This window comes from Lycorma delicatula, chromosome 6 (assembly GCF_047948215.1).
Source record: "Lycorma delicatula isolate Av1 chromosome 6, ASM4794821v1, whole genome shotgun sequence".
NCBI classification, from domain to species: Eukaryota; Metazoa; Arthropoda; class Insecta; order Hemiptera; family Fulgoridae; genus Lycorma; species Lycorma delicatula.
In genome coordinates this window covers 145,844,449-145,898,958 of record NC_134460.1, presented here as the reverse complement: position 1 = coordinate 145,898,958, position 54,510 = coordinate 145,844,449, and the positions used below count along the sequence as shown (strand labels likewise).

Sequence of the window (54,510 nt, the reverse complement as noted above, 5' to 3'; positions counted from 1 at the left end):
AAAATAGGAGAGGAGTTGGTAGTAATTTATAGACTCAACATCAAGAGCAGATGTTTTAATAACTCGAGCATTCAACATTGACTTCGGACAATGAGTACTCCGCCGCCACCACCACACTTAGAACTGGAGTCCAGAGATCTGTCCCTCCAGTTTGGTATGAAGACCATTGACATTCTGTTAGATTTGTAGCTGCAGTATCTGAGAGTCAATCGTTTATTGAACTACTTCTGCTGCTGGTGTGGGGAGAAGTCGCCGAGTGATATAAAAAAGAGCAGTAGAGGGGATGCTATAGCGTAATACGAACCCGCCTTCAGATATTACATACACTTTACTCTGTAGCTATGTGCGCTGAGACTGACCAGAGGGTACTTGGGTACCCACTGGGTTGGTCTAATGGTGAACTTGTCATCGCAAATCAGCTTATTTCGAAGTCGACAGTTCTAAGGTTCAAATCCAAGTAAAGGCACTTACTTTTATACGGATATGAATAATAGATCGTTGATATCTGTGTTCTTTGGTGGTTTGGTTTCAATTAACCACACATCTCAGGAATCGTCGATCTGATACTGTACAAGATTACACTCATTTGTATCCATACATATCACCTTTATTCATCCTCTATAGTAATACCTTACAGTGGTTCGGAGGCTAAACAGAAAAATAAAAAAGAAATATGGTACTTGTGTAAAATGGTTGGGTGAAGCTAAATGACTAAATCTGCTTGCAACAGATGTTTTAGGATGTACGTAGGAATATTTTCTGGCTCCTCTTGTCAGTTGAAGCAGTCTCATCTTAGCTTTGTTATGATCACTTCCAATTTGTTGATAGAACGGACAAACAATGTGAGTCTTGTTTATATTTTTCTTAATTATATTTATTTTTCGATGTCAGATGTTTTGGTCTTTATTTTCTTATTCATTATTCTTTGTCAGTTTTAAATTGCAACCATTTACGTTTATATTTATAACTCTTTGTTTTTGAATAGTTTCTACTTTTATGATAGTAATACGAACCGAGTTGTATTTTTAAATATATTATAGATTCTAACTGATAATTAATTGACAGTATATTATCAGTTAGTTAATAGCATTTAGTGATTAATTAATGCATATTTTGAATTTTTGCTGAAGCCCTATTAGTAAACCACAAATAACCTCACATTGTATGATTGATTAATACCTTGTGCCTAAATAATTATTAATAAATTTTAATACTGTTTTCGTCTTATATGCCTTTTAGGTTGGTTTTGATAATTTTTTAATGACTAGTAATATTTTTCGTGCTTATTGTAAGAAGTATTACAATATTGTAAAATCTCAATACATTATTTACACCAGTACATTATTGAACGCTAGCAGTATGTAGTAAATTTTTCATTTTTAACGTTTTGTTTAACATATATGTATGATTTCTGTGTAAATTAAATGTGTCCTAACCTTCAGTTAGGTTCTGGTTAATTTGCTTTAACCACCCGTAGTAAGTTAGTGAACATTTGGTTCTGCCATTAAATTCACTACCCATTTAATAAAGTAATATTTACTGTGCTGTAAGCTATGTAATCTGTTTTATATAATATATCTGTCATATTACACAGAGCAATTTATTTCTTCAGTTCACTTTTTTTTTGTAAGAGCATTTTCATTATATAATGTTTAGCTTAATTCAGAATTTCTATAAACTACAAACATTGTTTATTAAGAACAGTGTGAGTTCGTTAAACAAATATTATTGCTTTTATTATAATTTCCATAAATTTTTGGTAATGCAAGTTATTAAAGTTTTATTTGTTACAGTATACCATTGGCTAATTACTGTATGGGTATGAAGTAAATAAAAATAATCTACTCTAAGTCATAGTGGGATTCTGGCATCAGTGACTAAGTTTTTGGTTTTAGAGCAGTACTTAAAATAGCTTTAAACAAAGTGTTTTTTATGATTACTGCTATTTCTGAGAATTTCTTTGTTGAAATATCCTTGGCATCTCTCAAACAACAATTAGGATATAACAAGACATATAATATTTGAATTACTGTTTTCTTTTAATTTCTTTCAAGTTTTTGTTTTGTATGTATTATCTACAGTGTAATTGCTGTAGATAACTTCTTGTTATGCATTTTCTTTATTTAAATTCAAATCTATTATACCAGTTACATTTTAATGTAAATTATATCGTGTGCTAGAACTGCTGTTCATTTTCAAATATGGAATGAAACTATTCTCTTTATCCACTAGGTTCCACAAACCATCAAAAATCAGATCCACTGAATACTTCCAGAACTTAATCTATATTAGTGCATTTAAAATACCTCAACAAAGGTCATGTTGTTTATATTCTGGCTGTTAGTAAGATTATCTTACTTATACAAACCCTTTAAACTGTAAAACTGTAAAGTAATTTAATTTAATAAACTAGTAAATCATATTTAACTTTTTAAAAAAACATATTTTTTCTCCATAGATTGATTAAAACATATTCAGATGCTTTCATTGTATTTTTTATATTAAATATGTCAGTTAGATTCACTATAGTAATTCTCCTTTTTGTTAAATTATAAGTACTTTTTTTATTCATTATAAGTTATTTACAAAGTTGAAATATTTTTTCAATGTGAAATTGGAAAGTATTGAAAATAATGTCTTTATTAATAAAAATCATTACTGGTATACTCATATTTATTGTCCCTAGTATTTTTTTTTGCCTTTGATTACATTTTTAAGAAAAAAAATGTTTCTGTTACTGGAACACGAGTGTACAGATTTGTTATTTCAAACAGTGCCAGTGTTAAATTTTGGCCTACGTTGATGTTTATTTTGTTTATCTGAACCGAGAGCTATTTTTTATGTAAAGTGTTAATATCCATGTTTAGTTTTAGTTTTTGATGATTTTTTTTGTATGTATAGGGCAAATTTTGCGGCAGACATTTTTGTAATTTACTTATGGAAAGGCTTGATGAGTGAGAATCCATTATAGGAATTTGTTATAGGAAATGTTTTTCTGTGTTTGGATTTCTTGGTACCTATAAGTGTGGTGCAAAATTTGTTGATTGGTCATGTGTAAGTTTTAGAGTGTTGTTATGCTTAATGTAGTCATGACATCTTTGCCAAGTAGACATCAGCTTGAATCAGAATTTGTCAACCAGGTCGTAGATGTTTAATCACAAATCTGTCAACATTAACTATGAACTTTATCAGAAAGGCTATTTTATTGATTATATTGTACATGTAAACATATGAAACATATAAACATGTGCAACCATATCCTAAACGAAAGACGCAATGAAGTCCAGCAAACCTTTTGACTAAGTTATAAATCTGTTTCCATCTACTAAAAAAAAAAAACTGTTCACAGTAGCATTGGCTGATTCCATTTGAGAACAACAGAACCAGTTATGAAGATGTTTGCAAGAGTATTGAAAGTATTATGATGCGAGATACAAAAATTCTGTATTTGGTAAATTTGATAGCTTTATTGTTTAAAAAGCTAATTCAAAAACATAATAAATATTTATTATGCATAAGTGTGTGAACATAATTACCACCAATTTTGGTACTTTCTGATTAAACGGAGGCCATCCTAAAACAGCGCGCTGTGACTGTTAGGTTGAGGTTTGTTTGCTATCTATATTGAAGAAAATGTTTTTCTTAATAGATTGGCGCCAAAAAACATAAGGCCACAGCTTGCCACTATTTAGATTTGTATCTGGCTGAATACATGTGGTGATTGGCAGCCAGTGGCAACATATTCAACGAGGTCCTTGGCGACATCATCAGATTTTGGAACTCTGTTCAAGCACAAAAGTGGTTTGAAATTTCGAAAATTTTGTATGATTAAAGGCCTATACTGTGTGTACATGTTTTTTAAAAACATCATTCTTATTTCTGAAAAAAGGTGGCCTACGTTTAATCAGAAAGTACCCTAATTTCTTTAAAATGTTATTAAAAGATTTTCTTTTATAGAAACAGTATTATTCTGTTTATGAATACTAATTAAGAAATTAATAAAAGAGCCAAATTTTCTGCTTCTCTATTCAGTATGAGATAAATATTTGTTGAAATATCAATTTTTATTATCACCTTCTGAATTGGGATTTATTTTTAATCTTTATTAACTTTGCAATTTTGGCTTAATATTGTTATTTCATGCATTTATGTTTTAAATGCATAGAATTAAATGCAATATAGAATTTAATTACATAAATCTCTCATTTTATAATTGTTTTGTTGTGCTGTTCTGATCAAGGTTTTACCTTGGTTTCCTTGATCTATTCAAGCAAATGCTGGAGGCATTTTCTTTTTTTTTTTTGTATGTGAAGTAGCACATTTATCCATTCCTTATATGATCTACACAATATATTATTTTGTTAGATCAAAGAAGATTTATATATTAAAAGTAGCTTATAGAAAATTATGCCTGACAGTTCTCATTTTTTCTTCAATTTATCCTACATTCAGTGGGATCCTATACTCAGGGTGTGGGTGTGGGTATGGGTATGGGTGTTGTGTAAGTAAGTATAATTTTGAATTGATCTAAGCTATATATTTATTTATTTCAAATAGACAAAATTTTGAAGTGGCATCACTATAATGAATAAGTACAAATATAGAATTGAACTACTCTATTTACACATTTGTTTTGCTGTTTAGAACTAGTACTGCATCATTACAAATTTGTCAACATATATTTATTTTTTGTACAATTTGAAGTTCCTGTACTAAATTTGTTAGTCTTTTAAAGTATGAGTGTTAATTAGAAATTGAGAACATAAAGATTTTTTTTTAGATTTTATTTACCACTCTTTTCAACATTATTTGTGAATATAAACACATTAATAAAACATAAGTCAGTGTTATTAAAATATATCTGTGTTAAAGTACTGTTTAAGTATGGGAAACTTTAAATAACTTTTGAATATTTAATCGGAAAAATGAAATTTAAGAAATGGTTCTACCTTGAAACAATCATTTTTTATTAGACCATCAAACCTCAAGCGATAACGTAGACCCCAAGAAATGAGAAGTCAAAAATGTAAATTGGAAACAATAGGGTTATAACACATCATTTTAAAGAGTATAGAAAAACAAAACTTTTGCTCTGAAAAATATTAAGCTACTACATTTTAACCAAAGTGGCGGCTGGTATTTAATATTTTCATAATTCATTTCAAAATTGTCCTGCAGTGAACTCATAGTAGTAGATTCATACAAAAAATATATCATTTTTTTGAGGTAGGAGTATATAGTAATTTTTTTTTTGTTTCACATTGAGCAGTTATCTAAAGATTAAAGCAGACAAACCATTTTTGAAACTAATGTGTAAAATATTAAATGGTTGTCATTTTGGTTAGGGCTGTCACGGTCAAATTTTTTCTTGTCAAAGTTTTTGTTTTCCAATTCCCTTTAAAATGTTTCTCTCACACCCTCCCTTGCCATGTAAAACTTTTGAGTTCTACCTTCCTCTATTAAAAATTAAATTATTTAAAGCATTTGTTAAATTTTATGTTTAACAGATGAAAATATTTAAGGATCGCTGTTCTTTTGTTTAACACCCTGTGACTACACTTATGAGTATAATAAACTATTACATTTATATAAATATGTATTAAAATATATTAATGTTTTTTCACAGGTAAATTTGTATCAGTAGTCAGATTTTAAACATTTCTTAAATGATTTATCATGGAATTATATGATGAAATTGATCCATGTGATGAACGGGTAAGTGTTGTTGAATTTTTGGATATTTTTGTTTAAGTTTTGTATTGTATTATATTTTAATCAAAGACAATTATATATATTCTGACTAATGGAAAAAGACACCTTTGTTTGATATGTAATAATTTTATGATATATGGTCTTCTTCTTTCTTTTCCTGTTTAGCCTCCGGTAACTACCGTTTAGATAATACTTCAGAGGATGAATGAGGATGTTATGTATGAGTGTAAATGAAGTGTGGTCTTGTACATTCTCAGTTCGACTATTCCTGAGATGTGTGGTTAATTGAAACCCAACCATCAAAGAACACCGGTATCCATGATCTAGTATTCAAATCCGTGTAAAAATAACTGGCTTTACTAGGACTTGAACGTTGGAACTCTCCCGTTCCAAATCAGCTGATTTGGGAAGACGCGTTCACCACTAGACCAACCCGGTGGGTTATGATATATGGTCTAGATCAGGCTTGTCCAATCCGCTGCCCAGGACAGCTATAAATGAATGCAGCTCAACAAAAAATCATAAACTTACCATTAATACCATAAAATAACATTAATAATAATACAAATACAATTTTAATATGCTCTTAATTTATAAGTGATGAATGTTTTGAATTTAACACATCCTTTGGCAATCAGAAATTTACAAAATCATTCTCATGAAATTGTATTTATTCAATATTGCTTACTGTGCGAGTAGTTGCTTCTTGACATAATATCAGTAAATGGTGAGCTAGTGCTTTTGCTTTCTACTTTTACACTCGATAGATGCCTCTCCATGGCTTACCTCTCCATGGTTTACTGGTACAGCTTTCATTGGGCAATTGCAAACTGTCGAGTTGGCATGAAGGAAGGAGACATTTTGTGTGTATGTGGCGAGTAAAATGCATAGATTATAGATAATATTTCTTCCTACTTACTTTTGTAAATGATGGATAATTTTGGTTATTTTGATCGTACCTTTTTTAATTCCAGCTTGGTTTTTTCAATGTCTGAAAAGAAAACTGAACCAAAAAAAAGGGAAATTATAGAACAGATTTTTTAATGAAAATTAGTCAGATGGCTACTTTTTTAACGAAGAAAATATTAAGATTATCTGCTTAATTTGTAAGAGATTTGTGCCAGTTTTCAAAAACTACAATTTGAAAAGGTATTACACACAAAAAAACATGCTGCGAATTTAGTGTCTATCAAGGAATATGAGAAAAACAAAATAGTTTTTTTTCAATAAAGTTTTTTTTTTTAAATATGCAACTCAAGATTTCAAACCTGATAAAAAAATCAACTGTATGCGGATTGTGAGTTTATTAAGGAATGTGTTAAAAGTGTGGCAGGTATAATTTAATTTGCCTTGATAAAAAAAAGATCTCTCTAAAATCAGTTTGTCTCACCAGACTGTAGCCAGAGCAATTGAAGAAATAGGAAAATGTATCGAAAAAAATTTGCAAAGTAGAGCTGCTATTTAAATTTTTTGTTTGTTTTGGTGATAGGTGAAAGTACTGATGCTATTAATACAGTTAAACTAGCAATTTTTATTAAAAGGTATTGATAACTAATACAATATCACTGATCACTGAAGAATATCTTCTTTAGTGTCATTAAAAGACAATTAAATCAATAAATTTGTATGAAGCACTGAAAAATATGTTAAAGCAATTTTCTTTGTCCTCGTGAACATATCTTGTATAGCTATTGTAGTGCCCTGGCAATGATAGGTAGAAGAGATGGCCTTGTAAAATTAATAGAATATGATACAATTGCCTTCCAAATTCTTGCATTTGATGAAATATCTCTGGGTAGTACACAAAGAATGTTTGTATGCAAAAGCTTTAAAGATGGATAATGTCATGCAGATTGTCATCAAGACTGTAAATTTCATTAAAACCAAGGGATTGAATCATCGCCAATTCCAGGAATTCTTTAAATTTATGGATGCTGAATAAGATGGCATCATATACTTTTTGGGAAATAAGATGGTTAAGTCAATCTAAAATGTATCTGTAAAAAAAAAGTATGATGATTTTAATTTATTGGTTATTTTCAGGAAGTTTTCTTTAATTTTGATTATGCTGATAACGACAATGATGATGCAGAAAAGGATCCCTTGGAATTTGATGTTGACAAATCAGCAGTAAAACAGGTTATTCTTGTTTAAATTAATTTTTTATAGGTTTATTTTATTATTTTTATATCCAATAATTTCATCGTAATATATTGATAATTTCTACTCAAATGCTACATATCAATGTCATGTTTATTACAGTTAATTAATATGTTGGACAGAGTACAGCAAGGTGCTAAAGGTTATAGAAATAAAATTTATTCCTTCATCATAGGACTAAACTGTTAGTATTAAATGTATAAATCACATCTTCCCTTCTTACTGATCAAGGACCCAAGACCATATATAATATAAACCCAAAATTTCCTTTGCACCAGTTATTATTAGAATAAGGTTATGAAAAGTGAGCAGGTAGAGTGGCGTGTGATCTTGTATCAGAAGGTTTTTTAATCCATTATAAATGACAGTATCTATAATGGATTATACTTTTTTATGCATCTGTTCTATTATGTTCGAGAAAGTGGCAGTTGAATGAAAAAATTGATTAATTTCTTGCATGTAAAGAAGGCAGTATTTAAGAATTTTCAGTAATTTTTTTTAAGTAGTTACTAAACATTTGGCTGTAAGTTGACAGGTTTAAAATGTAGGTTATACTTTTTCTTCAAAAAAAAAAAATATGAATTTTGATTATAATTCTAAAATTAGTTACTACAATTGTTGTGACAGCAATATCAATTATTATTGTGTTGCACAACAAAAAATGGTCAGTATCACATCCATCATATTAAAAAATATTGCCATTAATTGAAGTATTAGATACCTGAATTGGGAGGGGATAGGCAGTTTTATGAATTTATGTTTAGATGCATCTAATGCACTTCACTAATTACCTTCATTTTTATATCCATTAGCCATTATTTTAATGGTGTGGTGGTAGAATTAAAACTGACATATGAAAGTTGTCTTTCTACCTCCTTTTCAGTTATCTAGTATAAGCACAGGTTTAGTAAAATATGATACTGTAACTAAGTGTTGAACTCTGGTAAGGAACTGTTGTTGATGGTAGTATGAAATTAAAATAAAATTCATTTTTTAATTTTTGAAAATTGGATTAACAGAGTTAATGTTATTATAACTTTGTGATTCATCAGGAAAAATTATTTTATAAAATGTTTTGTCATTAACACTGTTAATATTAAGTATACAAATAATAAAAGTTTCCAAGTAGCTTTGAATGATCTGCTGCTTTGTATCTCAATGTAATATGTAATAAAATAAAAAATTATTCTTTATAATAAAGAAAATATATTTCATAACATAAAAAAGATAATAATGTTATAACAACAATAAATAAAAAGCAATTTGTAAGTAAAAATTATTAAAAAATGACATTTTATTTCAGAACAGCTTATGAAAGATTTATCTGATAACTATTAGACAAAATTCAGAAAAAAATAACCAAAATAATGAAATACTACTCTAATTAAAACTATTAATATGCTTTTTTTTAAAGCACAATAATAGTTATAAATTGTTTGAGTGATTACGATGTTTGTATTATGTAGCTCAGTTGCACTGAGAATGGGTAAGTCGGATATAATTATCATGTTAGGGCCCCTTTATTTGAAAAAAATTGTAATGCTCATTGACATGAGAATTGTTTTAGGTCAGGTTATTACCATACTAACAGAACATTCTCTAGATCACTTTATTTTAATTATATTTAATGTATTTTTAATTTTGTTTTTTTGTTAAAAGAAAATTTATTAAATGAAACTTACTATATTTTTAGGAATCATTTATTAATTGTAAAGAATTAAAAAACCCAGTTGACATTGATCTGGTGAACAACAATGAAGCATTAGATATAAAACGTATTAAAGTTGAAGATGTAAGTTTCATGAACTTTTTAATATATATTTTAGTGTGTTAGAAATAATATTTTATTTTAGCAGCTGAAATAAAAGGTAAAGATGACTGTTGTTTTTTGAGATGAGAATTTTTTTAGAATTGAATTGTATGTATGTATGTATTGAATTTATTTGCTTGTACATAGAACTTATTGGTTGTACAGTACACATTTTATATGCGTACTGTTTATGTCGTCTGTACAAAATTTTATTCCAGTGTAAAAACACATCCTGGTACAAATTCACAATATTTTCCCAAAAATTCACAAAGATGGTGACAATTTACCCTTTCAGAATTTTGAATTCGGGTAATAAGGAAATGGGAGGTTAATTATCTATCTTTTACTTAGATTATTTTTTGTGAATGGAAATTATTTTGATGTCTATTAAAACATCAGGTAAAGTTTCAGTCAAAGAAATAAATTATAATCTTTATCAAATAAAGCACAACTGCATTTATCTTAATTATAGTCATTAGAAAAATACCAACCTCTTTGTTTTTTAAAAATTCAGTTGCCTCACGCACAGTATGAACTTTTGCAGGAAGCACTAAACAACTTGGGTAAGTACAAATCCATGTAGTTTCGGTTGATTGAATGATTAATTTGTTTATATCATTTGTGATAAATCTTTGAAGCAGTCTGTTATAGCTCAAGCTTAACGTTTACACCTTGTATAGCTTATTATTTTGGAGTTATATTACCCTTTTAATAATAACTACCGAGCGATGATAACGCCCAAGCGTTTTTCGCCCACAAACAACCAAAAAAAAATTATTCTTTTTAAAGGCCTAACAGACATTATTTACTATAGACCACACAGCTTTAAAATTGTTTTCATCTGAAGAAAAATAAACCAATCGTAAAGCTGTACCTACTTTTAACGCTCCATTTAAATTTTTTTTATTGTTTTTTAAATACTTGATGCAGACCTTTAATTAATTTTAGGTTTAATATGCAATTTGTGCTTAACTTTGGGAGAAGTTGTAATGTCAACTCAAAATACCATTTAAGAAAACATTATATATCACATGTACACTAGTTGAATCATTCATTCTCTCAAATCCCACAATTGAAAAATATCTCTCCTCCAAGTTGAAGCTGTCTGTAAAAGCCAGATTCTTCAAGTTCTTACACTACCTGAATTCAACACAGAGTAAGCTTGAGGCTTCTGTAGGGTTCTAAATGACTGAACTACAATCTATTAAGAAAGTTTTGAGCGACTTTCTGGAGAACAAAAAGTGACCAATGAATGTTATTCAAATTGTCATTATGGAACACCAGTGCATGACCACTAAGTTTATAAATCTCCATAAAATCTAGACACTAAATGAAAAATACTCAATTCTTTGATACTTAACTTTCAGAACTATTAACCATTAAAACATTCTAACATTTATATAAAAAATAATATTTCACAATAAAATATGCCAGGCTTGTAAAAACAGCATCCTTTTAGTACTGATGCAAAACTACTGACAGACAGAGAGACAATGAGTCACACGATCTGTGCAATTTGTGTATGTCTAATACAGGCTTAGCAAAATATCTGCCTCCCAAAGAGTCTGTCACAAAAAATTTGCACCTGTAGATTGTAAATTTTTAATTAAAAATTTTGAGACTGAGAATGCAGGATCCCACAAAAGTACTTTCATGATAAAATTAAGCAAAAATATGTCTTAGCTCAATTTTCTGTCATTTAAATTTAGTCATAATATCTCTTTTGGTTCACATGACTTAAGGAATTCATTGTATAAACAACTGTTCTTGGTTTTAACAAATCTCAAATAAAATTAAACTTAACTTAAGAACATCTAAACGAAGCTTGCAACTTAGACTGCCTATCATGTCTTTTATGGATTGTGTAGATAAATATTTATGAAGAAGGATAAAAATAGCACAAATCTTTAAAAAAATTAAAATTTCTCCTATCAGCAAAATTTAAGAGAGTGGATGACTATTTAATCTTCATATTTTAAAATTTAAAAAGACTATTAGGAGGTACTGGTTTCCTATATTTAATAATGAAGCTTTTCCGCATTGATATCAAAGTAAATTTGGTTTGTTATATTATACTTATTTATTAAGTTTATTGATCAAATGAATTAAAGAAAATTAAAATAAATTTTTTAATTTAATAATGCTGCAAAATTGTTTTGTGAAAAATGTCTATGAATCAGAAATTAGATAATGTTAGTCAGTTTCAGCATTTCATTGAATTGGCTTTATTTATTTTTTTAATTATATTTAACTAATTATATGCCTCTACAAATTTCTTTTTATAAATTCATTCATTAACTTGTTTTTTTTACAGATTATTATTATTAAGTCAGAGAATGAGCTTTTAGAGAAAGAAAAGTATAGTTTATTCTGCTCTGAATTTGCAACAGTACAAAACACTGAGGTTAGTTTCCACCTGTTTACAACCTAACTGCAAAAGAACTCTGTATTTTAATTTCTGTTAATTTAAACCACCTAGTATATACAGAATATTGAGATAAGACATATTTTACCTTAATTAATTTTATCATGAAAGTACTTTTGCAGGATCCCACACCCTCAGTCTCAAAACTTTTAATTAAACTGCATATTGAAAATACTAAACTAATGAAAATTGCATATTAATTTATTATATGAGTGCTGCTATCATTATGGATAAATACAATTTTATTTATACAGGATCCAGCAGAAATATCTCCCCAATTTCCCACCACTGCTGGTGGAGTGCTAATAGTACACGGTATGGTCACAATTTTGTTGTGAATGTCTTACCATCTCAGTTACATCCATGACATGGAATGGTGAGCATTGCACTTTGGTTATTGAAACGTATTTTTAAAATGGTAATTGTGTTATCAACACGCAGCGATTATTTCGTTCACACTTTCAGTTAGGTCGACATGCCGCAGTACCCAATAAGAAGACAATTCAGTTATTGGTATCCAATTTTAAAGCTACTGGTCCAGCTTTGAAGTAGAAACTGCCAACTAAGAGTTCAAACACCTGAAAATATTGAAGCACTAAGACAAGCAGTAACACAATCTTCATGTTGTTCAGCTCTTAAACATGCTACTGCGTAATAAATTTCTGATCTGACTGTAAGGAGAATTTTTCAAACCCACTTACAGTTTCATCCTTACAAAATGATGGTCATGCAGCAGTTAAATGAACATGATTGGATTAGCTGTATTGCTAATCCAATCATGTTCAGAATAGGCTTTCAGAATAGCCTTGCCAGGTTATTCTGAAAAATGTTCCAGTGAACTCAATTATGCTGTCAAGTGACAAAGCCCATTTTCATTTATCAGGTTATGTTACAAACAAAACTTTCAATACCGGGCAGAAAATAATCCCCCTATAACTTCATGAACATACTTTACACTCTGAGGGTGTTACAGTTTGGTGCATAGTTGCTGAATTTGGAATAATAGGCCCATACTTTTTCGAGGACGATAGGCAATCGGTTACAGTAACTTCTGAAAGTTATGTAAAAATGTTACACAACTTGTTACTACCAAGACTTAATGAACTCTGAAATCAAGCCTAAAATTTATGGTTTCAACAAGATGAGCCACTGCTCACACAGCAAGACGACCAATGAATTTCTTCAGTGAAATGTTTCCTGGATGTCTTATTTCACAATGAGAAGACATCCCATGGCCAACATGGTAATGATCTTGCAGCATGTGATTATTTTTTCTGGGGACATCTGAAGGCTGAAATCTTTAAACAGAAGCCCAGAACCGTCAATCATTTAAAAACTGCTAGCCATCAACAAATCACTGCAATACCAATGGAAATGACATGAAAAGTAATGCGGAATTTCAGAGACAAGTTAAAGACCTGTATAGAACAACATAATTTTTAAAAATTAATAAAAGGTATGTGAAAACAAATGGTAAAAAATGTTCATTCAGAATGTATTTAATTTTGTATAATCTTGTTGTAATGTCTATTTTATTTACATTTCAAATTGGAGAGTTATTTCTGCCAGACTCTGTATAATATTACTAATAAATAAATTGTATTATTAATTTTGTAATACAATATTATTAACATCTTAATAATAAATTAATATACAATTTTCATTATTTAGTATTCTTAATTTTTAATATGCAGTTGAATTAAATATTTCAATCATGGCTGAGGATGCGGGATTCTACAAAAGTACTTTCATGGTAAAATTAAGGTAAGATATGTCTTAACTCAATATTCTGTACTAGGTGGTTTATATTAATATAATTTAACAGTACAGAGAAATAATATGAACCTTAAAAACATTAATTTCAGTAAAATTAAGTTATATATATATATATATATACACACACACACACACAAAGGTGTCAAACAGAGAAATTTTCAGGACATTTTCTACTGGTGAAAATAATGAAAAAAGTTGATATAAACATAGGTCTGGAAACACTTTTTTTCAAGTTATGACTAGTGAAAGATTTTACCTGAATTTCAGGTTTTCTTATAATAATCTATAAATGTTATATATATATATATATATATATATATACTTTTAGTTTTTATATTTATAATAATTTTATTGTTTTGCTGTCAACAGTAATTTTGTTATTATTATTGCATGAGAAGGAACTCCTTACATTCCCTCTTGCTTTGGGTTATTTATATAATTTAGTAGTCCTTATAGTTTGTATCAGTTGTGGGCCTCTAAATCTACACACGTTTTGTTTTTAAAACCTTATCTGTGGTATTCCTGTTTTACTGTTTGAGATTATTTTTTGTGTTATTTGGTGGTAAAATTATTATTTTTTTTTTGTTTAGCTATTCTTTTTGTTTTTTTTTATATATATTAAGAGACATGGTTGTCATCATTGCCTACAATGAAGACAGCCATGTTTTCTGCTTCTCCAAAAAAAAATGAACTTAATATGACTAGGTAATTTGAAAAAATTAAAACTCAGTCACTGGAAGCATGATTTACACCTTCTGTTAAACATAATGCCGATCTTAGCATTGTAGATGTGGGATAATATAAGAAATATTGAAATGTTATACATCTGCAATATATTCAATATCTGAGTACTTTTTGTATTTAAACATTCTAAAATTGTATTCACTTTTTATAATAATATAGTTGGAATATTGATTTTATAACTTAAAAAAATTCTAATTACCTTCAACAAGAAATCAGATTAAGATAGTTTCCTAAAAGTAATGATAAATTAATATCAATTTTAAAAGCTGAAAATTTTAGTTTGTTTAAAAACATAAAATAAAAACAACTCACTTTCTAAATGTGTGGAATTGTACTTGTTTTGATAACAGCCTCTGTGATATCATCTTTTGAAGTGTTTTTTTAAGCAAGTATATTTAGTCACTGCATTTTTTTTTTTCAATTAAAATTCAGAATATTTACAGAATATAATTCTTATCATATACTGAAAAATTTAGTTTAAAAATATTATGTTCTATTATTTTTTTTTAATATTTATTATCAAATTTCTCAAAGTATGTGTTTATATAAAAAAACTTAATTACATAAAAAATTTTTCTCTGATAACCAACTAGATTTTCTAACAAAGATGTTTGTGATTGCTGAAACTTCTTATCGCTCTGATAATTTTTTCAAATAAAAAAAGTAATTATAATTTTTCATAAATTTTATTTTATATCGTTATAGTAAAGACTATTTAATGTTTAATGTCATATAATATATTAGCATTTTAAAAAACTGATAGTTGTAAATTTTATTCCAGTATCAAAACTGTGCAACACACTCTTCCTAAATTTGTAACATTAGTAAGTTATTAGTATTTATAGTGGAAAAGAAAGTTAAATATAAATTTTGTATAACCCAATTTCTTTACAAAACTGATTAAATTAAGTAAAGCGATTTACACATTCCCTTGAACATGTTAATTGTATTACATTTTAAAATGTAATATTTGTTATTGAAATTTAAGTCTATAATTGTATGGTAGAATTATTAATTGTGTTTATATTTAAACGTATAGTTCATTTACATCTACATTTTTATTAAAAATGTGTTTTTTCCAGATATTACCAAAAAATGATTCTGGAATATTAAAATCACTGCTTTGCAATGATGGTCAGACTGTCGCTTCAACACCTGTAAATTATTTACAAAATGGACTTGAAGAAAATAATTTAACGGATCAGGTTTTTTGTAAACAATGCAGTAAATGGTTTATTTCTGAGCCTGATTATATCGAACATATGAAAGCGCATGATGTACATGTTTGTACAATTTGTGATGAAGTTTTTATTTGCTTACGTCAGTTTACATTACATATCGAAACTCATGTAAATGATGAACATTACATTAAAGAAATTGATTACTACATGTGTAAGGCATGTAACGTCAAATTTAGCGAACTGATATATTTAGTAAAACATGTAGAAAAGAGACATTCAGACAAAAAAATGTATAAATGTCAAGAATGCAACAAGTTATTTATGACCATTGATAATTTAAGGAGTCATTCCTGGTCTCATTCAAACAATAAACCTTTTAAGTGCAGTGAATGTTATAGAGGTTTTGTAAGTATGGATCGTTTAAGATTTCATTGTCGTACACATGTAAAGAAAACTCCGCCCTTCAAATGCCCCAAGTGTGATAAAGAGTTCAGTCAGTTAGGTAATTTCAATAGACATATACATATTCATTCTGAGGATAAACTTTTAAATTGTTCCAAATGTCACGAACAATTCGTCAGACGAAGGCAGTATCATAGATGTCTACCAAAAAGAAATAATAATAAAAATAACAATAAAAAACAGAAAAGAAATCATAACATTAAGAAAAAAAAGAAACATAATGTCACTTTAGTAACTCGGTCAGTACAGCAACCGACTGAAAATCTGAAAGTCCTGGATTCAATTCCTGGCACAAGCTTGGTACTGGTTCAACAGTCACCATTGGTTTTATTACCTTCACTTAAGTAAGAACTAAAAAAAAATTATTAATTATAAAAGAAGGGAGTTTGTGAGTAGGAGCAAAGTATGTAAATCATATTTTATTTAGTATATGTACAATTTAGTGATTTTCTTTAAAGGTAAACTCCTGTTTACCTTTAGCGATGCTTTCAGTTGCGCTAATTCAAGGAGTCTCACTTTGGTACTATAAATCTTTGTTAATAGAGACATTAACCATAAACTTACAAAATATGAAAACATGGAGAATTATTTATTTACCTTTACTGCAATGGATTGACACCCTATAACAGCTGCTGAAGAATGCTGATTAACTTTGTATTTTGTGAAAAATGCTGTGCCTTATCAGGAATTGAATCCAGAGCCTCCAGATGAATGGCCATAACATTAAAATTACCTGACTTTAGATTTAATTTAGTTTTCCAATAACTTAGGAAATATTTTATATAGTTATTATAAAAGATCATCTATGAATACATCAACATAGCAAGCTTAATACAGAGATAGCAGTTTATAAAAAAGGTCTTGATCAGAATTGATTTTGACAGAAATTGACTTTTATATTCAATGACGGTAATTTTGTACTTGAATTTTTTTTAGAATTTATTACTGATGATAAATTTATGGATTAAATAAATCTTTTAATCTGATCAGTATTTAGTAATACATTATAAAGGTATAATGAATGGGTAGGTATATTCATAGATAAAAAAATAAACTGCTGCAGCATTTGCCTAGATATATATCAGAGGAAACCCAGGGAAAAATCCTTACCATAGCAGCATTTCAGAATGCATAATTAATTATTTAAAAATTAGATGTGATTAAAGTCCATATTAATTATTTAAAATATAAACACTTGAAATACATGAAAATAATTTTTTTTAAATAATTATAATAATTCATAATTCAGGTTTTACGAAAATTTTTAAGCAAATAATTTATATACTTGTTGAATAGGATGCAGAAATTCAGGGGTTTTTAATTAGTGTTATTAAAAACTTTATCAACAGAATAATATTGTTTGTGTAAAATAATTTTTTATGAATTTTAACTGTTTAACCTCCACGTCTATCAATTTGATACACTCTGAAGATTTCATTCAGCCCATGTAAATCAAATTGTCCTATGAGATTGTTTCCCTAGAAACCATGCTAAAATTGATAACATTATCTGTCGGCAGAAACCTTTTTTTTCTTTTAAATAGCTTTTATTATGTTGAAATAATTCAACAAATACTTGAATTTTACATTTCCAATTATTTGGTAAGCGTTGAAGCATGCATAAAATATATACACACTGGCTGTGAAAAAATATAATCATTTTTATATTGTAATATTTATGAATAACAAGGAGTTTCTTATGTAATTAATGGCCTAATATATTTTCGTATCAGTTCAGCTTATTTTCTTTGCTCCAGATAATGGCACCATTGAAAAAAATGAGGCTGACACTTCTTCACAACATTTATTTTACAAACTCTTTTATAAACCAATATCAAAACACCACAATAAAGTAATAATCAAAAAGAAAAAACATAATAAAAAAAAGCTTGCCAAAGACAAAAAAAAAGAAACTACAACTCCGTTAACATTACTTTTTTTGATCATGTAAATTGTCATTGACTTTTTAATTTAATTTCTTAGTTGATTTATAAATTTTGGAAAAGCGTATCGTACACAAATTTCTCACTACAAGCTGGACAATCAAACTCCACTTAAGATTTTTTCTATAAAGTAAACTTTCGATCATATTCTTTTGCAAAATAAGCATAGCAAAAGTCATTCCTCACTTTGGCAGTTCAACCAGTTCATGCTCAATTTGATTACTAATAATTGAATTATTATACATCCTTGGGATTAGTAGTATCTGTGTTGTTGGAGATAAGTTTTTCTGTTGATATCTCTTGGAACTGAACAATACTAATTTTAAGGGCACTGGAATAGAATGCTATCTGATCTGACACATGTATGAAAGTCTTGGCTCCTCCATTCTAATCAACTATTGTCGATAGTTTATGTACTGGGCTTTTATGGTTTGTACTGAATCATTTCTGGTGCAGATTTAGTAGTGAGAAACATCATACAGATTTGAATACTGGATTATGGATACCGGTGGTTTTTGGTGGTTGGGTTTTCAATTAACCACACATCTCAGGAATGGTGGACCTGGGACTATACAAGACTACACTTCATTTACATTCATATATATATCATCCTCTGAAATAATACATTACATTGGTTCTGGAGGCTAAACAAAAAAGAAAGAAGGAAATTGAGAAACATCACATCTCTCTTGTCTCTCCATTTTGCTACTATAACTTTTATATTACTTTTCTTGGTTACAGTTTCTCCTCTTCATAGCTTTGATGCCCCTGCTTTTGGAGATGTAAATTTTCTTTAAGCTTAAGAATTCCAACTAGATGCATTTGCTTCTTGTTAAGTTTATGTGCTAAACCGATACTGATGTAGTAATTATCGCAGTACAAGGTTTGCCTCTTTAACCAAGTAAAAGGATCAGCTCATTCCATAACGAGGCTAGTTGCAAGTTGCAAAAGATTGTCCAGATTTTTTGTTTTTTTCTTTCTAGCATGTACTTTTAATGATCAAGTATAGCCATCTTTTAAACATAAATTAAATAATTTGACACCATATTTGTTTTAATTAGGCATAAACTGATGAATGGAAGTTAGTCCCCTAAAGGGGATCATACTTTCATCTATACAAATAATTTCTACTGCATTCAAAGGTTTCTGAAAGTTTCTTTTAGTATATTAATGGCAGGCATTATTTTAAAAATATGAAAATCATTCATATTTTCATTGTGAAATGTGTGCAACAGTATACTTAAAAGAGCCTCAAATTTGTTTCTTGCTATCATTTTTGAGACACCATTTGCATATAATATATTTTTAGCCCAGTAACTCCACAGTTTAGGTTTAACTTCAAAACCCATCCAAATAATATTACCTAAGAAGTTTAATATTTCATTTTTATTAGTTTCAGTCCAGTTTGCAAAAAGAAAATTCAGTTAGTTGTTTTCTTGTAATATGGCTGATACAAAATGCACTTTCGCATAAACCAGCAAACCGCAATTTGTCTCTTCCACAATTAAATCTAGTAATTTAGGAGATACAAAAATTGAACGAACAACTGTTAAAAAGAGTGTTATTGCTAGATTATAAATATTTAATATGTCAAAATTAATGGTTGGGTTTTTTGTAGGCTGTAATTCAAATTTATATATATCATCATTTACTGATCCCCAAATTATTTAATCTATGTACATTTATCTCATCAACTTGTACAGGCTCATTGACAGGATTTCTAAGCATAGAAGTGTTAGAAGGTTGATGTCCATTTAAAATGGCTTCTTCAATTTCAACATTTTCTTCGAATACCAGCATGTCAGGTAGATTTTCATTTAAAATTTGATCTTCAGTTTTAACATCTTTGGGATCCAGCTCTACCACATTAAAATCTGGATCATCAGAATCATTAATAGTATCAAAAATACTTAATTCACTGTCACTACTTTTCGATAACCTATGCTGAATTTCCTCAGAATTTTAATTACAATAAGCAGTACAATGCAAACTTTAAGCAGCATACGTACAGAACAAACATAACCCAAAAAGTAATGCATTTGGAAAGTCACATATAATATTGCTTCCAGTGTTCAATGTTAATCCAAGGATGAAGAAACTGGATCACAGTCCAGTACAAAGAGGACCAGCACTCAAATGAATGGTACCATGTATATTAATGCTGCACAGCATCAGAACATTGAATTACATGACAGTCAATTTGATACAAAGTGTCTAATCAAAATGTTTATTGCGTATGATATTAATACACTCGAACTTTGACGAAAACACAAGGGAATTGTTTCAGGCTTTAGAAAAAAACTGCTTTTGAAGCCTGTTAAATAAGTTGGTAGGAAGATCTTTTAAATGGTTTAGTAATTACTTAAAAAGGGGAATGGAAGCATAATAAGACACTTCCTTGTAAGCCGAAGTATTGTGTTGAGTACACAGAAACAGTTGTGTTGTCTGGTTTGATAAGAGTGGATATTATTATTTTTAAGAATCTGTGACTCTCCTCTTTAGCAAAGACTACACATTTAAAGATTTTAACACAAGAAAAAGTTAAAATTTAATTTTCTTAACTACGGGCATCAAACAATGCTCTGACAGTGCATTTTTATATTTTAAACTCATTTTCACTTTTTAATGAAGTCCCAAAAAATAATATACTTCAGATGGGAGTATATTACAAGCTTAGTATTTTATTAAGGCTTTTCAAAACAAAAGTATTTTTTTATGAATTTGTAGTTTAACACCCAAGCAGTTTATAATAATTATTATCAGTAATAAATAAAATAAAAATATCTATTTCTGCATATATTTTTTTAAAAATTCACATGAACACTTTTGCAATGTGCACCACTTTGTCAGATATATTATAAATGTTAAAAAAGAAGGATGTTACTCCTCCTTAGTCAGATTGTTAAATTTTAATTTGAAGGAAAATTTATCACTGTTAATTGTAACATTGCTATTTATTGAATGAATTTATAATTATATAAATTCTATTATTTTTTAAACCTATACCATAATTATTGTACATTTAATAATGAATTTTACTTACAAGAAGAAGGTTTACCGATGGGATTCCTTTAATAATATTTTATCAGAAATATTTTTACAAATTATGGAAGAAATTATTATATTTAATATTAGACATATTCACAAATAAGATTTTGATTAGATACATAAGTGATTATATTTTCGTAGTATTTAATAAATACATAATAATTCTTGATAAATTTAATGATTTCCATAAAAATATTACATACTGTAGAAATTGAAAATAATAACTTATAAATTTTCTTCACATAAATATTAAAGAAAAATTAGAATTATACAGGAAACCAATTTTACCAATAAAAACTATAAATATAATCTCTCCACCCATCCATTCTATCAAAAAATTGCCACGTACAATAATATGGTTTATAAAGCAAGAGTGACTCTCTTGCAGGCCACCTCTAGGAGCAAACCGAGAACAAGAAGAAAGAATTCCCTTGATCGGCTCAATGTGGGGTCTCGCGGCAGACACTAGCATCTCCACTGAAGCAGCAGGCTTGGCTGGCCCAGTATGAAGCCCACTAGTGCCAGAAAGTGTAGCAGTGAAGACGGAACCAGGCGAACACTGTCCAGGGAGAACCATCTTGGCCACGCTGGCAGAAGATAGCTGATACTGTGGGGCTCTGAGGTGCCACCACTATATCAGACACTGTAGTGGGGACCCAACTGCTGCTGAGGGAAAGTCAGATTCCAATGGGCAAGCCACAACTCCCCAAATGCCACCCATCAGGCCGAACTGACTTCACAAGAGACCAGCTATCAGACTCAACAGCCCTTCTCAGGGCTACATCATCAACACACAAACGTTTCTATTCAGGGCCACCACTCCAAAAACCCCAAATAGCCTTTACAGGTCTACATCAAGCTTCTAAGGCGTCATACCATCAAAGCCATTCTGCAACAGATAATAAACATGTCGTACCTATAACATATAATAATAATAATAATGAATTTCATTTCTTCAAAAACATCTCACCAGTTGTTATATAAAATACCTCCTAAAACTAATAACAAGGTTTTTTTTGCTTACTTGATTATATCGCCACATAAGCTTGAAGCTTGTGGATGGGCTTTGGAAATGGAATTTTGTACCGCATGAAAAATGCTATGCCTGACTGGATTCAAACCCGGGACCAACAGATGAAAGGCCGAGATGCTACTACTCCACCACAGAGATCAGCAAATTAAAAAGGTCAATTAATTTATAATAATGAATCGGATAATAAAAACATTTATGATAAATCAGGTGTAATTGTGATATTAAGGATTGTAATAAATTCTATATAGTTATGACAAAAAGAACATTTAAAAAAAGATTTAAGAAACACTTTGAAGTATTTAGATATAATTAAAAAAAAACTATGCTTTTCACATAAAATACAACATACATTTTCAATTTTACAGGACATAAAAAGTATTAGAAGTAAGTAATGATATATTAAAAATATAGTCTCTTGAAAATTACTATAATAAAAAATAATGATTTAATATTGTAATGAGCAAGTGAAATTTGAATATGATGATTGGATTAAAAAAATAGCATAATTCATATAATTATAAATTCATCCGATAGATAGCAGTAAATTTATTATTGGTGATAGATTTTACTTCAAATTACCATTTAACAATCTGACTAAGAAGGAATAATATGTTATTTTTGTAATACATTTGATGGAGTGTGCAATGCAAAAGTGCTAATGTGAAATTTTAAAAAGAATAAGCAGTAATAAACTTTTTATTTTGTTTTATTTATTATTAATAACAAAAACGTTTTGTAATAATAAGTTTAAACGGTGCTTGCTCTTTGGTGCACTCATAGGTGATTTTTTTTACAATTGATTGTGTTTACAATACATTAGATAAAATCTTTCATTTATAAAAAAAATATCTATGTGTATATACCAGTTACCCAAAAAACAGGAACTTTTGAATTCCCTCTGTGCACCTTCCAAACTATCGGTTCTGTAAAACATTTTTATGGCAAAAGCACACTGTTGACCGTTCCACTGCTCCATGATGACAAGGTTGCCTTTGCAGAAAGCAGTACTGTCAACTGTCCATGGCTGCCATTATGCATTTCAAAAGTTCCTGTTTTTTTTTTTGTCCTACCTTATGTGTGTGCGTATATATGTATATATATATATACACTGCATATATGTATATATACCAGATAGTATACTACCAGATGAATGGAAGACGGCGCTGATACACCCACTGCATAAGAAAGGTGATAGATCCAACACAAACAACTACAGAGGAATTTCCCTGTTTCCTGTAGCTTATAAAATATTTTCGAAGGCATTACTTTCTCGACTCAAAGAACAAGTCGACAATAAAATAGGAGAATATCAAGGAGGGTTCAGAAGAGGAAGATCGTGCGTGGAACAAATCTTCAATTTAAGAAATATATTAAGACTAGAGCATTGAGAGGTATTAACACCATAGTAACATTTGCAGATTTCAAGAAGGCATACGATTTGATAGACAGACAGTCAATGATGGAAACGCTCAAGGAATTCGGAGTAGACATGAAGACACAAACATTAATAGGACAAACGTTGACAAATACGCATCCAAAATAAAATTTATGGGAGAAATATCAGAGCCCTTTGAAGTTAAAACAGGATTGAGACAGGGAGATGGGCTGTCACCAATATTGTTTAATCTAATCCTCGAGAAAATAATAAGGGAATGGTGAAAGAAGAAAGAGGAAAACAGATTAAAAGAAATACGACTAGGAGCTGGTAAAAACCAAATAAAAGTGGATTGTTTGGCCTTTGCAGATGATATAGCAATAATTACAAAAAATGTTGAAGAGGCTAGAGAATCGATAGAGTTACTAGAGGTAATAGCCATAAGGACAGGACTACAAATATCTTACGAGAAGACGGAATACTGACATCACAAGGAGAAAGAAATAAAAACAAAAGGAGGGAATATCAGGAGAGTCGATCGTTTCAAATATCTTGGAGAAATTATTCAAGCTAATGGACTCGATGAGGCAGCTAACACGGAAAGGACCAGGAAATTAGAAAGAGCATACCGGATAACAAAGAATATCTACAACAAAAAAAGTATATCATACGGATCAAAAATAAGACACTACACTACCGTGCTCAAACCAGAGGCACTCTACGCATCAGAATGTTTGATACTCAGGAAAAAGAATGAACTGAAGGAAATGGAAATACATGAAAGAAGAATCTTGAGGAAAATATTGAGACCAAGAAAACTAGAAGACGGATCTTACAAACTAAGAAGTAACGAAGAACTTTATAAAGGGAACAACAAACCGTTGACGTCGACGATGAGAAAATGAAGGGTCAAGTTCTACGGTCATATACTCAGGATGTCGGATAATAGGTTAACGAAGCGCGTCTTTAGTTTTTTAAGAAATATGAAAGCGACTACGGATTGGGTAGTCAAAGTTAAGAAGGACCTTAGCGAACTACAACTGAATGAAGGCGATGAGTGTAACAGAACTGAGTTTAGAGATACAATTAATAAACACATTTTCCCGAAACTTACAGATAAGACTAAAACTGGGAGGCAGTGGACTGATTAACAAAAACAAGTTAAACAAGACGAAAACAGACGGAAGACATCTGTTGTGCAAAAAGTTCAACGCAGTCCAAACAGACCATAACAAAAAAAAATATATATATACATACATACACACACACACACAATATATATATATATGTATGTTTATCAACTTGAAATACTGCCTTGATATTTTGAGTACAGCTATCATTGTTTTATTCCTTACTTCAGCCTACATAACTATTAATTCTTAAAGCAGCAACTATTGATTTTTTAATAGATTTGATGGCATTTAAAATGTAACTTTTGAAAAATCTATATCTCTATTTCTGGAAGTTTTAAACTCATCAAAAATCTCATATATAATAGTTATTTTTAGTTAATTGAATTCACTTCTATGTATCTGTATTTTTATCTGCATTTCTGTGTATGTTACTGATAGTAAAAAACTAACCTCAATTTCATGTACAGAGTTCTCTTTTCACTTGCAAAATTGTTTTTTTTTATACATAAAATGTATGATGAATTGTTACAAAAATAAAAGTGATGCACTTATCATGAATTTAATGACATTGAAATTATAATTTAGATTTTGCTGATGTTAATGAAGATGAGAATGACTCAAATTATAAATTTGGTATTTCTGAATATATTTCAGGTTATTAACCAGACAGCAGTAAGAATTTACTTATATCTAGTAGTAATAATAATAACAATAAAAACTAACACTTTAACAAAGAATCCCACTAAAGAAAAAAACTTTGGTACAAGAGGTGTTGATTCACCACAGAACTCTTTTTCTATTATATATGATAAATTTATTTTTGTACTCAAATATTTAGAAATTTAGAGAAAAGAAATATGACCTATAAAATTTACATCTCCACTTTTTATATTTTCTTGTTAACTTTTCAGTTTCATTGAAATATAAAACAGATTTTTGTGTCTCTACTTACTTTTATTTATTTTTGTTGTAACTTTCTCAATTCTTCCAAACATGATAATATATTCATATAGCTATTTTTAAATAACAGTCAAAAAAATTAGCTTTATGATAACATGTAATATTAACAAATATTTTACATCAAAATTAATGTAAGCTAGTTAAAAAAAAAACGTATAAAATTCATATTTAGGCCTGCCTATACAGAACTTACTACTGCCACTATATTGCTAAGGGCCATTATTAAATCTGTTAAGTAAAAGAAATTATTTGATTTTTATTAAATGTATTATTAGGTATTATGTTTTATTATTTTTTAATGAGTAGGGTTTAGTTCCTTTGCAAAGGTTTGTCTATAAGAGACATTCCATTTATATTATTTAAATATTTTTAAAAGTTACTCAAACTTTTTTATTTCTCGTAATGAAAATAATTAGTCATATATACTGGTAGGACATATTGATGAAACGCATTTAAAATGCATTTGTGGAGTGTGTTGAACACAACATTTATTACCAGCTATGTGGAACACATTGCCAATGGATGGGAGTTTTGCACTGTATTCAGTGTTTGAAGATTACATTCCTTAGATGGGCACCACCTTGGCGAGAACATTTTTGGTGCAGGGATGGCTGCTATCTCCCTTCAGATGCTGTTCTTCAGTTCATTGATGGTAGTGGGCTTTGTGGTGTACACCTTCTACTTTAGATAACCCCACAGGAAATGGTCCGGTGGAGTTAGATCGGGGGATCTGGATGGCCAGTCAATATCATCGTATCTGGAGGTGAGGCATCCCAGTAAGTGTCGAAGGGTTGTCATTAACACTAATGCAGTATGACTGGTGGTGCCATCCTGCTGCATACACATGTCCCTTAGGCCAAGCTGTCTCATTTCTCATTTGACGAAAAATGTTCGTCTAACATTGTGTTGTATCGCTCAGCGGTGACTGTGACTGTGTCAATATGTTTATTTTCAAAAAATAGGGACCTATCAACAGACATGACTTGCTGCAAACCACACAGTAACCTTGGCACTGTGCAATGGCATTTCATGCAACAGTTGCGGAGTTTGTCTAGCCCAGAATCAATAGTTTTGTTTACTGACAAAACCACTGAGATGGAAATGAGCTTCGTCGGATGTGATAAGGTGTTGCACAAAGTCATTACCTTTGCTGATTAGCCAATCACAGAATGTGGTTCGTTGAAACTTATCTTGCTCGAACAATTTACATACCTGTACCTGGTATGGATACAGTTGTATAACCTTTTTAAGGATTCGCCACACATGTACATGGAACATGCACTTGACGAAAATTGCTGAGATGACTTCTTTTGACTGGTTCGTGGCATTTGACACATGTTCAATGTTTACTTCACTATGTGACGAACAGTCTCCCTAGGGGACCGTTTTTTGTTCGTATTTGTAGTCTCATGAAAGTTGTGAACAGCATGCAGTATGACCTTTCGGGATGGTGCTACTTGTTTCTTAAAATAGTGTTTGAAACGCTGTGATGATGGAGCTTCCACTACTGATGAACGCCTCCATGATGTATGAAATTTCAACAGCGGCCCACATAATGATGATTCCCTACCACAATGAAAGAAACATGTATCAATAACTCCCATCCTTACACTTCCTGTAAGCTATATTAAAAAGATGCGTGACTGTTAGTAGTACGGAAATGGGTGTACGGTCGCCTTTTGTGACGTCATCCAAGATGGCGGGCGGCCGCCATCTTGGAAACGTCACTACTGACGTCATTAATTCAAGATGGTGGTGGTCGGCCATCTTGGATTGTGACGTCATTGGCGACCGTAGCCCGTCAGTGTTGCCAACTTGATTTAATTTGTGTTGGCATTGTTATATATTGAAGTAATATTTCAAAGGTTGGTATCACTGTTGTGTGGCGGTTGGTTTGAATTAAATGAATAATATTTAAAGTGAAAAAAAATTCTGTCGGCTAGAGGATTCGAACCCGGTCATGACGGGACGCGACCGACTGACGCCTTAAACCAATCGGCTGCGGTGACTCCCTGATGTAATGAGTGAAAAATGTTCTACGTAAGCTGTGAATTTTAACGTCACATCAGTCTGTACACATACAAACACACGCGCACACACATACACATATATATACACACAAGTGAATAAAAAAAAATTAGACGTACCTCGAGGATGATCCTGGTCGTCCAGGCGATGGCGTCGGGAGGGGTTACCGCGACGGAGAGAGGTTCTCGTCGTGGATCGTGCACCGGGAGGCGGTGGCGATGGTGTCTGCTGCGCGTGTGTTTGCGTGCGTGCGTCAGCGGAGTGACGCAGAGGTGTTTACCGTGCGAGATGCGGCGCTCGACTGAAGAATTGTGGGACCGACGTGGTCTAAAGTTGTCCGATTGACCAATCGCAGCGTTGGAATTCGAATCGGCGCATGCGCACTAGCCGTTAGTGCGTAAGTGCGAACTCGAACGTCGTCTCTAATAAGAGCGGATGCGATAAAGAAATTTTTTTTTATTATTATCGGGTCACTAATAAAAAAGTGACTTGAGTTGTTGTAACCGGTTAAATCCGGTTGTGTCTGGATCTGTAAAAGGAAAAAAAAGTTATGAAATGAATTTATGTGTTGGAACACTCTCCTCACCATTCACAAGTGTAATTCGACAACAGATGGTGAATCTGACGTCGGATTACACCGCAGGCCTTGGAACCTTCATCCAGTAATGCCGATCGACTAAATTTTATTTCTAAAAAATAGTTTTACATTACTGTATGGGGGTTTAAAGTGTTGTTGCATTTCCACACCACCCCAGAGGTAGCAACCGCGGTGCGTAGAGATTTTTTTATCGCATACATAAACGTAATATTGCAAGCATATGTCTATCGCACCACGTTCTCCTATTTTGAAAATACTTAAAAAATTTGTTAAAACACTCCTCACCATTTGTAACACAATTGATAGTGGATAAATCCAATATCATATCATGTCACGGGCCTTGGAACCATTGCATACAGTAAACGTAAATAAATATCGTTTTAAAACAATAGTTAGTTACGATTTATTGTATGGGGGTTTAAAGTGTTTTTTGTTTTGTCTATGTGTGTAATTTTGTGTTGATTGTGTAATGTGTTGTAGTCCTTTAAAGGACTTATTTAAACATCGTAGAAATTAAAAAATTCGTTGACCGTTTTCTTTATCTTCTTCTTTGCGTTTCGTATTCTTGTATAAAATAAAATAAAGAGAAGCGATGTGACGTCCTTTCATATATCGATTGGTTTTAACGTAATCGAATTCTGAATTTTCATTTGTGTCGTACGCCACCAACAGCGGTTGGGTATCATCGTCACAACCATCGGCAGAACAATCTACCTCATCACGACCTCTGAAGAAAAGTCCTCCGTCCGTCGCTACATTAGCTGTTACTCTTCTTCTTTAGTTTGCAGCATACACGTTTACAGCGAGTACGTTATTTTTTCGATGCGACGTATTGAGATTTTTTAACACGGACGCATTCAAATTCACGTTCGACGAACGATTTAATTTGAACGCCTTTACATTACCGTCGTCACCGTAGAATCCAGAAAACAGTACTTCTTTGCTGTGAATAAGTGCGATAGCTTGTTCACCGCATTCAAATTCGCAATAATATTTTCGTCCATATCCGAAATCATCATCATTGAAAACCACTCTTATGGCCAAGTTATCACCGTTTTTATCAAAATCATGTTCAGATAAATCGACAATATATACGTAACTGTGTTTTAATTTAAAACACATAGTCGTCAGTTGTTGGTCACCGACGCGCACGCGTACATCTTCTTCACTAAACTGAATCATGTTTACAACTCGAACGTTTCTCAACGAATAAACTGCTTCACTCAGTTACACTGTATTTATAAGCTCCTCCCTACCACCACAACTACCACACCCTGCTATCAACGAACCAGAATGTCACAACCTCCCCTCCACAATTCGAAAAAAATTCATCTTATAGGTATGGTGATATCCTGACAAGTGCATTTTGTATGATTTGAAGCTACAATTTTTCTATGATACATTTTCAATTTATTGTTAAACACTCCTCACCATTTGCAACATAATCCGATAGTAGATAAATCTATTACCAGATCGTGTCGCGGGCCTTGGAACCACTGCATTCAATAAACGTAACTAAATATCGTTTTCTATCTTGTTTACTATAAAAGAAAACATTTTTTTAAAAACAATAGTTAATTACAGTTTTTATTGAATGGGGGTTTAAAGTGTTTTTTGTTTTGTGTATGTATGTGTAATTTTGTGTTGTTTGTTTAATGTGTTGTTGTCCTGAAAAGGACAGTTTAAATAGCTACCTTTTAATCATTATTCGAATGCTACATCGAAAGCTTTACCAATTAGTCCTTTATATACGAGTTTTAATTTCATAGATACCATTTTTTCTAATTCATCCTCATTAAGCGTTTCGGTAAAACGTCTTGGTAAATAAACGTTAAATGATTGTTCTTCTTCACCATCTCGTAAACGAGATACTACGCTCTTCCCATAACGTGTAGCGATTTTCCTTAACCATACAATTTCATAAGGTTTACCGATAGTGAGATCACCAACGCTTTTTGTTTCGAAGTTGGTAGCAACAAGTCGCTTATTCAATTGATGAATAAAATCTTTTCTGTTGCCGTCAGTCATGATGATGTTGTTTGTCCAAGAGTTAGCTTTAGAATGAGACTAGGGCGATTACAGATGGCTATTTATACCCACACATCTGCTTATCAACATCCGCAATCGGTATTCCAAGAATCGACAATTAATATTTATTTTAATTGCTTAACAACATCTGGTTGAGCCAATTATTTTTTCTTATCAAAGCCATAAATTATTTTTTATTTTTAAGTTCTTATCTACTAATCACATCCGGTCGAGCCAATTATTTCTTATCAACGCTATAAATAATTTTTTATTGTTATCGTCACGATAATTAATTCCACGAATTGAGCCAATTATTTTTTTTATCAAAGCCATAAATTATTCTTATCGTCACGATAAATAATTCCAAGAATCGTATTTATTTTAGTTCTTATCTACTATCCACATCCGATTGAGCCAATTATTTCTTATCAACGCTATAAATATTTTTTTTATTGTTATCGTCACGATAAATAATTCCACGAATTGTATCTATTTTAATTTCTTATCTACTACCCACATCCGGTTGTCAATAATTTTTTTTTCTTATAAACGCGACAAATAATTAAAAATAATTTTTTTTTCTTTCCAATTAACCGCATACGAACAAGTTTGAAATTGCTTATCTAGAACTTGTATTCGATCGTGCCAATTAAAAATTATATTTTCCTTATAAAACAGTAATCACAAATAAACAAACCTTTACCACCACCACAAAAAAAATACATTTGTTCGAGTTGCGTTTCCACACCACTCAAGAGGTAGCAACTGCAGCGCGTTGAGATTTTTTTATGCGAGTGATCTCTCCCCAATAGGCCTACAAACACTCGTGCAAAATTTTACAAACTTATTTTTATATCCTCGTTGAATTCGTCAACGTCACCGTTGGCGAGTTTTTTCTTTCCATAATAAGTTAATTTCATCGAATGATTTTTTACAACGTTCAATTCATCGTCGGTAAATCTGTTTGTATACGTCTTTGGTAATAAGGTTTGAAAGCTGTCCGGTTCATCCGATTCGCTGTCGAACAATATTACACAAATACGGAGTTCGCCGTATTGAGTAAATATTTTTCTCATTTCCAACAGTACGTAGCTCACACCGATATCAAGATCGGTCATCCTCCTGAACGGTATCTTCTTTAGAAAACAATATTCATCGTTGAAAATGTTAATAAATGCTACGGTATCCATCTTAACATTCACAGTGCTCACACTCGAATGGCAATTGCAAGTGTGATTTACCTTCTTACACCCTCTTTCCACGAAAATTTTGCAAAACAACCGATAGAGTTCGTTACGATCGATAACTGTACAGGCGAACGGACTTTCCCATAACACTTCGAATTTATTTGCACGTACCATAGCGTGCATTCTTTTCACGTTTTCAATAATCAATTCGCACGAACATAAGTATTCTGGTAGACCACGACCGCAATAGTCGAATTTCTTACAATCGAAAGCATGTATTTCATCATTAACATCGTAGTGGGTGGTAAGCATCATAAAACAATATTTGCAAATATACGATGCAATAAACCTCAATTCGTTTACCGAATCGCTAAACGTTTTCATCGCTGCTATATCGGGTCGTCACTATAGTGAATATAATGTCTACACAAGCCGTCTACAGTATCTATTTTTAAACTGTCTAAATATTCTTGCAAACCGTCGTGAAGTTCAGCGTAAGTGGCGTCGTAATTGAAAACCACTCTAACCGTATTGAAACGGTGTATGTCTGCAGTAATACTTGTTGCGTGAGGAAACGCAGCAATTGTAAGTTTCATAAGATGACGCAACGTTCTTACGCGGCGATTCGGAAAAAATCTAATCGTCCACACCGATGCGGCTATGTCAACGTCCATCGCTAAACTGCGGATGGAATTACACATCGGAAGGTTTTTTAAGGGGAAAAAAAAGGTTTACTATAAAACACTCTCCTCACCGTTTGTAACACAATTGATAGTGGATAAATCCAATATCATATCGTGTCACGGGCCTTGGAACCACTACATTCAATAAATGTAAATAAATATCGTTTTTTTTTAAATTAAAAAACAATAATTAGTTACAATTTATTGTATGGGGGTTTAAAGTGTTTTTGTTTTGTCTACGCGTGTAATTTTGTGTTGTTTGTGTAATGTGTTGTTGTCCTGAAAAGGACAGTTTGGGAAAAACGGAGAGGTGACTAGTTGAAATAGATTTTTATATAGCCAGTCACCGCTTGTCTACACATCCCACATGGAAGGTTGTGTTGTATTAAATACCGTACACAATCTATGCAGTATGTGTGACCGCACGGTAGTATCGTTGCTCCTACACGTGCAATCAGACATATTTTACATCGCAGTGTACTGGTCATATCTTCATCCCGTATAACACCTCGTTCTACTGCACATTTCACATTTCTTAATGCCTCACTAAGCGATTCTAAAAAGGGTACATCTGCACCCTTCACACTTGGGATGCTACGCACCAAGTTTCTAATACTGGTAACCACTCTTGCTTTAGCAAGTTCGAATGATGTCGATGTTCTCTCACCCATATTCGTCTGATGTGCAGCTGTGTTGTGAAATGAATGTTGTAGTGAGCAGAGCGACAAATATATATATACCTTATCAGTGCTATGGACCCTGTACTTCCTGTTATTTCCCGCTTGTTATTTTAAATTTTAAAAAAACGGTTACGTTTCCACACCACCCACGAGGTAGCAACCGTGGCGCGTTGAGATTTTTTTTACATGAGTGAAATCTCTCCCCAATAGGCCTACTGTAAAACACTCGACTCTTTTTTTTATATTTTTTATTTATTTATTTTTTTATATTTTTTTTTTTTTTTGTAAATGTTTGCAAGTGATTCAGTGCAAGCATAAATAATATTCCTGGCATAAAACCAAGATGGAAGGCAATAACTATAATTGAGATCTCTAACCAAAGATGTTGATTCATCAATATCTTGCAGCAGACTCTGCTCTACAGCGGTACTCGACGTGGAACAACATGTTCAAACGAAAGCGGTACGTTTTCCTTGATGCAGTTTTGACGAGTTGAGTGGTGATGCACATCCATCCTTTCGTTACACCAACAACATTTTACACACAATTCGTTGAAGGAATAGTAATAACCGTTTTTTGCCAATTCCTCTTTTTTTTCCGCGTTTGTGTTCGCAAACGATCGCAATCGATCGGCTTCCCTCACCAGATCTAACGGCTTTTTACACATCTTCAACCACTCCATGTAGAAAAAACCGGTTTGTAACGCACATTTTCCACTCTCCTTGTGCGTGTGGTACGGACAATTTACGATATAATTTAAATTCGATTTCGGTGCGCCGTCCGGTATCTGACGAACATCGTTATGAAACCGTCGCAAAAATTCCACTTTCTCCAGCCCTTTGGTGTGTATTGTGGCAAACTGCGAACATAAAGCCTTCATGATATCGTCGTTGTATACGACTTCGCCGTAATTCCAATCGATTTTGTGAAAATTCCTCTCCAACCATCCGGCCATCCGTTTGTATTTAGATGTCAACTCAGACTTTGGGTACGGTGATCGAAAGTGAAGAATCATATAGTTTCCATCACCGACAACAGCAAGTTCTTTAACTATAAACTCACCTCGTTTGCCGAGAAAGCCGTGATACTCGATAACTCCTTCCATGACGATCGCTCATCCGTGTATGAGGATGGCGATATGTAACCACCGACGATGTCTATGAAATCACAATGTTGGTGGGGGATATCCCTTCGTTCCCCTTACCCGCCTTCTTTTTGTCCTTCTTCTTCTGCTTCTTATTGGTCTTGGTCTTTGTGATCGTGTGTTCAACTGAAGAAGGTTTATCATAAGATTTTTTACGCGGATTTCTCCTTTTGCGGATCTTCGTTGGTTTCGATTTAACCTCCTTCTCAGTCGGTTTCGTAACTTCAGGATGGTGATCGATGTTATGCAAAGAATCGTTCATGAATAGAAACGATTGAACGTCGTCTGGCGAATAAACACCACTTCCTTCCATGACGGATGCTCAACAACTACTGATTTGTATGCGTGCAATCGGATTAAGCCTTTTTATACTTTCAAAGTAGAAGTGGTGGGGGTTACCCCCTCCAAATCTTCTTCTTCCTCGTTTAGAGGACCATCATAGTCATCATCACCATGTGCATGTAACGTTATGTTAGGTAATGAGATTTTGGTAGCGTTTACCTTTGGTAACACTGTTGTCCTCGCTGAAGGTAATGATGCCGTTACATTCACTATGTTTTTCCTCTTCAATGCGGTTTTGTCGATGTTTACCTTTGGTAATACTGTTGTCTTCGCTGAAGGTAACGATGTAGTGATGTTGCTAACTACGTCAGCAGACAGGCTGTTTGAAGATGATGTTGGTGATACGGTAGCGTTGTAAAAAATGGACAACACCTCCACAGACGATGAATTACACCATACTAACGGTATGTTAACCGGTGATTGTGTAGAAAAAGTCACTCTACACCGTATCGGTTTGATCGTTGTACAAGATTCATGCGAATAGTCGCCCAGTAACAGTGTTACGATTATTCCAACTGCAATACCCGTTTTAAATATACTAAATGTTATCAACCATTTTGTAAACCGTCGCTACGTAGCTAATATTTGCTTTTTACCTTCCTCTCCCCGTCCACCACCTAATTGATCCATCTTAAATACCACCGGCATTACATACGTTTTTTCACTATTCCACTGAACGGAGTGTACGTGACGATGCTATCATGTATAATGAGACAGTAGGCAGTCGTGTTGGCCGGTATATTGTTTTTAGTATCGAAATCGATACGTACATCTACTGTTCCTTTTTTAAGCGATTCGTTCTGACGGGAACAGTCGATAACTATTAACGGTACACTGGTCTTGAAATCCGCCAAACTGTAAGCGGGACATTCGTCCTGCGGTTTGTTATAATAACCGGACCGAAAGCTGGCGAACATTTCATACATCATATTCACATCTCCCTGTAGATTGTCGTACGGATAGTACTGCGAATTCAAATACAGACGAACGTTTACCAACTCGCACATATCGAAGTGCGTCAATGATTTTGTAGCTTTATCCTTTCTGTCGGTCTGTAAACCGAATATCACGTATCTCGGTCTCTCCGTTTGCGCACATGTTTTTACCGTCCATGAATGTATGTTTGTTTGTGGTAGAGCCGGATATTCGTGGATCTGCCATGTACGAAAAGTAATCGCTAACGGTCTATCTCGTTCTACTACCTTCAACAAATGCAATCGCATCGTATCGGCAACGTGAACATACGGAATTTTCCACGCTATCTTAGTCACTTTCAACTTCGAATCAGGCGCCTCTTTTGAAGACACTAATGCGTTCACGTCGTTGGAAGATCTAAGCAAAACCAATTCTTGTTTGACGTTCAATATTATGTGTCTGTAGTCTTCGGCGAAACCCATAAGCATACGCAGCGGTACGTAGAAGCAAAATCTTCCCGTGTTTTCTTCCAAATCGAACTTATCCGACGCTTTGAACTTCCACCCGAAATTTTCCAAAATATTTTCTTCGCTTTTACGCAACGAAAGAATATTCTTTATCGTTGTCGTTATTCCTAGCTTTTGTACGCGACACATTTCCGTACCGTTTATCTCGTATCGTATCTCTTCGAACAGAAACGGTATCGCGTTGTTTGTTAACCACGATTCCGTTGCCTTTTTATCGCCTGCTTTAGTAGTTAACGCACCTTCGACCATCAAATAGCTTTTATGCGGTAAAGTGTACACATCTTGTTGGTGTATCGGAATCCGGATTTCATCGTTGTTGTTGTAAGTCGACGAAGCGTACGGTAGATGGGTATGATATTCGTACTGTGTGATCGTGTTATCGAACGAAACACTTTCACCGACGTCCAATATATTCGCTCCTGCCATTACGGTTCACCAAAACTGTAAAACCAAGTTTTCGAAGAAACAACACGTTACGCGATGTTAACGCTTTGGTGTTTGCACGTCGACTGATCGGTATGCGCGTCGTTTCGCTACTAGTACCAACGCTGTTGTATATTAACCCCATCTATTGGCTTTCTTTTTTACTTCGTTTTCCTTTGTAAATGCAATCTCACCGTAACGGTTTCACCGCGAAAATTAATCGGTTTTCCGTCTTGATCGGTAAACTTTATAGCTATATCGTCTAAGCTCTTCGTATTCACCGGTAGATAGATTATATTCCTCGGCGATTCGATTATTTTGAAACCAGGCGGTACGCTTAGCGTGAATTCGTGCAACACGTGTCCCTCTGATCCGTTCGTGTAGAAGCCTCGTATAAGGTTGCTTTCGACCCGTACGGTGTTCACGTTGTTAATGGCAACTGGCTTCGATGACTCGTGCCATATATTCGCCGTCAGATTAGTTTTCTCGAACCCCAACAACGGTGCTAAACTATCCGTTGATGTCAAATCGATGGCAGCGCTGCATTTAAGTTCGCATTTTAACGTGTTGTTATTCGGACGCATAAGTAAATCTATTTTGCTTTTGTCTTTGAGTTCATTGCTCAAGCGTTTGGCGATATCATCCACTTCGTACGATCCGGTCGCTAGTGTCAGCTTAATCGGTTTTTGAGGTTTCTTTGGTACAACAATAAATGTGTTGTTGATTCCCTCTTCGACATTTGGAATCGAGTTGTATGTGGTTAAGTTTATCAACGCCAATTCCCAATCGCCATCAGACAAATCCAATGGCGGAAAGAATGTAGCGTGTAAGAACGACGTAGTTCCACTTATGCAAAACATGTTTACCTGTAGGCTGACGAATCACGACTGAGAAATTCAAGACATAAATGACCGCAGATAACCGTGTTTATACTCTGTCTGGCGTTATAATTGAAATTTATAATCGAATCGAGTGGAAAATAACGCATCAATTCGTTAGGTGGACGCAGATTACCGAAACTATCAAAATAGTCCACCGTCCGTCCACGTTTTCTATAACATACCCAGTGTGTTCCATGACCAGTACTGCGGTCAAGATTAACTATCGCAGTTTCGTTAATCTTCGGTTGTGTAGGTAATGCGTCCAACATGAAGACCCCTCGAAAATCGGTTATATTTAGTCTTCTCGCGTACCACATTAGTTCTATGTTCGATAGCGGTCGCACTGGTATTCCCTTTATTGGAAACGACGACGACGGCGACGACGTTTTTTTTACCGCCCATCCCCGATCCGGTCAAAGGGTAGGGCTTAAGGTATAATCCCCGCCCTGCAGTGCCCGCTTTTCGTTTCATCATTTCGACAAGGCGTTTTATATTATTCCTTTTTGATCGTCTTCTTCGTCTTCGTACTCTTCCACCGCCGAACTTTGCTTTTAACTTCATCGCGTTTGTAACCGCCAATGCCGTAGCCTTTTCCGCGATACTCGAGTCCTTAGCTTTAACTCTTTCCCAAGCGCTATCGGCTAATTTACGATCTACTGCCGCCCTTCTTTCGTTATCGCTGTACGTTGCGTATGCGATATCGTGCTCTTTACAAGCGGCGTCCAACTTGTTTACACCGGGATCGCCTCTCTTTAATCGTTTTTTTAAATTCGTTCCCGGTCCGCAGTACTGATATCCCAGAATATGTAACTATCGGTAATAAATCAACCCCTTTGTTTACGACCGTACCCACCACCTTTTTGACACCTTTTAATGCTTTATCACCGATATAGGATCCTAACGCTCCTGCACCTCCTGCTGTTATAGTTGTTAACAGTCCACCGCCTCGTTTAAGACTGGCTATTCGTTTAGATCTTCTCACCTTACCTTTTTGAACGGGAGAACATTTTGACCTCCTCACTCTTGCCATGTCGGATAGACAATGAACTTGTTTACGACATTCTACCATCTTACATTGGATCCATGTTCGGCAATCGTACCATATTTTTATTCACATCATCCGAGACCGGGGGACGTATCATATTTTTATTCACATCCTCATTCTTCAATGTCTTATCAGTGATCGGAGGACGCACCATATTTTTTGTCACATCCTCGTCCTCCGAGACCGGGAGACGTATCATATTTTTATTCACATCATCATTCTTCATTGTCTTATCAGCGATTGGAGGACGCACCATATTTTTTGTCGCATCCTCATTCTCCTTTGTATCTTTACTATTTAGATCTGTGTTTGCAGAATCGCTTTGGTGATGATTGTCAGCGGTTAATATACGCATAAGCGATATTTGATTTAAGTTTCTGTTAGCGCTGTCGTTAATGTTTAATACAAATTTGTAAAAATTAAATAGTGTGTCATCGGTATAACTCTTAGTCTTAATAAGTAATTTTTGTATATGTAATTGCATATTGTCCACGTAGGACTTTGTAGCGAGATCGGTGCTATTCTTAGGCATGCCAACGTTAGTGATAACAGATTTTCTAGCGTCAATTATTTGCTTTTCATCGAAAAGTTTTTTTCGTAAATAGTTGACAGTAACGACGTCCGTCTTTTCGACAGGATCACCGACTCTACATATTCGCTTATTTTGGATATCCACAACACCGTTTTTAATCGTTAAAATCCCATTTGTCACTTTGTCTACGTATGACTTTGTAGTGAGATCCGTGCTATTAATTGGTGCACCACCATTTGCGATAACGCACCCTCTCGCGTTAATTGTCTCATTTGTACCGAAAAGGTTTTTCCGTAAATAGTCGACAGTTACAGCGTCTGTTTTTACAATTGGATCGGCGATACCGCACAATCGCCTCTTTGAAAAGGAGAGTGCGTTGTTGTCCATCGGTGAAACCGTCGGTAAGTATTTATTATTCAACTCGCTTTGCTTTACGAACATTTTCTTAACGTGACCGATTGTTGCACCATCATCATCTTCAACAGGCGGTCCGACGTTGCACAAACGTCTTTTTTGATATCGAAATCTCCATCGGCGGTTTTGTCAAACGTTTCGACAATCCGAGTTGGTGGTGGTTGGGCGGTTGCACTCCCAACGCGAGAACGTCCGAACTTGTCGATACTCATCTACAGACTGTTTAAAATAAAAGATTCCCTGTACTACCTTTCTTTATGTATCCGCCTTCTTGCAGTTCTTCTACGATTGAAACTATTTCGTTATTATGACCGGTATGACCCGCACGTTTCGAAGCCAATAAAAGTCGCAGTCTATCGCACAGTTCATTCGGATCGTCCCAGTAAATTTATCCGGTCTAACTGTTTTCTTCGCTCTCATCAACAGACCCGATCCGGTTATTGGACTTTCGTCGTCATGACCGCTTTCCGACGAAAGATCCGTACGAGGAAACAGTCTTTTGATAATATTCTTGTACTTTAACGATCGACTGGAAATTAAGCGACCGGTATTTTGACTTTTATGCGCCTCAGTAGTTTCTAATATTTTCTTATAGTTATTTAAATCTTTGGTTGTATAATCTATAGGCTCGTTCAAAAAAATCAATTGATATAAACCTTTGGAGCCGCTATACGTCTTGTTGTCGATAACTATTTTATTTCCTTTGAACTGGAGTGGTTTTGTTCCGATCATCCATTGATCGTCAATGTTTTTAACTCCGTAGACGTTGTTTATGTTTTTACCTTTATCCGTTACGGTAAGATCCAAGAAATGTTTTGCACGAAACCCCATCGTTTTCGGTGTCGACGGGTCTACAGGTTTCACGAACTGTTTTTCCGACGTCGGTGTTTTAAAGAGTCTTCTCATAACTGTCGGTGTCTCTTCCACCTCCTCCTTTGCATTCTCTTCTTGTTCTTTTTTAACATCGTACTTTTGTTTAAACGATTGATTAAGTTCTCGGAGCGGTTCGACAATAGGCTTAAATTGCTTTTCAATAACTTGTTCCGATTCTGTTATTCCTTGCGTAATAGCGCGATGTTTTCGTTTAATCGAATCTCGTATTCTATCGATTTCCATTACCAACTTCGCAGACGTCGACGACGATGACATATCGACCTCGTTCTTGTTCGACATCGTGGTTACGAATGATCGGAAAACAGTCGATCACATTACCATCCTAGTTCAACCGATCTAAAGAACACTGCAGGTTTTTTGGTTCTGCGTAGAAAACGTATAACATATATTAACGAAACATTCATTCTCACCGGACGACGATTGGTATTGCACAATTCGCGGTAATATTGCGTTACACCCTGATCGATAGACGGTATCATGAGTTTCGTGCTTGTGTCTTTAAAGACAGCAGCCCTTTTTACATTTCCAACCCACAGCGGAATATCCACAACCGTTGAGTGATCGCGTTGTGGTACCTTTGTCAAGTACCGTGTGGAAAGTCGTCTGATCGGATGACGGTCACCTTCCGAATGTAAATGCAACAGATAGCTATTCAACAACCAAAATTCGTCCGGTTTCGCTCCTACATATTCGCACCATTTTCGCAGCAGATCTTCGTTTTGGATTTCAAACAGTTCGCGTCGTTCGTTGTACCTCAATCCGAACGAATCGGCGTATGATCGCAACGTAGGTAGCGCTTCGTTTAGAAACTCGCCAGAAAAGAGAGCCTGCGCCCTGTTGTTCACGATGTCGAACGGTAATCCTCCTCGTCTTATCGGTAATGTTTCCGGTACGTCGTCGGTAAATTGTACTCCGTAAGCCGTGTCCACAAAACATTTTCTACCGTATGATAACGCTAAGCGGTACAACGTTTTTGGCGACCTGATCGCAATAGTTCGTTCCGTGATCACTATACAGCATCTCGCTCCTTCTAGACGACTACCGTATTCCAACATGTGCATGTAAACGTTTGTGTAGTCCATAGATGCATGTCGGTTTCGAAGTTCCAATAAAGGCTTTTTGTACACGAGCGGAGAGGGTCTAAATCTTGAAATAAAGTTCCATCCGTGTCGAATTGTGGTGTTGAACATGTTTTTATCGTATATCACCAGTTCGATTGGCATCTCGTATTTGTCACATTCTTCTAAAAATTTTAACCATATACGCTTATTGAAAATCTTACCTTCGCTAGTAATCATCAACAGAACGACCAACGGATAGTCACGATTCATTCTTTTTACATGTCGCCAACATCGTCGGTCTTTATTTTCACAGTAGTTCACTTTACGACAGACGTAGTTACCGCAAAACTTCTGACGGTCGCTAAAATATTTGGAACACAAGTTGTTTTGCGGTTTTTGCCTAAAACGTATCGCGTTAGCGTACGGTGTTCCGTCCTCGTAGGTGTGTATGCTTGCCATTGTTACCGACTATCAACTGATCTCTTTTACAAAAACATCAAAGCCTACTCTATATCGTCCACCATCGATATCGCTCTCCTTATCCACAACCAAAAATCCATGAGGTTTTCTCCATGCAACACCACACAGACTTTTAAACCGATCGAATTTCATATCGGTATTTACATGATCTTGATATATGTGACGTAAGTTGAGATCGTCTTGTTTGAATATAAGAAGGAGATTTGCGTTGTCCCGTACAAGGTGCTTTCCGGCACTGGAATATGTCTGAGTCAAATAAAAGCTATCGATGTTGTTGTGTCGCCCCATCGCAAAGTACTTGCGAATATTATGTTGCTTTTCGCGAGCTACATCGTCGAAAATCATTATCTAGTTCGGTTCGGCTTCGTCGGGTGCCATCACATGATCGTTTTCTGAGTATGCAAAAAAGCCGATCTCCGGGACACCAGTCATGACTTGTTCTAGAAACTTATATTTCGGTTGGTACAGCGATTTAGAAAACACGTAAATATTTCTGAATCGTAAACCGTCCGGTGAGAACAGCAAGTTGAATAGGACATTTGTTTTTCCGCAATTAGACGGTCCGCAGATAATACATCTGATTGTATTCGGTAGAAGAGGTCCATGACGAGACCTTTTTCCCTCTCCACACCCGGCTCCTGTATAATCGTCGAAGTTTTCTAGCGTAATATTACCGACCTGTTGACGTTCCAACTTCATGTTTATGACTGATCGATTCACTACACCAAATCCGCCTTATGTATCCAACTGTTGTGTTTTCCATCGAACCCTTGCCACTTTACAAATAGCCTATCGCCTTTTCTTCGTAAGACTTTCTCGACTAAATACACATTATTTGTAACGTTAGTTTTAGTGAGCTCTTCAGCGTAAAATTTACCGCTCACCACCTCACCGTGAACATCGATCAACGTGTAAGTACACGGTCGCGTATTATCATGTACCTTATGTACGATAAATATTTCGTTCGTCCAATTCGGTAGATATCCTTTGGCGAATGTCTTTTTAAATTTGCTTATTCGCACTCGATTGCCGACATTGTATTTCGGTAAAGTAGGTTTTCGATAGAGTACCGTATTTAACCGCTGTAAAACAGCGGCTTGGTTTCGCTTATTTACATCTTTCGCTTTCATTCCGATAGTGCGGTGACTGGTGTTGTTGTATTTTGCGATCAATTTCGGTAGTAATTCTAACCACCTGTAGGTTCCTTGTTCGGTAAATTTTCTCCACATCATCGTTTTCAGTGTTCGATTAAACCGTTCGACTATCGACGCTTTTTTATCCGAATGTGTGGAATAGTGATTTATATTGTACGACTGTAATAGTCGTTTAACCGACGGATTGTAGAACTCTACCCAAATCGGTTTGAAAATGTCGCATCTTGTGTTTATCCAATATGGGTTTGAGAACTGTAGCGATCTCCGTACTGGTTTTGGTTTTAATCGGTACGGCAAATGCTAGTTTAGAAAAACAATTTATCATCGTCAGTATGTAACGATAACCTTTGTTCGATTTAGCATACGGTATCATCTCAACAAGGTCAGCTTGATATAGGTCTGAAATACCTTTAAGTTCAACGCGTCTTGTGGGGTAGTTTCGACGCGCCTGTCGATGGAGCTCTATAGCTATTGACCCCTTGACGTTCATTGTTGTACTGACCGTATTTCGTGCGTGTGTGTTTGGATAGGAATAGGAAGAAAAAAAAGGATCTTTATTTCTTTATTTTTTTTTACCCGCCTCACCACTTTTATATCCCGACCTTGGCACCGGCCGTATCGATAACAATGATAAATCATTATTCGATCTGCACATATGTGCAGATCGGTTAAAGATTTAATGTGTGATCGATTCCCGAATCCGTTTTACATAAAGTGTCGTTTTACATTTTAAACGGTTACCCAAAAAACGGACAAGATGGCATACACCGTTTATGTTCCACATATAGATGGTCCGTTTCTTCCCACATCCACAACCGTATAGAACAATAGTCACATCCGACCACATCCTCGATACCCTCGTACCTGAACCCATAGATAGCTAGGATCAGGGGGGAAAGTAACGGGTTTTTCATATGCGGCCATAACGGTGTATAAATCTTTTTATTACCGTCTCTAGTAAAAAGAACGTTCCATTATGATTGAGTGTTAACGCAAGAATGAATAAAGTTTCGAATAATATTTTTTATCTCTTAAAAAATTAACTTGTTTTATTTTCCAATTATTTTTTATCTGAATGCAAGTTCCGAAAATAAAATTTATACAAAGAGTTGACTTTATAACCGCGATTAAATTATCGTATGCAATTTATTTTATTTTCCAATTATTTTTTATCTGAATGCAACTTCCGCTGATAAGTTATATAAAATTTAATTTATTTAATAATTATTTCTTTAAATTTAGTTTATCTTTATAATTTTATTTATTGTTATGTGCAATAATTCTTTCTTTATTATGAAATGCATTACGTCTCTCTCTTGATGATAATAATTATATTTATTTGTTATAAGAAGTTTTATCAAAACCGCATAGTTGTTATCGCTCACACTGCAGTTAAAATTGTATTTTAATAAAATTATTTGGTAACCGCGTACTTGTTATCGCTGACACTGCAATTAAAAACAGTACATAAACTAAATGGATAAGATTCCAGTTTACTTAATATTTCTTTTTTTTGTATAAAATTAATTGGTAACCGCGTACTTGTTATCGCTGACACTGCAAATTAAAAAAACAGTACATAACTAAATTGATAAGATTGCAGTTTACTTAATATTTCTTTTTGTATATATATATATAAGTATCATTCTGCATTAAACGTTTCAAATGTCAGCATTACGTATTCAGCAAGTATTCACAATGAGATATTATTCTGTTCAACACGACGTGGATAGTAGTTCAACACCACGACCACGACGACCTCATTGTAGTACTCTAAACAGAGTTCTGCAACAGGTCGTCAACGCTAATTCAAGCCAGTCTTTTGAGGTCGATGATGGTAACCCGACAACCGACAGATGTCCGATCTGTTTAACAGAATCGGTTACTGTTGAGTTGTCGGGTTGCGGTCATCGATACTGCGAGGACTGTGTAAGAAAATTAGCAAGATATAGCAGGAATTGTCCCGTCTGTCGACGAGATATGTTGGGATACCATCGGATTAGAGAGGGAGACGACGACAGTAATTGATGTAAGTAAATATAGTTTTTAAAAAAAGTCATTAATATTATTAGATATATACTTTATTTCATATTTTTTTAAATATAATTTTTTTCACTTACAATAATTTATTACATAATGGTTTTATTTTAAATAAAAGAAAGGCAATATATATCCGCATGATAAAAAAAATTAACAATAGTCATTGTCCTGAGCTACTAGGGTTTCGTTTACGGTTCTTGGACTACAATAGTCATGACCGTGGGCTATGAGCACTTCGTTTACGGTTCTTGGTCTCTTTTGCGGAGTTTTGTCATCATTGTTGGGTGGGATTTTACGTTTCTTTTTGTTTATACTGTAATGTCCGTATGGAACTGTACTGATTTTATTTTCTAACATGTAACGTTAATCGTCGTAAGGTGAAAGCGATTTCTTTGACTTGTTAATAGAAAATATATTGTGCAAAGTGCTTATGATTCCGTACGCGCTTGTGTACGTAACGGAATCATTAAAAATACTTTTTTGTACAGATCGTGTTTAAGATCCTTTGCAATGGATACTCTAGGAATACCCTTTGCTACATTCTTCTCTTTCTTTTCGAATTCGAGAATGCTATACATCTTAGCACGAAGTCCGACAAATTCACGAATAGCTTTTCCATTCATTTCGTCTTTGAATTTACCAAGTCGTTTCTTATTGGTATTACTAAAACATGCGTGATCGCGAGGGTAATCTGAAGTATCGAACCGATCGATATCGTGAAGAATATCGTTGTAAACGTTATCAGTCACGATATGATACATCAGACTATCCGTATCAGTCATTAGAAGATTTATATTATGACCGTACTTTTCCACCATGTAGTCATAGTGGAATTCGTACATGATCATTTTGCTAATGTCCAATACGGTAAATCCGATGTAGATCGGACGATTGAGAAATATATCCGTTTTCTTCAGACTTACCCCAACGACATCCTTGTTATAGATGTACCAAGCCTTAACTCTCGGTTTTGCAATCACCTTATCCAATTTACGTTCGTTAGTGACCAGTTGGAAGTCTATTCTGTTTCGTACGTTTTCTAAGGACTTGCCATACACCGCGTTGTTCATCAACATAAAAAAGTCCTTTTTAAAACTGTTTCGTGCTTGTGCACGCTTTTCAGTATTGAAGTCGATGTACGGTTTCAACCAAGGCGACTGGGAGAATACCAGAACTCTGTGAATGTTTTTCACTTTCAGTCCTAGTCGAGTGTACAACTTTAGCTTTCTGTAATGTAAAACGTATTTTTGTTTGTCGTATAATGTAGTCAATAATTTCTTTACGGGACAACTCTTTATGTCCTTCAAATAGGGGGACAGCATATCATCGGTTGGTACTAACCGTTCTGGTGCGAGAGGGTAATCCTTGTGACGATCGTGCAATTCTTGTGGATACTCAAGATCCACTTCTAAGATGTAGCCCTTTTCACCACGATCGCAAACGCTGTTAATATCGAGATTGTCAATCTCTTCAGTACTCAACCACCTAAAATTAGCGTGTGGCAAGGGCTCAACCATGGCTGTCCCGTAAAGGTTGTTGCAATCGTAATATTGAACTCAGGATGTGGGTTCGGATGGGTCATACTGTTCTGGAATGTTTGGATTGTTCGCCTTGGCGTGGTTGAAATCATGGCTACACCGCCTCGTGTTCCTTTTTCGACAAACAGATGCATATCTATGTCGGTCAACAGTTCCAATTTTTGTCGGGTAAATTTTAACATGGCATTCCACGTGAAATGGGGGGTGGAGTAAAAGTGACAGGGGTCCAAACCGTGATATTGCATAGACGTACTTCGGAAATTTTCAAAGACGTCTGCCAACAATAATACGTCGCTAAGAAGATAAAGATCGTGGTAATCGCCTAACGTATTGCAGTGAAACGTTTCCCACACGTTTTGAGCGTGGACGTAATCATCGTCCGTTATGTTCTCTCTTCCTAGCGTACTGTAAAATGCCATCTGCGGTGGAAGTTGGGTTTCGAAAAACTTGTTTATATGGGTCATGTACTCGTACGGGTAAACGCCTTTACGGATTAAACAATCTCTTTTCTCGGGTAGCGGGTAACAGTTTGTGAGACGTTTAAATACGGTGTCTTTGTCCTGACAATCTTTTACTAGATTTTCCACAAGTTTTTCGAGCGACGACGAAAGAAATTGTAAAGAGTCCAAGAACCTCAACGGACCGACGGACAGTGACTGTAATCGCTCGGACGTGTTGGCGATACAGTTTATTTTTACATCGTCCTTATATTTTCCCAGAGCTTGAACTATATGATGGCTATCGTAACCGCGGAGGTTATGAAAAAATACTGGAATATGCTCGGTGCGCTTACAATTTAAATTGCACTCGTTATGACATGCACCGAGAAACCGTCCTGTGGTATGCGAGTGATGACGTACACGATCGTCGTTCAACTCACAATGACAAAGAAAACACTCGGTAGCCCTTTGAAATGTTTCAGTGTCTTCGGGAGTCATCACCATCGGTTTTTCGGTGATCATAATTTTGTGCAATCTATCGGCGTGACCGAGCAATTCATCCAACATCTTTTCAACGATATTTTCACCATCGGTTCTCGCTCGGTAGACTACAGGACCTTCACAAATCTCCCCTTCCTCGTCGACGGTTACATAGGCGTAACCGGACGGAAGATGATGGGCTACCTTATCGGTAAAACTAGTGTTTGGTTTAGGGGTGGCAGTGTCCATCGGATGTACAAATGATTCAAAGTCTGCATACACCGTATACGGAACGCTTAGCGTGGACGAGTAGTCCCTAAACTTCATCACGCATTCCTTTTCTTTAGCGGGTCGGGTACTCTTATCCTTTGTGCACCGTGTCGCTTACACTCGATCAAATGTTGGTTTAGGTTTTGTGTAGCGACAAGTTGGTCTGATGAACTGAAACGGTGCAAACAGTAAGGGCAGTATTGACTGGTACCGTGATGTTTTGTAAGACCTGAAAGGAGACGAGATAGCCCATTTTTACCTGGTTTGGTATTTATAAGGCAGTAGTGAAATTTATCTCTCGTCTCCCCTGCTAGCAGCAATAGGTGTATGCAGTGGGTACGATCGCGGTTTTCGGTAACACGCACCGGGTACACGCGATCGTTATCTTCCTCATAGCCGTAGACATTGATGCTTATTGTGGGATTCAACACCTCGAAGCGATCAATGTCTTTTACCTTTACTGGGTAAGATATCCCGTTCATATTAATTTCATGTTCGTACCTTGCATACCAAACCGTTCTTTGGTGTTTGCCAGGTTGATTGTAGAGATATGCTAGTACGGACCATAGGAAACATTTTTCATCATGCGGATTTTTTACATTAATTATTGCCTCTCTTTTTACAAGTTTTTTTGGTGTTTTTATAAATGAACTAGAGGCGCCATATAACGGACGGTAACGGATAATGTTTAAATCAATATAAATTATTTTACTCATTACCCACCCGCTGCCGTTGCTGATGAATTTGGTTAGTGTCTCTATATTTTTCTCCACAGATTCTATCCACGATTCTTCAACAATGTCGGTGTTATCGTCCAAATTTATCACCGTTCTAGTTTTTCCATGCAAGTACAAATTGATGAATGTTGTTTCTACTCCGTCTTCGAGATGTGTTCGCTTCATCAATTTAACATTTGCTGCAACGTACCTGTAGAAACAGAATAATTTTAGTACATGTTGACTACTTTAAAAAAAAATAAAAACAGTACATTTACAAAAAAAATATTAACTTTTTTTTTAATTACCATTTTATGTTGCCATCAAAGCGTCTGCCTTCTTCCTTCAAACGATTCAGGATGTTGGTCTGATACCGCAAAAGGGTTGAATGAAGGTATACTTCCTGAAAGTGAGACAGGTCCCATCGAAGACGGATGACGTTGTTATTTATTGCATGGATAACTACCGGTGATACCATTTCTATTTTTTGTAATATATGAAACAAATTAAAATAACATATATCGTAACATTGTTTTTTTTGTGTTTCAGTGAATAACAGAAGAAGACATTTTTTCATTATATATATTATTTATTTTAATTGTTTAAAAGTATTTTTATTGTAGTTATTTTTTTTACATTTATAACGTATTTTTTTATTGTATTTATTTTTTTTAAATTTAATTAAATAATTTATTTGATTTGATTGAAAGTTTTTTGATAATACCATACTGTCCCATTAGTATTTATTTTTTTTTAAATTTAATTAAAGTAAAACTTACCTTGCTAATTAAGATGAAAATATAATGATCTCTCTGCGATCGATGTATTGACTTTCAACAACCGTTTGCGAATGATGAAATCAAATGATCTCTCTGCGATCGATGTATTCACTTTCAATAACAGATTGCGAATGATGAAATCACACAAATTTTTTCACTTATATACAAACACAACTGGATTTAGCCGGTTACAACAACTCAAGACACTTTTGTATTAGTGACCCGATAATTATAGAAAAAAAACATTTTCCTTTTACAGATCCAGACACAACCGGATTTAACCGGTTACAACAACTCAAGTCACTTTTGTATTAGTGATCCGATAATTATTAAAAAAAAACATTTTCCTTATCGCATCCGCTCTTATTAGAGACGACGTTCGAGTTCGCACGTACGCACTAACGGCTAGTGCGCATGCGCCGATTCGAATTCCAACGCTGCGATTGGTCAATCGGACAACTTTAGACCACGTCGGTCCCACAATTCTTCAGTCGAGCGCCGCATCTCGCACGGTAAACACCTCTGCGTCACTCCGCTGACGCATGCACGCAAACACACGCGCAGCAGACACCGTCGCCACCGCCTCCCGGTGCACGATCCACGACGAGAACCTCTCTCCGTCGCGGTAACGCCTCCCGACGCCATCGCCTGGACGACCAGGATCATCCTCGAGGTACGTCTAATTTTTTTTTTATTCACTTCTGTGTATATATATATGTATGTGTGTGCGCGTGTGTGTGTGCGTTTGTGTTTGTGTGTGTGTGTCGCAGCAGACATCGCAGCCACCGCCTCCCGGTGCACGATCTACGACGAGAACCTCTCTCCTTCGAGGTAACGCCTCCCGATACCTTCGCCTGGACGACCAGGATCATCCTCGAGGTACGTCTAATTTTTTTTTATTCACTTGTGTGTATATATATGTATGTGTGTGCGCGTGTGTGTGTGCGTGTGTGTTTGTATGTGTACAGACTGATGTGACGTTAAAATTCACAGCTTACATAGAACATTTTTCACTCATTACATCAGGGTCACCGCAGCCGATTGGTTTAAGGTGTCAGTCGGTCGCGTCCCGTCATGACCGGGTTCGAATCCTCTAGCCGACAGAATTTTTTTTCACTTTAAATATTATTCATTTAATTCAAACCAACCGCCACACAACAGTGATACCAACCTTTGAAATATTACTTCAATATATAACAATGCCAACACAAATTAAATCAAGTTGGCAACACTGACGGACTATCGACACAAAATAAATCAAGTTGGCAACACTGACGGGCTACGGTCGCCAATGACGTCACAATCCAAGATGGCCGACCACCGCCATCTTGAATTAATGACGTCAGTAGTGACATTTCCAAGATGGCGGCCGTCCGCCATCTTGGATGACGTCAGTAGTGACGTTTCCAAGATGGCGGCCGTCCGCCATCTTGGATGACGTCACAAAAGGCGACCGTACACCCATTTCCGTACTACTACTGTTATTGTTTACAGAATTCAAAATATAAATATGGCCTGTCTGTATATATAGCTGATTACAAAATATAAATTTATTCAGCCACTGCACAAGTACAGAAATAAAGAACACTCTTACCTTACTTTTCTCTTTTCATCAAAGCGCTTTCAGGCCCAAGCTCATCTTCAGTAATGATTTTTTTAACATTTTTTTCCACCTCACATTTACATTTTTGATAAGTTAAATTTTTAGAACAAATATTTGTTCAGTCAATTTTTTTTTTTTTTAATTTTTATTAACTGAACAGTTGACAGTACTGTATTATTAACATTAGATAAAATGTAAAGGAAATTTTAAGTATTAATGTTTTAAATTTATTTTTTAATTTTTATTGATTGACAAATATTTGTTCTAAAAATTTTAACTTAACAAAAATGTAAATGTGAAAAGAGGAAAAAAATTTTTTTAAAATACATTACTGAAGATGAGCTTAGGCTCTAAAGCGCTTTGATGGAAAGAGAAAAGTAAGGTAACAGTGTTCTTTATTTCTGTACTTGTGGAGTGGCCGAATAAGTTTATATTATGTAATTAGCTAGAATTTACTTACAGATTTAATATGGACTACAAAAAATGTAATTTAAATAAATTTATATGTGTGTGTGTGTGTGTGTGTGTGTGTTTCTTTTGGGATTGTATTTCTTCCAAAATTTTCTGTATGGTATCCATTTAGTTGATTGAAGAATAGAGAATTAGATTTAGTTTAAGATTGAAGATTACAATATTATCTGAATACTTTTCTGCTATTATCTCTATTTAATTGAAAATAAAAATTACTGAATGAGTGTACAGAATATAGACCTTAATACTTAAATTATTCTCTGCACGTAGCTGTAAGATAGCTTCTTTGTTACACGTCAACATTGCAGATGATGTGGTTATTTTAATTCAAATTTCAGTAAACTTTTACAAAAAAAAAGTGAGAACAGTCTCTTTAAGGAATCTATTTTCTTATGAATATTCTTATGAGGTGTATTCTTGTACAGATTAGGCCGATCATACCTGAGATGTGTGGTTAATTGAACCCCAATTACCAAAGTACTCCAGCATCTGTCTAGTATTCAAATCTGAATAAAAGCAAAATCTAATAAAATCTTTATTAAAATTCGTACCTTAACAAGTTTTACCACTAGTTAAGGAACTTTAATTTGTACTAATTTGCATTCTATTTTCCCAGACTTATCCCACACAATTATAATATTGCATTACTGTTACTTTGAATGTATTTGTTTATACCCTTTATTGGCAATCCATCTGATTAATTACAATTACATTTTTATTTAATGTGTATCTTAGCATTCAAAAGTAGTGCATTTAAAATTATTTGTTGATGCATTGTGTATAATTAGAAATATGAGTATAACACCATATTATTCTTCCGTACCATAACCTTTTCAGGATTTTGTTGTTTCATACAAGAACATATTCCTTTTAGAATTACAGTAGCTTAACTGTACAAATCTGTTATCATTTTTTTTAAATGACGTAAAATGGACTTGCTCAAAACCTTAAAATATTTTCAGATCATTACACCAACATTAAATATATATTTTTTTTATTATTAAAATAACAGTAAATGAATTTTACCTATCATTGAAAATTATAATACATTAGATAGTGGCTTTGTCCTTTTCTTAATTTACATTTTTGTAATTGTTATATTTAGTTTACTTATCTTAGTCCCTGGCCATTTTATCTCTTCTTTTCAAGAAAATATATTTCAGATAGATTTATTGGATTAAATTTTTTTTTTTAATTCTGTTGAAAACAGAATAGGCTACTTTTATACAGTTGATTAATTTTACACACATATGCAGACAGAGAGCTATGTATATCTTAATTGCCAGATTAAAATTCTTAAAATAATTTATTCCTTTGCATCTAACCCAGTTTGTTTTATTCCAGTTATAGTAACAAGCATTTTAATTAATTAAAAGTTTTGAATATTCTGCTGAAGGTTACAATTGAATGATTTAAATATATTAAATCAGTCCCAGATTAATTGAAATTACTAGAGAAGTACGCCAGAATTATGGCGTGGAAACAATAGCCTATGCGGATGATGATTTGGCAGTCCTTGTACAGGGCAAGACGGGATTGGAGGTGCAGGAGAAGGCCAATATGGCGCTTGCAAAGATACATGAATGGTTGCAAGAAAAGGGACTTATGTTATCAATTAATAAATGTAAGTTCATCATGTTTACTGGGAGAAGAGTTATAGAACGTCTGAACATTGTTGTGAATGGACAGGAAATAATGGAGACAAGCTGCCTGAAATATCTGCGAATTCTCTTTCAGAGAAATTGTGCCTTTTCTGAACATATTAATAGTATATGCAATAAAGCGGACAACATGATAAATGGGTTAAATATGATCATGTCAACAAAGAAGGCTCCTAGAGCGTCCAAAAGAAAGGTGACAGCATCGGCAATTGTATCATCTTTATTGTATGCAGTGCCTGTATGGTGGACTTCATTACGAATTAAGAAAAACAAAAATAGACTTGTGAGAACACATAGGAGGCTGTTGCTGGGAGTGGTTTCCGCTTACAGAACAGTCTCCTATGAGGCACTTTGCGTTTTGGCAGCAGTACCTCCAATCGACTTAATGGCCCATTACAGGGTAGAGATATTGCAAGGACTGGAAACTCAGAAGGCTAAGCATAGGCTGATAACTAGGTGGAGAGAGGTAGGACCTGCTAGCAGGACAAAACACAGCTAATCCCTGATCTTGAGAGTTGGATCAATAGGAAACACGGGGAGGTGGACTTCTTTTTGTCGCAGTACTTTACGGGCCACGGTAATTTTAATTATTACCTTCACAGAGTTGGGAGAAGATAAACGCCGGCCTGTATGTACTGCGGCATTGAGGACGATGCAGACCACACCTTCAGGGAATGTATCAGATGGATACAAAATAGACGAGAGACAAATTTATCAACGATGAGACCTGAGGAGATTACGAGTAACATGCTACATAGTGAGGACAATTGGAAAAGAATTGAAGGAACTGTCAGGAATATCTTAACAGTAAAAAATGAAGACGAGAGGAAACTGGGCTTCTGAGTGAATAGATTAGGGTAGGGTGGATAGCCCCAGTGGTGTGAGGGCTGGCATGCTTAGGTGTGTCAGTTCCAAGGATCCACTGGGGACTCCGAGGGAGAATAGGTCTATACAAGTGTAAAAGACCCATCGATGTGTCACAACTTTCCAAGGTATGGCGTAGCGATACAGAAGGGCAAATAGACTCAAAAGACCTGACCGGTGAGCCGACCTGCCTTGCCAGACATACAGCCGGTAGGTGGGGAGGCCCATTAGAGTATAACAGACACTCCCCTGGGTAGCGTAATACCAACCAGTCGGACCGGCCCAGGGGAGCAGTCTCAAAAAAAAAAAAAAGAAAAAAAAAAAGAAGAAGTTTAAGTGTCATTATGTTCAGTAAGTTATAAGGTTCTCAGCCTAGTCATACTTCATACATCCTAAACTTCAGTTATCTGTTGCATATGTTATCTTTGTTTTTGTTTTTTTTTTTTACTTCGTACCAAATTCACTAACCCTCAAAGCCATAATATATAGCCACCAATCATTTCCTTGTTTCTATAAAAAAATGTTCAGTATATTTAAAAAATATCTCATTTCATTCTCTATCGACTAGCCTAATTTTTAACATTTGCCTGTAACATCTTATCTTATAAGCTTGTACTTTCTGTCAGTCTGATTTCTCTCTTGCTTTATTTTGCTGTTATGAAGTGCTATACTGTTTAAAAATTTATGTTTGACAATATCAGATTTCTTTTTTGCATAATCATTCTCATGACTTGTATAAGTGTGCTTTTTATATTCTCTTTTCTTCATCCATTCTGGTGTATTGTGTTTTCCTTTATTGTTTACATACTCGAATCATCCTTTAGTTGCATGCATATGTGAATGTATACAAATATTTTCATTCATTATCCCT

The 54,510-nt window shown here is 34.1% G+C and overlaps 2 protein-coding genes across 4 annotated transcripts; both read left to right on the top strand.

The window, feature by feature from the left end:
* Positions 1 to 354: 354 nt before the first annotated feature.
* Positions 355 to 25,748, top strand: LOC142326341 (uncharacterized). 3 transcript variants are annotated; one of them, XM_075368763.1, is made up of 7 exons: positions 355 to 842; positions 5,627 to 5,715; positions 7,756 to 7,851; positions 9,566 to 9,664; positions 11,997 to 12,086; positions 15,710 to 16,509; positions 25,456 to 25,748. In XM_075368763.1, exons 2-7 carry the CDS (start codon positions 5,677 to 5,679, stop codon positions 25,475 to 25,477), a joined length of 1,146 nt encoding a protein of 381 aa, XP_075224878.1. In that variant the 5' UTR covers positions 355 to 842; positions 5,627 to 5,676; the 3' UTR covers positions 25,478 to 25,748. The 3 variants fall into 3 exon arrangements, with proteins under 3 accessions (XP_075224878.1, XP_075224876.1, XP_075224879.1); XM_075368761.1 differs by having other exon boundaries at positions 15,710 to 25,748; XM_075368764.1 differs by lacking the exon at positions 11,997 to 12,086 and having other exon boundaries at positions 15,710 to 25,748.
* Positions 25,749 to 44,442: 18,694 nt separating this feature from the next.
* LOC142326955 (uncharacterized) lies at positions 44,443 to 44,805 on the top strand. The gene has a single exon (XM_075369687.1). It carries the CDS (start codon positions 44,443 to 44,445, stop codon positions 44,803 to 44,805), a length of 363 nt encoding a protein of 120 aa, XP_075225802.1.
* The last annotated feature ends 9,705 nt before the right edge of the window (positions 44,806 to 54,510 follow it).

Bases quoted from the DNA above. Each gene is read 5' to 3' on its own strand.
- LOC142326341 (XM_075368761.1), top strand. From the start codon at position 5,677: ATGGAATTATATGATGAAATTGATCCATGTGATGAACGG. The intron at 5,716-7,755 runs GTAAGTGTTGTT...GGTTATTTTCAG, and splicing joins TTGATCCATGTGATGAACGG to GAAGTTTTCTTTAATTTTGA. The intron at 9,665-11,996 runs GTAAGTTTCATG...TTTTTTTTACAG, and splicing joins AACGTATTAAAGTTGAAGAT to ATTATTATTATTAAGTCAGA.
- LOC142326955 (XM_075369687.1), top strand. From the start codon at position 44,443: ATGTCAGCATTACGTATTCAGCAAGTATTCACAATGAGATATTATTCT.